This window comes from Psammomys obesus, unplaced genomic scaffold (genome assembly GCF_907164565.1).
Source record: "Psammomys obesus unplaced genomic scaffold, mPsaObe1.curated_primary_1811, whole genome shotgun sequence".
Lineage (NCBI taxonomy): Eukaryota > Metazoa > Chordata > Mammalia > Rodentia > Muridae > Psammomys > Psammomys obesus.
This window is the reverse complement of record NW_026587216.1, coordinates 21172239-21244327: the sequence shown is the minus strand read 5'-3', so window position 1 is coordinate 21244327 and position 72089 is coordinate 21172239. Positions and strand designations below refer to the sequence as shown.

At 38.3% G+C, this 72089-nt stretch overlaps 1 pseudogene; it reads left to right on the top strand.

Moving 5' to 3' along the window:
* The first annotated feature begins 39448 nt into the window (after positions 1 to 39448).
* LOC129673746 (phosphoglycerate kinase 1-like) lies at positions 39449 to 40627 on the top strand (annotated as a pseudogene).
* The last annotated feature ends 31462 nt before the right edge of the window (positions 40628 to 72089 follow it).

The window sequence follows — 72089 nt, the reverse complement described above, 5'->3', positions numbered from 1 at the left end:
GCAATTGTAAGTTAAAACATCTGATTAAGTAAATAATACTTTAAGAAATATAAAAATAAGTTGCACAAGGCTCATAGTTGTTTCAGCTATAATTCGATGTTTCTTGGTTTTAAAATTGGCACTGATTATGTCTCTTTTACATAGTATCCAAGGGTTGAAGTTTTTCAGTACTATTCAAACATAATTATAAGCAAAAAACACTTGAATCAAACAAAGCCACCTGCCTTTTTGAACCTTAAACTTCCATCTTTTCATTGATGGGTCCTTCAGAAAGGAATATTATAAAAGTATTTTTAACTTCTTTATCAAAAATCAGGTTTCCTTAGGTGTGTGGATTGATGTCTGGGTCTTTGATTACATCCATTGTTCAATATGTCTGTTCTTAATGCCAATACAATGTGATTTTTATTACTGTAGCTCTATAATACACTTGGAAAACATGGGTACTAATACCCCTGGAAATTCTTTTATTGTACAGGATTGTTTTAGCTACCCTGGGTTTTTTGTTTTTCCATATGACATTGAGTATTGTTCTTTCAAGGTCTGTTAACAGAAGATGACAATGCAGCCACTCCTGATGAGATCTGATAGACTAAGATCAGAAGGAAGGAGAGGGGACCTCCCCTATCAGTGGACTTGGGGAGGGGCATTCGTGAAGAAGTGGGAGGGAAAGTGGGATTAGGAGGGGAGGAGGGAGGGCTTATGGAGGGATACAAAGTGAGTAAAGTGTAGTTTAAAAAAAGAAAAAGAAAAAAAAAACCCACCACCGCTACCACCCCAAAAAAGTTGCTTATTACTCTGGGAAAGTCATACCTAAAGAGAAGAACCTTCTTCTTCAGTTAGCATTCCTAAATCTTTGAGCAGCCATCCACCACCTTTATTTGTTTGTTGGTTGTTGGAGATTACATGCTCACTGCCATCCTTCAGATGGAAACAGTGATCTAGTAACATATTCTAATTTTATGAGCATGAAGACACCTAGGTAGATTAAATAATCTTAAATAATTTGTCCAAGGCTCTATGCTTTCACAGAAGCAGAACAAAAATAGGGACAACACTGACAGTGGTGACAATAGTGTCATCCACAGTGGTACCACTAGTGACACAGCCACAACAAGGGTAACAGCCACAGTGATAATGATAACCCTTTGTTGAGCATCTCCCATTAGGAAAATTTTAATAGATGCAAAACACATATGTGTCTCATTGAGCCAGTGAAGGCAATTCAACATTACATCCTCAGGTGTTTTGTGGGGGTGGGAGTGGGTAGATGGGGGTAGGGATGGGGTTAAAGTGGGTGGATGGGTGTGTAGGCCAGGAGTCAATCTTAAATGTCTTCCTAAGGTGCTTTGTATTTTGTTGTTGTTGTTATTGTTATTTTAGAGACTTCTTCACTTTTGCTTGTAGCTTGACAATTCAGCTAAGCTGCCTGGCCCACAATGGAGTGGATGCACCTCCCTAGCACTGTGATTGCAAGAACATGCCATCACACCTGACTCTTTAAATTCTGGGGACGGAAGTAAGATCCTTGTGTTTGCTGTGCATTCAAGAACAGAGCCATCATTTTAGAAGAATTCCTCAACTCTGTTTATCAGGGTCCCTGGTGCTAACAAAATACTCCATAAATAGTTACCTAATGGATGACTAAATGCTTATGCACAAAGAATTCCAAGGCTAAAATAAATTTCCCCTGTGTTAATCATGAAAAAAAAAAAAGAATTTTGTTCTAGTTTTAGACTGTGGTGATCTGATATGATACAACTGATTATTTCAATCTCCTTGTATATGTTGAGGCTTGCTTTGTGCCATACTATATGCTCAGTTTTGGAGAAGGTTTCATGAGGTGCTAAGAATGTGTACTCTTGTGTTTGGGTGAAAAGTTCTGTAGACCTCTATTAGGTCCATTATGATTTAAGACTCTGGAAGCGTTATTATTTCTCTGTTTAGCTTCTGTCTCAATGTTTCTTGGTGAGAGTGGGGTGTTGAAGTCTCCCCCTATTAAGGTGTTAGGATCAATGTGTGATTTAAGGTTTAATAATGTTTCTTTGACAAATGCAGGAGCCCTTGTGTTTGGTGCATAGATGTTCAGGACTGTGATGTCCTCTGGGTGGATTGTTCCTTTGATGAGAATCTCTTTTGATTAATTTTGATTGAAAGTCTATTTTATTAGATATTAGGGTGGCTACTCCAGATTGCTCCTTGTGTCTGTTTGCTTGGAAAACCTTTTCCAGCTCTTTACTCTGAGGTAGTGTTTATCTTTGTTGTAGAGGTATGTTTCTTGAATGCAGCACAATGTCGGATACTGTTTCCATAACCATTCTGTTAGTCTGTGTCTTTTGACTGGAGGGTTGATAGTATTGATGTTAACAGATATTAGTGACCAATGATTGTTAGTTCCCTTTATTGTGAACTTGGTGGTAATTGTGTGATTCTGTGCTCATTTCTTTTGCATTTTTATTGTGATAGAGTATTTATCCTGTGTTTCCATGGATGTAGTTGATTTTGTTGGGTTGGAGTTTTCCGTCTAGTATCTTCTGCAGGGCTGAGTTGCTGTGTAGATATTGTTTAAGTTTAGTTTTGTCATGGAATATTTTGTTTTCTCCATCTATGTTGATTGAAAGTTTTGCTGAATATGGTAGTCTAGGTTGGCATCTGTGATCTCTAATTGTCTTCATGACATCTGCTCAGGCCCTTCTGGCTTTCATAGTCTCTGCTGAGAAGTCAGGTGTGATTCTTATAGTTCACCTTTATATATTACTTGGCCTTTTTCTCTCACTGCTTTTAATATTTTTCTTTATTTTGTAGATTTAGTGTTTTGATTATTATGTGGCAGGAGGAGTTTCTTTTCTGGTCTAGTCTATTTGCTCTTCTTTAGGCCTCTTGTATGTTTATGGGCATCTCTTTCTTAAGGTTGGGGAAATTTTCTTCTGTGATTTTTCTCAAAAATATATTCTGGGCCTTGAAGCCTGGAATCTTCTATTTCATTTTTTCCTATTATTTTAGGTTTCATCTTTTCATGGTGTCCTTGATTTCTTGAATGCTTTGTATTTCTAACTTATCTTTTTATTTTTACTTTGAGAGATGCATCCATTTCTGCAATTGTATCCTCAGTGCTGGAGATCCTCTCTTCTATCTCTTGTATGTGGTTAGGGATGTTTTCCTTTGTGTTTCCTGATCTCTTCTCTAAGTTCTCCAAATCCAGGGTTTTCTGTGTTTCTGTTTTCTTTATTGATTCTAATTCTGCTTTCAAGTATTGCCCCATTTTCTTCATCTGTTTGAATGTGGATTCTTGTCTCTCCATGATGGCCTCTATTTTTTTTTGTTTCCTCTTTATGTGCCTTGAATAACTGCATAATTATCATTTTTATTTTTTATATTAATTACAGTTTATTTTCTTTGCATCCCAGCTATAGCTCTCTCCTTCATTCCTTCCCAATCCCACTCTCCCTCATCTCCTCGCTGCCCCTTTCTAAGTCCAGTGATGGGGGAGGTCCTCCTCTCTTATATCTGACCATAGTTTATCAGGTCTCATCAGGACTTGCTGCAATGTCTTCCTCTGTGGCCTAGCAAGAATGTTCCTCCCTAGGCGGCAGGGGGAGGTCAAAGAACCAGCTACTGACTTCATGTCAGAAACAGTCCCTGTTCCTCTTACTAGGGAACCCACTTGGAGACTGAGCTGCCATGGGCTATGTCTGAGCAGGGGTTCTAGGTTATATCCATGCATGGTCCTTGGTTGGAGTATCATTCTCAGAAAAGACTCCTGTGCCCAGATATATTTAGTCCTTATGGAGCTTCTGTCCTCTGCAGGTCTTACTAACTCCCTCTTCTTTCATATGATTCCCTGAACTCTGCCCAAGGTTTGGTTATGAGGCTCAGCATTTGCTTTGATACACTGCTAGGTGGAGTCTTTCAGAGGCTCTCTATGGTAGGCTCCTGTCCTGTTTCTTGTTTTCTCCTACTTCCAATGTTCATCCCATTTGTTTTTCTAAGTGAGGATTGATCATCTTACCCCGGGTCCTCCTTCTTCTTTAGCTTCTTTAGTTATACAGATTTTGGTATGTTTATTCTATCTTATAGGTCTAGTATCCACTTATAAGTGAGTATATACCGTGTGTGTCTTTCTGTTTCTGGGATATCTCACTCAGGATGATCTTTTCTAGATCCCACCATTTGCCTGCAAATTTCGTGACTTCCTTGTTTTTAATTGCTAAGTAGTATTCCCCTGTGTCATTGTACTACAATTTCTGCATCCATTCCTCTGTTGAGGGGCATCTGGGTTGTTTCCAGGTTCTGGCTATTACAAAAAAAGCTGCTATGAACATCATTGAACACATGTCCCTGTTGTATACTTGAACATATTTTGGATATATGCCTAAGAGTGGTATAGCTGGATCTTGAGGAAGCACTATTCCTAATTGTCTGAGAAAGCACCAGATTGATTTCCAAAGTGGTTGTACAAGTTTACTTTCCCAGCAGCAATGGAGGAGGGTTCCCCTTTCTCCACAATCTCTCCAGCATATGTTGTTACTTGAGTTTTTGATCTTAGCCAATCTGATGGGTGTAAGGTGAAATCTCAGGGTCATTTTGATTTGCATCTCCCTCATGACTAAGGACTTGGAGCATTTCTTTGTTTCTCTGTCATTCTATATTCTTCTACAAAGAATTCTCTGTTTAGTTCCATACCTCATTTTTTAATTGGATTGCTTGATTTGTTGCTTTTTAACTTCTTTAGTTCTTTATATATTCTGGATATTAGCCCTGTGTCAGATATAGGGTTGGTAAAGTTCCTTTTCCAGTCTTTAGGCTGTCATTTTGTTCTGACGGCAGTGTCCTTTGCTTTACAGAAGCCTTTCAGTTTCCTGAGGTCCCATTTATTGTTTGTTGTTCTTAGAGCCTGTGTTGTTGGTGTTCGGTTTAGGAAGCTGTCTCCTGTGCCAATGAATTCTAGACTCTTCCCCAACTTTTCTTCTAAGGGATTTAGGGTGCCTGGTTTTATGTTTAGGTCTTTGATCCACTTGGATTTTAGTTTTTTGCATGATGATAAATATGGATCAATTTGCATTTTTCTGCATGTAGACATCCAGTTAGACCAGCACCATTTGTTGAAGATGCTACCTTTTTTTCCTTTGTATGGTTTTGGATTCTTTGTCAAAAATCAAGTCCTTGTAGGTGTGTAGATTTATTTCTGGGTCTTCTCTTCAGTTCCATTTATCCACCTTTCAGCTTCTATGCCAATACTATGCCTATTTTATTGCTATTGCTCTGTAGTACAGCTTGAGTTCAGGGATGAAGATACCTCCAGATGATCTGTTGTTGTAGAGGACTGTTTTGGAAATTCTGGGTTTTTGTTTCTCCATATGAAGTTGAGAATTTTTCTTTCATGATCTGTAAAAATTGTGTTGCTATTTTGATGGGAATTGCATTGAATCTGTAGATTGCTTTTGGCAGAATGTCCATTTTCACTATGTTAATCCTACCGATCTATGAGCATGGGAGATCCTATTTTGTTCAATTTCTTTTTTCAGAGACTTGAAATGTTTTTCAAACAAGTCTTTCACTTGCTAGGTTAGAGGCACAACAAAGTACTTTATGTTATTATTGGCTATCGTGAAGGGTGTTGTTTCCCTAATTTCTCTCTCGGCCCTTTTATCTTTGGTATACATGAGGGCTTCTGATTTTTTTTTTTTTTGAGTTGATTTTGTATCCAGCCACTTTGCTGAAGGTGTTTATTAGCTAAAGGAGTTCTCTGGTTGTATTTTTGGGGTTGCTCATGTATACTGTCATATCATTTGCGAATAGTGATACTTTGACTTCTTCCTTTCCGATTTGTATCCCCTTGATCTCCTTAAGTTCTCTCATTGCTCTTGCTAGGACAATGTTGAAGAGATATGGAGGGAGTGCACAGCCTTGCTTTGTTCCTGATTTCAGTGGGATTGCTTTACGCTTCTCTGCATTGAGTTTGATGTTGGCTATAGTCTTGCTGTATATTGTTTAGATATGTGCCTTGTATCCCTGATTTTCTCCAAGACTTTATCTGCAAAATTATAGAGTTAAGATCATTTTTTTTTCTGTGTTTCAGCTGCAATAGAATATACATTGATCTTTGGAGATTCTGGTGAGGCCATGATGTCCTGATTTTTGTTGCCTGTATTCTTACACTGGCCTCTAGCCATCTGTTGTCTGTAGCCATGACTGATTGTTCGTGGAGACTGTACTGCAGACTGGATCCACCTGTCTCTCGAATCTCAAGTAGTCTCCTCTGGTTTAACTTTCTGCTGCCTCATTGTTTCTGATCCAGGTAAGCTAGGCTGCTGGGGGAAAGGAAGAAAGTTCTCAAAGCTGCTCCAGTGTTCCACAGGCCTCCTTGGGTAGGAGGACAATAGAATTTGGGTCAAGTGCCTACCTCAGCTCCACTGGGTTGTCTCTCTGTGCTCTATTGTTTCTGGCCTAGGTAAGCCACGCTTCTGGGGTGTTGGTAGATAGATCTCTGTGCCTAGAGCTATTCCAGTGGCCCACAGGCTTCCTTAAGAACTCAGTGGCTGGCTCTTTGATCACCTCTCCCTGAGCGGGTAGAGGGGGGTGGCTAACAGACCACAGAGGAAAACAAGGCAGACAGTCCTAATGAGACCTGGTAGGATAGAAGTAGGTGGTAGGGGAGGAGGACCTCCCCATCAGTGGACTGGGGGAGGGAAATGGGAGGAGAAGTGGAAGGGAGGGCAGGATTGGGAGGGGATGAGGGAGGCTGCTATAGCTAAGACAGAGTGAATAAATTGCAGTAAATAGAATATTAAATTAAATTTAAAAAAACTAAAAAAAAAATAACACACACACACACACACACACACAAAGATAGTGGAATATGGAACCTGTGTCCCACGCCTAGCTCAGTTCTGTTGTGTTCACTGTCTATTTTGTGCTGGCTGATTCTGACCCATGTGAGCCAGGTGGGGAACAGGCAGATTGGAGTCTTGCCTCCCCTATAGTACCGGAATGTATCCCTTCCACAGGATGGTGAGAGTGAGTGCCACTAGCGTCTGAGACCAGGAAAATGTCCACAGGATGTTGAATGTGGTTTTCTCCCTTCCAATCTCCCACTGGGCACAGATATTTTTGGTCTGTTGCCTTCCCTGTGGAGCTCCTGTCCCCACCAGGTCTTACTATCTCCCCCTTCTTTCATAAGATTCCCGCACTCTGACCAAATGTGGCTATTAGTCTAAGCACCTGCTTTGATACCCTGCTGGGTAGAGTTTTTCAGAGGCCCTCCTTGATAGGTTCCTGCCCTGTTACCTAAAGTCCAAGTGGGTCAAAGACCTCAAGATAAAACCAGACGCACTAAATCAGTTAGAAGAAAAGGTGGGGAAAAAATTGGAAACCATTGGCACAGGAGACAACTTCCTGAATAGAACACCAACAGCATTGGCTCTAAGATCAACAACCAATAAATGGGACCTCATGAAACTGAAAAGCTTGTGTAAAGCAAAGGACACTGTTGTCAAAACAAAATGACTGGGAAAGGATCTTCACCAATCCTACATCTGACAGAAGGCTAATATCCAGAATATATAAAGAACTCAAAAAGTTAAACAGCAACAAATCAAGTAATCCAATTTAAAAATGGGGTACAGAGCTGAACAGAGAATTCTCAACAGAGGAATATCGAATGACAGAGAAACACTTAACGAAATGCTCAAAGTCCTTAGTCATCAGGAAGATGCAAATTGAAACGACCCTGAGATTTCACCTTACACCCATCAGAATGGCTAAGATCAAAAACTCAAGTGACAACACATGCTGGAAAGGATGTGGAAAAAGGGGAACCCTCCTCTGTTGCTGGTGGGAATGTAAACTTTTATAAACATTTTCGAAATCAATCGGATCCTTTCTCAGACAATTAGGTATAGTGCTACCTCATGATGCAACTATACAATTCTGAAAATTGTTCAACCTACCTCAAGGACATTTCCTCAACTATGTTGTATCATTTTTATTGTAATAGCCAGAATCAGGAAACAACCTAGAAATACCTCAACTGAGGAATGGATACAGAAATTGTGTTTCATTTACACAATGGAATACTACTCAGCTATTAAAAACAAGGCAATCATGAAATTTTCAGGCAAATGGATAGGACTAGAAAAAAAATCATCCAGAGTGAGGTAACACAGAAGCAGAAAGACATACATGGTATATACTCACTTACAAGTGGATATTATCCATGTAATATAGAATAAACATACTAAAATCTATAGTCCTAAAGAAGCTAAACAACAAGGAGAACCTTAGGGAATATGCTCAATCTATTATTTTTGTAAAGATTTATTTATTTATTTATTTATTTATTTATTTATTATTTATATAGAATTCTGCATATATGTATGGAGAAGAGGGCACCAAATCTCACTATAGATGGTTATGAGCCACAGTGTTGTTGCTGGGAATTCAACTCAGGATCTTTGGAAGAACAGCCAGTGTTTTTAATCTCTGAGCTATCTCTCCAGTCAAATTTGTATTATTTTTAAGTTTGGTCTCTTCATAGTGTCCCAGACTTCCTCAATATTTTATGCCAGGAATTCTTTAGATTTAACATTTTCTCTGGCTGATATACTCACTTCCTTTACCACCGTATCTTCTTTGCCTGAGAGTCTTTCCTACATGTCTTGTATTTGTTGGTGATCCTTGCATCTACAGTTCCTGTTCATTATCTAGATTTTCCATCTGCAGCATTCCCTGAGTGTGTGTGTCTGGGGGTGGGGGGGTCTTTGTAGATTTGATATCCATTTTCAGGTCTTGAACAGTTTTATTCATTTCCTTCACTTGTTTGTTTTTGTTTTTCCCTCGGCTTCTTGGGTTTCTTTAAGGGATTAACTGTGGTCTTGGTTTAATATATGGGAAGAATAAATTTTTTAAAATTGTGTTTAAAGTAAGTATAACAACAAAATAAAACTTTTGCTTTTTTCTCTTAAAAAATAGATTGATAAATAAATAAAATTGGCATTTTACTACTTTGTGAATTCTTCATTCTTCCACCCCTTCCACCTCTATTTCAACTTTTTGCTCCCTAATACTACATATAAGAGGAAAAAGAACAGAAAGAAAAAGAAGAAGATCTCTTAATAAAGCTGGAATCAGAAGGGGGTCCAGTATTTTCAGTCTACTTCCCGGTTATTAGGGGTCAGGAGCCTTTCGGGGCCATTTTGATCTTTGCCTTCAGGATATATAATTCCTTCTTATTTTTTCTTTGCACCCAACCATTTAATCAATGGCAAACAACAACCACCCTATAACCCACCAACATGGACTTTAGCATTTATATATCCTCTGAAAAGTCTCCGGAATTCCAAACATTACAGAACTATCTGCAGCTAATATCCTCACACCTGGGATTAAAATAAAAACTATGCTTGTAATATTTCTGTGCTTTTAAAGAAACCAAAATTCCCGAATTCTCACTCATTGCTGGATAATTGTGGACCAGAGCTTGTGGGGTTGGCCAATCAATGGTTGTTCTTACTTGAGGCCCAACCCAGGGTAGGAGCTCATGCCTGACACTTCCTGGATAGCCAAGACCCAGAAGTTGGAGGGCCTGGAGACCTAGAGTAGAACCAAAAATGCCTCCCTCCCCCCAAAAAAGTCAATGAAATGATTTCTAATGTTATTCTGCTATGCTGATAGGTAGGTGCCTAGCTCTATGGATATCAGAGAGGCTTCCTCCAGGAGCAGATGAGAACAGATGCAGAGAACCATAACTAAACATTAGGCAGAGCTCAGAGAAGCAAAGATTGTAGAAACCAGAGGTCTCAAGGGCATCACAAGAAGAGCCACAGAATATAATTAAGCAGAGTTCACAGATGCTAAAAAGAGACTGAACTGACAATCAGGGGGCCTGCATCGGTCTGCACTAGGTCCTCTCCTTGTATGTTATGATAATTAGCTTCATGTTCCTGTGGATTCCTAACAGAGGGAGTGTGGTGTCTCTGATTCTTTTGCCTGCTCTTGGGACCCTTTTTCTCCTACTGGGTTGTCTTGTCCACCCTTGATGTGAGGGTTTGTGCCTAGTTGTTATGCCATGTTTGGTTGTTATCCTCGTGAGGCCTGCTCTTTTCTGAAAGGAAATGGAGGAGTAGTGGATATGGAGGAGACTGGAAATGGATGGGAGAGAGTTGGAGGAATGGCAAGAAAGGAGGCTGCAGTTGGACATATTGTATGGGAAATGAATAAGTAGATAGAAAGATGGATAACATATTGTATGAGAAAATAACTAAAAAGAGTAAGTGGATGGATGGGTGGATGGATAGATATCCCTCTCCATGTACACTAGTTTACACTGTGTTGCTGTTATGAACACATTACCCTTCGCCCTCCCAAAAGAGTAAAACTTGAGGAGGAAAGGATTTATTTCGTCTGATACTTTTAGGTTAAGGTTCATCACAGAGAAAAGTCAGGGTAAGAACTCAAGACAGGAACATGGAGGCAGGAATCATGAAGGAAGCCTGGTGACTGGCTTGTTCCCTATCTTTCACAGCTCACTTCCTTTTAGAGCACCAGTCCACCTGGTGAGGAATGGCTACCAACAGTGGGCTGTTCCCTCCCACATTAATTATCAATCAAAATAATTTCCTCCAGACATGCCATAGGCCAATTTAATGGAGACAATTCTTCACTGAAGTACCCTATTCCCAGGTGATTCTAGTTTGTGTCAAGTTAACAATAAATATTAATAGGCATACCATGTACATCAACAGCTTCTGTGATCTATTTTGGTTGGAATTCTGGTTGGTTTCAGAGTTTCTTTAACTGGATTCAGTTAAATAGAATTTAATGTCATCTAATCATTGTGTAACTTTTGTAATAACCCATAGAAGCTAATTGTGATATTCAGCTCTAACAAATCATAGATCCTACCCTGTCACAGACTAAAAAGTTTAAATATAAATAACAAAAGCCACTGTGAGACTTGTAGCCTGAGGATACTGTCCCATGTCCCTTTCTACATCAAACACCCACTTGTGGCATGGAATAATAGAAGAGATTGCAAGCTCAGCAGAGGCCTTTAAATTACAAAATTGTGTCCTTTCATGTCCCAAAGGATTCATGGAGGCCTCATCCACTCAATGTGTTGCAGGGTTATTTATAAATAAACAACTCTGTGGTTTCTTTGTTCTCACCGCTGGTGTGATACAAACAATTCTTGTAGCTTTTGATTATGGACTATTAATAAATGACTCTCATCATTTTGTTTATTGTGACAGTTTTATTCTCCTTATTAAAATGACCTGCCTAGTGTCATCATCAAATTTCAAAAGTGTGGATAATTGAATTCCCCCCTCATTTGACCTGGTACAACCTTATTGTGAAAAATAAAAGGCAGGAGGAAATACTGAGACTGACTCAGAATCCATACTTTTTAAAATTACAGCATCTAATCTCTCCATAATGAGACCAACTCACTATGCATAGGCTAGTCTGGATGATGCAAAGTGTAATTGTACAGCATGTCTGTGCTTTGAATTAAATTTACTCAAAGATTCCTTCACACATAGGAGCACTGAATGGACTCACTTTCAGAAATCAATCTATTGCAGCTTCCATGATGCAGACCATAATCTTCTTCTCCCAGCTGGTCTCCCTTTCTTGGTGACTTCACCTTTCTAAGCTGGCCATTATGGATGAAATCCATCACAAGGATTTCCCTACCTATTTCTTTTCCTACAGGTAGTCTCTTGCCTTCAGAATTCTGCTATGGGCCAGGTGCAAATTCACTAAACTTTAGAGGACTGAGTCAATTTTGAACCTATTTTCACAACATTCAAGGTAGGTATCCTGTCCTCTTCCCTAAATGAAAGGTAATTCTTTCTAAAATTGTTCCATCAAACTTTCCACAGCTACCCAACAGGCTATAATTGGTTCATTATTAATACCAGTAGAGCTCTTTTTTCTATGTTACTAGCTTACCCGTAATAGATGTGAATAGGAAGGAATTTGTCAAAATTTATATACCTCTTTAAATTTGGAGCCTTGTTAGAAATGAGAGTGAAATCACTGCAAGGCAACAAACCACACACATACATACAAACATACACACACTTTTATTATTTAGTTGTAGTATTAATCAAGATTGACTGTGATAAGTATCTTTAATGATGAATAGTTAAGCAAAAAGTGGAAAAAAGGCAACTGTTGGGCAGAGTGCATGGAATCTTATGAAAGAAGTGGGAAATAGTAAGATGGGAGAGGACAGGAGCTCCACAAGGAGGGCAATAGATCCAAAAAAGTTGAACACAGGGATCTTTCCAGAGACTCATACTCCAACCGAGGACCATGCATGGAGATAACCTAGAACCCCTGCACAGATGTAGCCCATGGCAGTTCAGTGTCCAAGAGGGTTCCATAGTAATGAGAACAGGGACTGCCTCCTACATAAACTGATTGGCCTGCTCTCTGATCACCTCCCCCTGAGAGGGGAGCAGCCTTACCAGGCCACAGAAGATGAAAATGCAGCCACTCCTGATGAGATATGATAGACTAGGATCAGAAGGAAGGAGAGGAGGACCTCCCCTATCAGTGGACTTGGGGTGGGACATGTGTGAAGAAGGGGGAGGGAAGGTGGGATTAGGAGAGGAGGTGGGAGGGGTTTATGGGGGGATACAAAGTGAATAAAGTATAATTAATAAAAGTTAAAAAATAGAGTTAAAAATTAATCAATTATTTCTCAATATTTCAACAGCCTAGAAGTACACACTGTGTAACAGCTCATCCCATATTTTGGACCCTTTGATATTGTTTGTCTTTGTAGATGCAGTAGATACTCTATCATTTTAATATTTGACTAAAAGGCATCTTAAAAAACCATCACTGCATCCATACATAGTCCTTGTTTGGAGAAACAGTCTCATAAAAGACCCTTGTGCCCAGATATATTTGGTCCTTGTGGAACCCCTGTCCTCTCCAGGTCATATTAACTCCACCCCCCCCTTTTTTTTGATTCCCTGCACTCTGCCGAAGGTTTGCTTATGAGTCTTAGTATCTGCTTTGATACAGAGAGCTTTGATACTCTACCTGGCAAGGTAGAGTCTTTCAGAGGCCCTCTGTGGTAGGCTCCTGTCCTGTTACTTGTTTGCTCCTACATCCAATGTCCATCCCATTTGTCTTTATAAGTGAGGATTGATCATTGTACCCTGGGTCTTTTTTCTTGTTTGTCTTCTTTAGGTGTATAGATTTCAGTATGTTTATCCTATCTTATAGGTCTATATAAGTGAGTATATACCATGTGCGTCTTTCTGCTTTTAGGATACCTCACTCTCAGATGTAGCCCTTGGTAGCTCAGTGTCCAAGTGGGTACCCTAATAAGGGGAACAGGGACTGTTTCTGACATGAACTCAATGGCGGGCTCTTTGACATCCCCCACCCCCCAAGGGAGGAGCAGCCCTGGTAGGCCACAGAGGAGGACTTTTGCAGCTAGTCCTGAAGACACCTGTTAAATCAGTATCAAATGAAAGGGGAAGAGGTCCTCCCCTATCAGTGGACTTGGAAAGGGGCAGGGAGGAGATGAGGGTGGGAGGGTGGGATTGGGAGGGAAAGAGGGAGTGAGTTACTGCTAGGGTACAAAGTTAACAAACTGTAACTAATATTAAAAATATAAAAAATTAAAAAAAAAGAGAAAACTGCTTCTACTTCCAGTTTGAAAACCAAAGGAACTCTGTGCCTGCTAGAACCATAGGAATGTTTTCACATTTCTAATGGAATACTATTTTTTAGGTAAGTACCAGCTCTCGTATATCTAGATATTTTTCAAAGATCTTGTTTGTATTCCTTCAACCTACTGAGTATATAACTCTTAACCCATCATGTTCTGTATTCCATAAAAAGTACCTCAAGAAAAGTCTTTTGTGGCTACAGAAACATCTACCTGACAGAATCAACCTAACAAATCAACCTACCAAATTTGCCTCTAACAAATCAATAAAATTTATACTATCTCTTTTTGATGACAGGCATACAGTTGCCTTTTTTGTGTGTTTTCAATTAAGTAAAATGCCTTAATATGGGCTTTTAAATTGAGAAACGTGACATAGAAACTATAACAATAAGATACTTTTAAAACAGGAGATTGGAAAAATCACCAAATGTGACTTATTTAATGCAATTATAATACACCAACACCAAATCTCAAAATATTGCACAATGCCACAGAAAAGAGAAATAAAAATATGTAATGACTGGCATGTAGAGCACAACCTGAAAGAGAAATGTCATGAAGTTGAAAACAATTAAAAAATAATGTATTTATTATATCAAGCCAAAATATTCATTCTGTATCTCTCTTGAAAATTAGTGTAGTCAATGGGAATTCAAAAAATATAGATTGGGATCTACAAGAACCGTTCATGATTGATACACTTGGTGGTTCAGGTCTGCAAATCCCAGGGAAACTGACAGAAGACCATTATACAATGAAGGATTGTTTGTGCTGTTCATGAGTAGGAGGCCAGCTAGAAAGTGAGGTTCTACACTTTGTAGAGGGCTGCAAAGTGAGATTCGTCGTATAACAAATTAAAATGTTACTTGTTAGGAAAAAAAAAAGTATTCATAAAATACAGTTTGCACTAAAATTTACATTAACCATATTAAGAAATGAAGGAAGAGTTTTAGATATTTAATAAAGAAGACTCACTACCAGAAAAACTTTATTAAAAAGGCCAGCACGGAATGTGTTTAGGAAAGCGTGAAACTCATCTCAGTAGAGGAGAGGACAGCTTTCATTTCAGACACTGACTACCCTGAGCCAAGGGCAACAACAACAACAACAAAAAAAAATAGTGGTGTGAAAACCACTGAGGAAGGTAGGTGGGAGCAGCATGTCTGTGTTTCATGTAATAAATGATTACTTTGAACTCATAGCCACTGGAGGAGATAGTCACTGGCGGTTTTATCCAGACAAAAGTGTACAGAGAGCCATACAGAGGAGCTCAAATCCACCTGGAAACCTGGAATATTTGGAACAGATGGGCAAACTGGTTCATGAATTAGGAGTAACTACCAGTAAATGACATGCAATCAACAATGGCTCTTAAGATATTTTGTCTCTGGGAAAACTATAAAAATAGCAAACTGCTGATAGTGCAAATGTGGAGCCAAGAGGAGAACATTTAAAAAGACAAAGATAATATGGTTGCCTTTGGCAATGATACAAAATAGAAATTGAATAAAACTGGTTAATTTGAGGAAAGACTAAAATACTCAGAATAAGTCTGGCAGGTTGTTTTGGGCCAAAGCTTAGGAAAACAGGAGCTAATGTGCCTCAGGCTGAAGTTATGAACCACAGCGTTATAATGATGGAGGGAAAATAACAACAAGAAATGCAGAAGCTGGACTTAGAAAACTGGAAGAGACTGTAGAGAGAGCAGAGATACACAGTCAGCCAGAGCAGGAGAAGACATCTTCCTAGAGCCCTACAAGCAAGCTCATGACTGGAGAGGGGCTGAGCCTGCTGGAAAAGTTCATACAGAGTTTGTCAGACCAACCCCGTGAATCAGCTACCATATGGCTGGGGAAACCCTGCTGGTCTGACAGTGAGATTGAGGAGATGGTCTGAAGACTTGGTTGTGTGTATTCCACATGGAAGTTCGTAGTAGATTTTCACTACTGCCGGGTGGCAACGTCACGCTGTAGAATCCAGAGTATTCAATGAAGAAAGTGGATTTAACAATGTAGACGACTCAAAGAAATGGAGAAAGAAGCCTATACTGATGGCCCTTTGAACAAAATGGTCATGTAGAAAATCTCTGAATTCTGTCATTTCTCTGTAAACTGACTTAGTATTTCTTCTACCATAGCATTATATGATATTCACAAAGCGTCTGTGTACCACATCCCACTCTGGACCAAAAAAGAAAAAACAAACAAACAAACAAAAAAAAAACAGAATTTGAATTTAATGAAGTGGAAAATTTTAATAATGTGCTTAAATAGAAGAAATGTAAAACTTCTGTAGGATTTTAATGGAGTAAAAATTCCAATATTTAGACAGTTATTAAAACCAATATGTAAAAAGAAGAAATAAATGCTAAAACACTTCCAAATTTTTTTTTGTAAAATTTAGTGTATGTCTTAATAACTAGGTGTCAGAACTTATCAACTACAGAATGGATATTTGATATAAAAATTAACATAAAATTGAAATGACATGTTTCCTAACTACGTTTATAATTACATATGCGTCAAATACTGTAGGATACAGGAAAGAAAATATTGCTTTCTTCTTTTGTCGCTACCAAGGGACGATATAATGAAGTTACAGTGTTGGAGAGTGTAGCTGGATGACCTGACTAATTCCCAGTTCAGATTTGCTATAAATGGATGGCCACAAAAAAACTCTTGCCATCATCTCTTTTCATACAACTGTTAAAATGTTATTTCCTCATTGATTCTAAAATGTATCATCTTGGATTATTTCCTCTCTTTACTTCTTAGCGTTTGAATATACTTACAAGATTCTTTGTTTGTCAGTCTTAGATCTAAGTATTGCCTCCCAATAAACATCTAAGAAATGGGCCCAAGGTAATGATCACCAGGTATAATGATAAATTCAGTGAAATATATTTAAAATTAGAAGCTGTACTATGATTAAATAGCATGAACTAATTATGATACCATGAGAATTCCAAATGTAATTTAATAGAGGCCAACCCCTATATAAACTAATAGACAAGTTATTTAAAGAATTAATAGTGGTAGACAAAAAAAAAAAATCAGAAACACCTTTTGACTATCAGGTTTAGGGAAAACACCTTATTATACACTGAAAGACATTAAATTTAAAATGTGAAAAGTGAAAATTTTCTGCATATGAGAAAATATATGTGTTTCAGAATGAGCAAATATGTCTTAAAATGGCTCCTTGGAACTAGTGATGAAATATTTTATTTAGTAATACTGATTTCTTTCATTCCTATTTTAATTTTAGCAATTTTTTGAAATTCTTTACTAATTCTTTAATAGAAATTTTGGGGAAATATGTCATTAGTGGATGCATAGGACAAGAGGAATGTGCAGATGCTATCTCATTTCCTGAAATCATTTAATTAAAATGAAACTTGAAGTGCAACTGGCAATGAGACAGTGGAAATATCAGATCGTTTGGAGTCAGAACTCTGCTGACCTGAATTCCAGTCCTAGTTGCTTCATTATTAACTATCCTGAGTTTCAATTGCAGCATCTTTAATGAGCTTGGAACAAGTGAATGTTTTTCAAACTTTGCTTAGCAACATGAACTTCTTTCTTCAAGTGAAAATTCATGTGGAAAAATAATATATTTTATGTGCCCATAAACAAACAGAGCTGAAACGCCTGTACTACAATCAAGCACCATAGGAGGCAAATTGAAACCCACAGAACCAGCTGGTGCCACTCAATGCTAACATTTCAGAATCCCAAAAGTAGTCATGTTTTATTAATCATAATAGCAACATCTAGACATCTGGACTAAATACTTTATTTATTTTGCTTTTTCTACTCATCTAACAGCATTAAGTGAAAATAAAGCCCAATCCATTAATCTACCCAACAGACAAACTACGAGTAAATGCTAGAGTCAGAATTCAAACCCAGGATAATTTGTGACTAGAAATTTCAAATTGACCTTTTGATAAATATTTACTGTGCACTGGGTACTGCTTACTTCCTACAACAATAACCACATGGCTTAGAGGTTACTATGCTTGTTTTAAATTTTAGCTATAAATGGATGGCCCAAAAAAAAAAAAGCTAAAATTTAAACTATCTGGTGCCTCATTCATTTTCAGAAGACACACCCCAATTCTTCGACACTAGTAAGTTCAAAATTGTTAATTTTGAAATTTTAAAGCTTACGTTCTATCGCTGTTATTGTATTGCTATTCCTCAAGGTCTAATATCAAGAGCAAAATCTTTGTAGGTATTATTAATTTGATGTGTGTGTTCTAAAAAAACAAGTCATTGTGCTGCCTCAAAGCACTAAAATATGAAGTAAGCACAGTAAATTTTTAGCACCATACAGTTTCCTTCCTTTATTCTAGATTATATCCCCAGGCCAAATGCTTACACATGACCACAATAATCACTTGTTGAATCCAGGAGTTATTCTACTAAAAATAGAATATGATTACTTAATAAGAACATAAATGAGAGACTATTTCAGTTTATCAGATAGTTAAACTTTACACCTAATATTCTACATGAATGAGGAGAATAATACCACCTGATATTTTCTAAACATCAAATATTAGCATTCAAACCCTATATAAAAATCCTATATCCAAATGAAGGATATTTGAACCTTCAATGGTAAACAAACATGTCAGACAATACACGATCTTGGTTTTGAGAATCATATAGCAAAGAACATTTTATTTTTGAATTTTTCCTAACATAAAACCTCTTTATTTCTTAGAAGCAAAACATAGGGTAAAAGTGATTCGAAAGAGATATTGAGCCTCACATATTGAAAACAAAGTGCTGGATTTCATCCAGAAGTAAACAGGTAATTGTGTTAATATGTGGATGCTGAAACCTCCTTCTTGGCTGTCTCTTGAAATTGGCGAGGTCATGATAGTGAGTGCCAAAAGCCTGAACTTGGCACTTCTCTTGAATCAGCATATATGGGTGGCCAGCTGGAAAGTTGCCTGAGGAGTTCTAATAATTTGAAAATCATCAACATAAATTTTTACTCTAAAAAGAATGCTTTTTTTTCTATTCTAGAGGGCTGCTGACACATTTTAGGGACTTTAGCAACAGTACATGAAGACATTGGCCTGACTTTAGGCTCAGAGATGAAAATTTAAGCATATTTGAAGAGAATGGAAATAAGAACAACTTTCTTCCCTAAGACATGAGAAGTCTACTTAAAAAGCTCCACAAGGACCAAATATATCTGGGCACAGGGTCTTTTCTGAGACTGACATTCAATCAAGGACCATGTATGGATATAACCTAGAACCTCCACTCAGATGTAGCCTGTGGTAGCTCAGTAACCAATTGGTTTCCCATAGTAAGGGGAACAAGGACTATTTCTAACAGGAACTCAATGACTGGCTCTTTGGCCTCCCCACCCCCCAAGGGAGGAGCAGTCCTGTTAGGCCACAGAGGAGAGCTTTGCAGCCAGTCCTGAAGATACCTGATAAAACAGGATCGGATGAATGGGGAGGAGGTTCCCCCTATCAGTGGACTTTATGTCAGAGAGAATTCTGTTTTTCACTTTGTTCTGCTAAAACTTCGAACCTTAAGACCTATCATCATGAGTTCTACAAGGACAACAACAGAACCAAAAAATCTGAGAACAGGGGTCTTTTCTGAGACTGATACTCCAACCAAGGACCATGCATGGTGATGACCTAGAACCCCTGCCCAGATGTAGCCGATGGCAGATCAGTGTCCTAGTGCCCTCTAGTAAGGGGAACAGGGGGTGTCTCTGACACGAACTCAGTGGCTGACTCTTTGATTACCTCCCCTGAGTGGGGAGCAGCTTTTTCAGGCCACGGAGGAAGACAATGCAGCCAGTCCTTATGATAGGCTAGGTTAAGAGGGTAGGGGAGGAGGACCTCCCCTATCAGTGGACTGGGAGAGGGGTATGGGAAGAAAGTGGGAGGGAGGATAGGATTGGGAGGGGCTGAGAGAGGGGGTGACAGCTGGGATACAAAGTGAATAACTTGTAATTAATAAAAAAATAAATTAACAAAAAAAAGAAAATACAAAAAAAGACCTATCTTCATACAAATAGATGAAATCTCTTAAGTCTTTAATGCATTCTTAAAATGTACACAGCATCCTGAGCTGCTGGAAGGGCAGCCATTTTATGACTATTCCCATCAGTGCCCTCTCACAAACTACATCTTTAAGAAATACTCTTTAACATTTATATATTTAATATAAAGTATAGATTTCTCCCATGAACAAAATAGAGAATATCTACATATTTATTTCAAAATATGGCATTTATAATAAAAAGGGTTTAGAAAGCTAGAAGAATAATCACAATTATTAAATGTTGTTTCATAATAGCATATTTTCACGTGAATAACGGCAAGTTATTCTTCTATCAGTTTTCATAAGGACAGGAAAGAATTATTGGTTCTAACCTGTGATAAAGAAGGGGGCCAGGTGTGGTGCCACATGCCTTTAATCCCAACATATATGGAGGCAGAGGCAGGCAGATTGCTGTGAGATTGAGGACAGCCTGGTCTACAAAGAGATTTCAGGACAGCCAAGGGTACACAGAGAAAGCTTGTCTCAAAAAACAAAACAAAACAAAAAAAAACACAAAAAAACAAAACAACAACAACAAAACAGACCTGAAGAAGCTAAACACTAAGGAGGACCCTAGGGAGGATGCTTAAATCTCATTTAGAATGGCAAACAGGATAGACACCAGAAGCGGTGGAAGAGAGGAAACAGGATGGGAATCTAGAGTCCTTTGAAAGGATTCACCCAACAGGGTATTAAAGCAGATGCTGAGACTCAGGGCCAAACTTTGGGCATAGTGCAGAGAGTCTTATGGTGAAGGGAGGGGTGGGATTACAGGGACATAGAGGGGACAGGAGCCCCACAAGGAGACCAACAAAACTAAAAGAGCTGAGCCCAGGGGGTTGTGCAGAGACTGATACAACAGGCTCATACCATAAGTTTGTGGAATGCAACCAATAGCCTTGGCAATATCCTATGACGTCTGGAGGTTTCAATGATACCCCTTTGGCTAATGGCTCAGCAAGGTGTAACCCATTCTTGGCACTGGGGGTTTTACTTAGTGGTGTGAGATGTCTAGTTGGGGCATTCTCTCTTTTGTTATTTGGTAATTCTATTTAGATTCCTTTCATAGATGTATGTGCTTGAAAAGCTTCTACACTATTAATTTCTATATGGTTTTTCAAATGGCCATTATTGTTAGTTGTCCTAACCCATATTTCCTCTTTTACCCTTCTCCTTCATACTTCTCATTATTTAATCCCCTCATTCTAGTTTCCATTTTTATCTCTCCTTAATGCTTTATTCTATTTGCCTTCCTTGAAAGATCCTCTTTCCCTTATTGGTCTGTTACTCTGTACCTAACCTCGATGATTATTTCAATTGTAGCACAAATATGGAAAACTTAAAAGCTAACATGAACATACAAAGAGAAAACCTTTGCTCAACTATGTTCATAGCAGCTTTATTTGTAACAGCCAGAACCTGGAAACAACCTAGATGTCCTTCAACAGAGGAATGGATACAGGAATTGTGGGTACATCTACACAATGGATGCACCAATGGAAGACGTGGAGAGGACCTAGACCCCTACTCAGATGTGACCAATTGGCAGCTCAGTCTCTGTGTGGATCTCTGAGTGAGGGGATCAGGGGCTGCCTCTGTCATGAACTCAGTTGACTACTCTTTGATCATTTGCTATTGATGATGCAGCCTTGCCAGGCCATGGAGGAAGATGATCCAGGCTGTCCTAATGAGATTTAACAAGCTATGGGCAGACAGCAATGGTGGAGAACTCTTCCTTTCAGTGGACCAGGGGAAGGGGATAGAGGAAGGGGAAAGAGTGGTACTGGGGGAGTTGAGGGAGGAGGCTTCAATCAGGATATATAAAGAATAAATTGTGAAGAAAAAAATTTTTTAAATGGGACAGATTTTTGTGTTTTATTTCATTTTGTTTGGCCATTCTGTCTTATTTGTCCTTTTGCTTGTTTGTTCTGATTTTTGCCTTAGTGTTTTTGTGGAGTTTTTTGAGTGGGGGGAAACAAAGTTGTTTGGGTATGGAGGTGGAAAGGATCTGGGGATAGTTGAGGGAGGAGATAATATGACCAAATCATGTCAGAAATAGTCCCTCTTCCCCTTAATAGGGTACCCACTTGGATAATGAGCTACCATGGGCTACATCTGAGCAGAGGTTCTAGGTTATATCCATACACGGTCCTTGGTTGGAGAAACAGTCTCATAAAAGGGAGGAGCAGCCTTATCAGGTCACAGAGGAGGACTTTGCAGCCAGTCCTGAAGATACCTGATAAACCAGGGTCAGATGAAAGAGGAGAAGGTCCTCCCCTATCAATGGACTTGGAAAGGGGCAGGGAGGAGATGAGGAAGGGAAGGTGGGATTGGGAGGGAATGAGAGAGCATGATACAGCAGGGCTACAAAGTTAATAAACTGTAACTAATATTAAAAAAGTAAAAAGTGAAAAAATAATAAAAATATGATCAAATTGTATGAAAAAAACTTTTATAAAAATATATAGGATACAATTCTTTTAAAATGCCTGATGCTTTTGAAACAATGACAGATTAAAATATTATTGTGCCTATTATCCAAACAAATAATGTGACTTTAAGACAGGAAATCCTTTGTGTTGGACTTTGAATTTTATGAGTTGTTAAAAATCATTTTAGTTTCAACTTTATAAAATAAAATGAACCTAAAGATGGAACAAATACATTAAAAAGTGCATCCATTTAGCAAACAGCATTGGATACCATCTCTTTCTCACACTTCTCACCTCACAGTGATCAGCTTGTGCATTTTCCTCTCAGTCCATTATTGTTCAGATAATCTAGTCAGCAACTGCTTCTTCCAACCTCTTTCTAGCTCATTACCCCATCATATGTCATGCTGGCCTGTATCACTGTCTCAAATTACCTTACTCACTTCTCTATACGTTCATTTAGGCCCCCTACCCATTATCTGCCCGCAACCAGAAGGTAATCTCTTTGAAAGCAGAAAAGTGTGTCCTCAGCGCCACATCTGCAGGGCATTAGACAGTGTCTGGTTGATGTAGGTGATTGGCTTACAATGAAGAAAGAATAAATATTTATTTTTTTCACATTACATAGTAAATAGTCATTTTGAATGTATCATTGCAGTTGATTTTCAGAAAAATTCTACGAAATGACTCCATTTAGAAAATATGCCCAGAGGCTAAGATTATAGTTCAGTATGCTTTTTGCTAAGCACAAATGAGACCCTGGACTCAATGCCAAGTATCACATACACAAACATACACAAACCTCGCACTTTCACAGACTACATCCTTGTTGTTGGTGCGTCTTCTGTACCATCCGTCTGTCATGTTAAGTTCCATCTGCCTTAATTATTCTATGTCCCAGATGTGGGAACAAACACCAAAAGCCCATCAACTTTCAATGGCATTTGATTCATTAAACAGCATGAGTGACTGAGAAATACTAGAAATCTCCCCACTTAGCTTCTCCCAATTATCCCAGCTGTGCACGAGTACTAACACAAGCTTCCATGCATCATTAAGCTAAAAACATTTTTTTCTTTGCGAAATAGTAATATCCAGTCTATTGGAGGAAATCTGTTTATATTTATAAAACACAGTTTCAATTCCATTAGTCATATTCTTAATTTTAATTTTTTGGTCACATACTGTGACTTAAGTTATATATTTTGTAGTCTGCCTTCTGTTTCTGATCATACAAATTTTGCCAGATTTTTTTTTGTTTTTACAAATCTGTTATACTTTTTTTCTGGTGCGCACAACTGTATTTTATTTCCTAGCTTCATAGGAATGTGTGTATGTAAGTCTATCTCAGAGAACTAGTCTTTGGCCAGTGAATGACAAACAAGATTAAGAAGAAACTGTAACAAGGTGAACCCCAGAGAGACTACAGAAAGATGACACTAGAGAGCCTAGAATCCGGATTTGTCAATTTGACTATGGCTTGAATAAGATATGAAATAAACACTGTGCACCTGATATGAACTCAGATAACAGGATATGACTTGGTGTGGTGGTTTGAATGAGAATGTCCCCCATAGGCTCAGATGTTTGAACACCAGGCTTCCCACTAGTGGAAATTCTTCGGTAGGTTTCACATATGTTGTCTTGCTGGAGAAAGTATGTTGCTGGGGGCCACCTTTGAGGTTTAAAGCCTCTGTTATTCCCAGTGCACACTGTGCCCCCTGCTTTTGGTTTTACATACCCTTGACTCCTGCTGCTAGCATTCCTTGACAGGATGGATTCAGTTGCTCTGTAACTATATGCCCAATAAACCCTTCCTCCTACAAGGTGCTTTGATCATAATGTTTTATTTATCTTTTATTGTTTGTTTACTTTATCACAGCAGCAAAACAAAAACAAAAACAAAAACAAAAACAAAAAACAAAAAACAAAAAACAAAACAAAACCCCTAAAACTTGGCTAACATTTTCTACTAAAACATTCATGGAAGAAATAAAACGATATTCAACCGTGTTACCTGGGGCTGTAGAGATGGCTAAGTGGTTAAGAGCATATATTATTACCCTTGCAAAGGATCCCAAATCAATTCCTTTGCACCTCAAGCTCCAGGAGGATCTGATGCCTCTGGCTTCCCCAGTCACCTGTACTCACATTCACACACATTGCTTACACACATACACATAATTATAAATACATCTTTAAAGTAAAATAAACCTGTCCTACATTGTCATATATTTTAATTGCAGACAGAGTTTAAAATTATTATTTTGGGACCTTAACTATGACTGCAATAATATCAATCAAAAATTTTAATATTAATAATACCATATATTGTTATCCAGAATCAAGCTTGTGTATGCAATTATTTGCACTACATGGTCCACTTATGAACTGTAGTTCTGTCTAAGTTTAATCTGAGATATTTGGAGGTTTTATTTTATTGTACTTTCTGTGAGTGCAAGTGTTCTGCTCTTTGATTTTTCTGATGGCTTTATCAAGACCATTTTATATATTTTGTGACTATATTATTAGATTATTTTTATTCATTTATTGAATTCTGGATTTTTAAAATATATATTTATGTAATGTGTAAATAATGGTAACATTTTCCCTCTTTTCCAAAATCTGTAATACTACTGTATTCCAAAATATTAAGTAATAGGTAACTCAATGTACATGCTTTCTATGTGACTACACTGGGCATTCATAAATGTTTCATTATCAACAAGGATGTTTGCAAATGGTTTGAGATATGCATATAATTTGACTTAAAGGGGTGTCTTTTTTTTTTAATTTTACAAAGGATTTTGTGCTTTTACTTGCAGTCAATTGTCCTAGGATATCTCATATTGTTAAACATTCTTTCAATCTTGAAATAAAACCACTTGGTCATGGAATATTATTCTTTGAATGAAGTGCTAAGTTTATTTTCTGGATTTTATTTACTATGCTGCATTAATATTCATATATAAGATGGCTTATCTTTTCCTTTCTTGTGGTGTCAGATTTTGGTTTCAATATCATATCTTTTTAAAGTAATTGGAATGAGTTTATTTCCTATGCCTGGCACAATTTAAATTGTATAGAAATTACCTGCTTTGGAGGTCAGAAAAATATTCATCCATGAAATCCTGATAGTTACATGCAGGCCCAAATGTAATAACAGCACATTCGTTCCAGGATAATTGTTTTATTTAGCATATCCTAATCTTTTGAGTAAATGTTTATTATTTTCAGTTTCTTAGAAAACATACAAGTGTATTGCTGAATTTTCAAGTTGGTTATATGTTGTATAACAGAAATTCTAAAAGTGAAAGTTTAATACTTGTTAGAGATTATGAAGATATTCAAAACTTTATTTCATAAATATTTAAAACAAACATTAAAGATTTTATCTCTCATTTTTCCAGGGAGCGTTTTAGCTCTTTGAAGGAGACGGTATATATAACTTACTCTATATTTGGCAATGTAACAGTTCTTGTTCTTTTATTAGGGAGCTTTTCCTGGAACTGATATCCTCCAGTAGGCATTTTGGGGGAGTGGAGACTAGAAAGTAATGTGAAAAACAATGCTATTTTTTCAGAAATATTTTTTTCTTTTCTCACATATTACATCCCAGTGACAGTTTCTCCTCTCTCCTCTTCTAGCACTTCTTTTCCTGAAACCTCCCCTCTCCTCTTGATCTCTCCTCCTCCCTTTCCCTTCAGAAAAGGGCAGGCCTCCCAGGGATATCAACCAAACATGGCATATCAAGTTATAATAAGACTAGGCACAAATGCTTATATTAAGGCTGAATGAGGTAACCCAGTAGAAAAAAAAGAGTCCCCAAAACAGGTAGAAAACTCAGAGACAGCCCTAGCTCCCAATGTTAAGAGTCCCACATAAAAACCAAGCTACTTAATCTTAACACAGAAGCAGAGGGCCTAGTTCAGACCCCACGCAGGCTTCCTGATTGTCACTTCAGTGACTGCGCCCCTATGTGCCCTGGTTACTTCATTTTGTAGGTTTTCTTGTGGTGACTTGACTCCTCTGGATCCTACAATCAGCCATTCATATTCTCCCAACCCACCCTCCACAGGATTGTCAGAGCTCTGCCAAATGACAACTATGCTAGGCTCCTGTCTATAAGTGTGGCAGAATACCATAAGGAATCATTTCATTAACTATTTTTTTTTGAAAGTCATGTTTGTTCCTAGGTCTAGGTTTCTGGGTGATCCAGACTCTGGCTCCTTGGCCCTCCAGGTAATGTCAGGCATGGGCTCTGTTTCATGGCATGGGTCTCAAATGGTTTGGTCGTCGATTGGCCATTCCTACAGTTTCTGTACTCTTTTACCCCAGCTCATCTTGCACACAGGACAAAGGGTAGGTTGAAGGTTTTGTGGTAGGTTGATGTCCCAGTCACACTGCCGGGAGTCTCGCCTCATAACAGAAGATGGCCAGTTAAGGCTCCATATTTCCCATCAATGGGAGTCTTTTCTAGGGTCACCCTGATAGATTCCTGGAAGTTTTCATTGCACTAGATTTTTAACTCGGCCCCACTCCCAAAATGCCCCACAATTCCAGTCATCTCTCCTGGTATTCTCTCCCTCCATCCCCTCTACGTGGTTCCTGCTGTTTCCATCCCCACCAGCACACAGTCCATCTACAAATTTTATTCTATTTCCCCTTCCCAGGAAGGCCCATCTTTCCTTTGTTGAGACTTTTTTGTTACTTAGCATCTCTGTGTCTATGGATTGTAGCATGATTATTCTTTACAGCTAATATTCCTTATAAGTGAAAATATAACATGTTTGTCTTTCTGGGCTTATGTTATCTCACCCAAGATGATTTTTTTTTTTTTGGTCTTATTTAAGGTATCCTGTGCCTTAAGAATCTTTTCGGTTTCTTGAGGTCCCACTTATTAATTATAGTGCGTGTGCTATCTGTGTTCTGTTCAGCAAGTTGTCTCCTGTGCCGATACTATCAAGGCTAGTCCCCATTTACTCTTCAGTAGGTTCAGTATACCTGGTTGTAAGTTGAGGTCTTTGATCCACTTGGACTTGAGTTTTGTGCAGGGTGATAGAAGTAGAACTATTTGCATTCTCCTACATACCAATATACAAATTAGATAAGTATCAGTTGTTGATGATACTTTCTGTTTTCCCATTGTGTAATTCTGGTTTCTTTATCAAAAATCAGGTGTCCATTGGTGTGTGGATTTATATCTGGGCCTTCAATTCAATTCCATTGATCAATATGTCTATTTTTATGCCACTACCATGCAGTGTTTATTACTATAGCTTTGCAGTAGAGCTTGAAATCAGGATGTTGATATCACCGGAAGTTCTTTTTTTTTTGTTTGTGTTTGTTTTCTTTTTTTAAATATATATATATATATATATATATATATATATATATATATATATATATATATATATATTAATTCTTTATTAATTACACTTTATTCACTTTGTATTTCCCCTGTGATTCCCTCCCTCCTCCCGTCCCAATCCCTCTCTCCCTGCACCCTCTGCATGCATGCCCCTCCCCAAGTCCACTGTTAGGAGAGGTCTTCTTTTTATTTTGATTAATTTCACTTTATTCACTTTGTATCCCCCATAAGTCCCTTCCTCCTCCTGTCCTGATCCCACCCTTCCTCCCCCTTCTTCACGCATGCTCCTTCCCAAGTCCACTGATAGGGGAGGTCCTCCTTTCCTTCCTTCTGATCTTAGTCTATCAGATCTCATCAGGAGTGGCTGCATTGTCATCTTCTGTGGCCTAGTAGGGCTGCTCCCCCCTCAGGAGGAGGTGATCAAAGAGCAGGCCAATCAGATTATGTCAGAGGCAGTCCCTCTTAGGAGAGGTCTTCTTTTCCTTCCTTCTGATCCTAGTCAATTAGGTCTCATCAGGAGTGGCTGCATTGTCTTCTTCTGTGGCCTGGTAAGGCTGCTTCCCCCTCAGGGGGAGGTAATTAAAGAGCAGGCCAATCAGTTCATGTCAGAGACAGTCCCTGTTCCTATTACAATGGAACCCACTTAGATACTGAACTGCCATGGGCTACATCTGTGCAGGGGTCTTAGGTTATCTCCATGCATAGTCCTTGGTTGGAGTATCAGTCTCAGGGAAGACCCCTGTGTTCAGATTTTTTGGTTCTGTTGCTCTCCTTGTGGAGTTCCTGTCCTCTCCAGATATTACTGTTTCCCAATTCTTCCATAAGATTCCCTGCACTCTGCCCAAAGGTTGCCCATAAGTCTCAGCATCTGCATTGATAGTCTGCAGGGCAGAGACTTTCAGAGGTCCTCTGTGTCTGGCTATACCTCTCCTAGGTGTATACCCAAAAGAGTCTCAAGTACACAATAATGAAATTTGCTCAACCATGTTTGTAGCAGCCTTATTTGTAATAGCCAGAAGTTGGAAACAGCCCAGATGCCCCTCACTTGAGGAATGGATGCACAAATTGTGGTACATCTACACAATGGAATATTACTCAGCAATAAAAAACAAGAAAATCATGAAATTTGTAGGTAAATGCTGGGATCTGAAAAAGATCATCCTGAGTGAGCTATTCCAGAAGCAGAAGGATGCACACGGTATATACTCACTCATATAGACATATAATATATAATAAACCTACTAAAATCTGTACACCTAAAGAAACTAATCAAGAGGGAGGACTCTTGCTAAAATACTCAATTCCTATCCAGAAAGACAAAGAGGATGGACATCAGAAGAAGGAGAAAAGAGGGAACAAATCTGGAAGTTCTTTTATTGTACAGGATTGCTTTAGCAATCCTGGGTTTTTGGTTCATCCACATGAAGTTGAGTATTGTTCTTTCATGGTCTGTAAAGAATTGGTGGAATTTTGATGAGGACTGTGTCAAATCTGTAGATTGTTTTTGGTTGGATGGCCCTTTTTTACTAAATTAATCCTACCAATCCATGAGCATGGGTGATCTTTCCATCTTCTAATATCTTCTTCAATTTTTTTCTTGAAAGACTTGAAGTTATTATTATACAGGTCTTTTACTTGCTTGATTAAAGTTACCCAAGAAATTTTAGATTATTCATGGCTATTATTAAGAGTATTGTTTCTGTGATTTCTTTCTCAGCCCATTTTTAATTTGTGTAAAGCAAAGCTATTGATTTTTTCAGTTAATTTTGAATCCAGCCACTTTGCTAAAGATGTTTATCAGCTGTAGGTATTCCCTGGTAGAATTTTTAGGTTGGCTTATATATACAATAATATCATCTGCACATAGCAATATTTTAACTTCTTCCTTTCCAATTTATGAGATTTCAGGCAGTTCTTATGTCAATATCTCCCATATTTCAAAAGAAGTGCTGGGATTATGGTGCTAACACAATTTTAAATGTTTTCTGGAGATAAAAATCTCAATTTGTCCGGGTAAGATCTGTTTACCTGCTGAGCATTTTCCCCACTCCTGCACCACATCTACGTTGAAATAGGATGTTTCTATAGGTACTAGTGTAACTCCATAATGTTAGTTTTGTATAACTAGATTTGAATTGTAGAGGTAACATATATGGAATTATGTATTTTACTGTGTAAAATAGGAATTACTTAAATTCTGATCACCCTGTAATTTACAAAAAGTATTTACTTTTAACTAACTTTGTTGGTCATTAATGTACATATCTTAATATACAAAATGTGATAAGTTTTGATGGACTTTTTTAGTGTCTTGAAATCTGTATATGACAAATCCATTGTCCACACATGGTAGCTCTTTCTTATCTGTGAGGAAGTATTCCTGTTCTTTCCTATTTGTTTTTCTTTGATGAATTTTAAATTTTACTTTATTAGCACTTAACTATAAAGCAAACATGAACACAGTTTGAGAACAAACCTTAACGCATTTTAGGGAAGATAAGGAATGTGCATAACCTGGAGTGAAGACATCAAACATTTCTTTACCCAGAGCTTCCCTTTCCACAGGTTCCAGGTAATTGCAAGTCCAGGTTTTGTTCTGGAAAACCAGAGATTTCTATCAAGAAAAGAGAGATTTCTTGCCAGAATGTCACAAAAATAAAGCAAAATATACACTTTTTGAACCAGCTATTTTCCTGGACATGGAATTTTCATAATTCACCTATGTTTTTTGTATCAGCTGTTAGTTTCTTTCAGTGACTGCAAGAGATTTCCATTGCCTAGACATCAGGATTCATATGTTTCATTTGTTTGGCGTGATATGAGATTTCTATCATAGTACTGAAGGAGCAGGCAGAAGTTCAAAGGGAACCGACCAACACACACTTATCAGAACAACATTCTTCTCATATGTCACATGACTTTTTGCAAAGGAATGGTAGAGACCTTAAGTCATTTTTGTGCTTTGTTATTTTTAATACTTTCATCAGTGCTGTGGGTGCTATGAACTTTTTTTTTAGACATTCTAATAATCACATCTTATTTATTTATTTATTTATCTATTTATTTATTTATTTATTTATTTATTGTGAAAGCTCAATTTCTTTTTGTATTTTAAAGGACAGGAACCTACCATAGATGTACTCTGAAAGACTCCACTCAGCAGGGGATCAAAGCAGATGCTGAGAATCAAACATTTGGCAGAGTACAGACAGTCTTATGGAAGAGTTGGGGGATAAAAGGACCTGGGGGGGACAGGAGCTATAAGAAGCCCAACAGAGCCAACAAATCTGGGCTCAGGGGGCCTTGTGGAGACTGATGCATCAACCAAAGACCATGCATGGAGAGGAACTAGGCCCCTTGCTCAGATGTAGACAATAGACAGCTCAGTCTCCATGTGGGTCCACTAGTCAGGGAAGCAGAGGCTGTCTTTGACATGGATTCTGTTGCCTGCTCTTTGATCACTTACCCCTGGCCAGGTGGCCTTGCCAGGCCACACAGGAAAAAGATGCAGACAGTCCTGATGAGCCTCGATAGGCTAGGGTCAGATGATAGGAGAGGAGGTCTCCCCCAGGAGGGAAGAGGAGGGGAGAGTGGACCGGGGAGGAGACTAGGAAGTGGGCTACAATTGGTATATAAAGTGAATAAATTATAACACACACATATTAAAAGCATGGTTTATTCCTTTCAAAAAATTTACATAGGCATCATGCCAAGAATAATAATATCTTGATACATATGTTTTTAGGATATTTTCTAGAACATATAAGAAAACACCCTATGTAAATGATGAATAATTGAGAATAATTCCAAAAGCAATATAAAAACATATTACTTTCCCCTATATTTACAAGCTTTAATACAGAAAAGTATATTAAACAAATCTTCAGAGGTCTAAGTAATATTATATGTCAGACACTCAATATTTGAACAACTGTTTACAATTTTTTTTTTCTGTGGTGGGCTTTGATTTTTCTTTCACATTCCGAAGCAAACTTGATTATAAGTGTGTTTCTCATGGTTGGAAACTTGCGTTTTTCTTAACAGGGAGGTTTTATTTCTAAGAAGACCTTCCTTTCACCTCCAGGGAAGGTGATAATCCTATACTTTTAAACTTTATAACTTACAAATCTACTAACTTCAGGATTGACAAGACATTTTTTATTTTTCTTTACCCACCATATATACTTTATATGCTAGTATTTTAATGAGGTAGAATACAGCTATGCTTTTAAGGAAAGGAAGCCAATTTCCCTTCTAATTGCTTAAAAGATTTGTTTAGTTTGAACTTGAATTCCACTTACACATAAGGTATATTAAGAAATTCCAGTAGCAAAAGTAAGTTTTTTTAAATTAATATAATTTATGTTTATATATTACAATTTATTCACTTTGTATCTCTGCTGAGGCCCCCTCCCTTGTCTCCTCCCAGTCCCACTCATCCTTTCTCCTCTCTCCCTATGCCCTTCCCCTAGTTCTCTGAGATGGGAGGACTTCTTTCCTTCTATCTGACCCTAGCCTATCAGGTCTCATCAAGGCTGGCTGCATCATCTTCCTCTGTGGCCTGGCAATACTGCACCTCCCAGGGGAAGGTGATTAAATAGCCAGCCAGTGAGTTCATGTCAGAGAGATCCCCTGTACTCCTTACTTGGGAGCCCCCTTGGAAACTGAGCAGCCAGTGGGCTTCCTTGGAACAGGGGGTCTAGGTCCTCTCCATGCATGGTCTTTATTTGGAGTATCATTCTCTGCAGGCCCCTCTAGGCCCAAATATTTGGCTTTGTTCGTCTCCATGTGGAGTTCTTGTCACATGCAGGTCTTTCTAGCTCCCTTTTCTTCCATAAGGATTCCAGAATTCTGTAGGGTTTTTAAACATAATTTTTCAGTGAATTTTTGGGAATTTCACATCATGCACCACAATCCCACTTACCCTCCAGTCCTTCCGAATCTGTCTTCTACCGTTAACATCCCCCTCAAAAATAAAATAAAAAATTATAATTAAAAAGGACAAAAATCCACCACTGCCATCATCATCACCACCAACAACAACAATAACAAAAAAAAAAAAAAACAATCAAGAAAACCAAAAACTTTCTCACAGACCCCTCTGGGAAATGATCTGCTACTCTATCAACTGCAGCCTTCTGTGCACATACTATTTACTCCTCCATCTTGTAGGCCTCTCTGTCCTATATTCCTCTTTAGTAGTGTCATTGAAACTAGTGCTGTGTTACACAGTATACCCTTTTACTCGAATAGTTATACTTTCAACAAGAGATCATCTGGAGGTATCTCCATCCCTGACCTCAAGCTGTACTACAGAGCAACAGTAATAAAAACTGCATGACATTGGTATAGAAGCAGAATGGTGGATCAATGGAACCGAATAGAAAACCCAGAAATAAATCTACACACCTATGGATACTTGATTTCTGACAAAGAATCCAAAACCAAACAATGGGAAAAAAAGGCAGCATCTTCAACAAATGGTGCTGGTCTAACTGGATATCTACATGCAGAAAAATGAAAATAGATCCATATTTATCACCCTGGACAAAACTAAAGTCCAAGTGGATCAAAGACCTCAACATAAAACCAGACACATTAAATCGGTTAGAAGAAACAGTGGGGAAGAGCCTTGAACTCTTTGGCACAGGAAATAACTTCCTGAACAAAACACCGACAGCACAGGCTCTAAGATCAACAGTCAATAAATGGGACCTCATGAAACTGAAAACCTTCTGTAAAGCAAAGGACACTGTCATCAGAACCAAACAACAGCCTACAGACTAGGAAAGGATCTTCTCCAACCCTATATCTGACAGAGGGCTAATATCCAGAATATATGAAGAACTCAAAAAGTTAAACACCAACAATCCAAGTAATCCAATTAAAAATGGGGTACAGAGCTAAACAGAGTTCTCAATAGAGGAATATCAAATGGCAGAGAAACACTTAAAGAAATGCTTAAAGTCTTTAGTCACCAGGGAAATGCAAATCAAAATAATTCTGAAATTTCACCTGACACCATTCAAAATGGCTAAGATCAAAAACTCAAGTGACAATACATGCTGGAGAGGATGTGGAGAAAGTGGAACCCTCCTCCACTGCTGGTGGGAATGTAAACTTGTACAACTACTCTGGAAATCAATCTAGCGCTTTATCAAACAACTAGGAATAGTGCTTCTTCAAGATCCAGCTATACTACTCCTAGGCATATATCCAAAAGATGCTCAAGTATACCACAAGGACATTTGCTCAACAATGTTTGTAGCAGCTTTATTTGTAATAGAACCTGGAAACAACCCAGATGTCCCTCAGTGGAGGAATAGATACAGAAATTGTGGTACATTTATACAATGGAATACTTTCAAATTTTCATTGCAATGAGTCATTGGGTTGCTTTGAGGTCTCTGGCTTTTGCTACACAAACAATAATGGACCCTTACTGAGGCTTTCAGATACCCTGCTATTGCACTGAGTCATTGGGATCCTGCTGCTGTGCATCCTCAAAATAGACTCTTCACATGCTCCAAGAGCATGGATGGAGCATAGATGGAGAATATGATAGGGTGAGCCAGCTCAAAGCCCTGGCTCTGGGCCTATGTGGTAATTGAGTTGAGTTGGTTATCCTGTCCTCTTTCCCTCATTGTCAAAGCAAGAGGTAGGGCCAGCTTTCCTCAGGTGAGGGGCAGGGACAGTTCTTCCAAGTGCCCCAGCTGGTGAGGGGCAGAGCCAACTCTCTCACAGTCATGCCACCAAGGCCATCTTTCTTACTGACTAGGCAAGAGGTGGGATCAGCTCTTTCACACCCATGTCACTCCTGGTACCACCATGCAATGGCCTGTGAGAGTCAAAGCCAGCTCAGTGAGGTCTCTGGACATTAATTTGGCTTTAGGCTGCAGTACAGACCGCTGACATCCTCATAGCCATTGGTGGTCATACGGGCCGTAGACATCACCACAGATCCCAGGCTCTGGGAGGACCATGAATGCCGAATGGCCCTCAGTGGCAGCATGGGTCTGGGCATCAACATGGCTTCAGGTGGTATCTCAGGTCTCTCACATCAGGATGTTCCTCCCTGCTCTTGCCTATCTTCACAGTGCACAAACTGCTCCACATTTCTTTCTCTTCCATCTCTCTGCAACATACTTGGTAGCTTCTGCCATGACCCACCAGGTGAGGGCTGGGTAGGGCCTGGTGTCTTGGCCTAAATTCTGTCTGTCTGTAAGGAAGATTTTTGTCTCATCTTGGACTGGCTTATTTGAATGATAATTTTAAGTCATAAAAACTCCCTCCTTTACAATAGAGAGATATGAGATATTTTGAAATTAATATTTCCTCGCAGCTTAAAATAGTTAGAAACGTTGGATTCAGGTAAACTATGTGGCTAGCTTTTCTATTGTTTAAAGTACCAGTGCCTTTTAAAAACAGCATTCTTTAAACAGACATTTAGCGGCGCTGTTCACAGGTCAAGCTTGGGTGTCCTGTAATACATACATTTTACAAATTGTCTAGGACAATATCCTAAGTAGGTACAAATGATTGTTCACTGAAAGGTTACCTGGATTTTGTAAGAGATGGAGCCCACAATCAAATTCCATGCAGTGTCAGGACTAATTGTCTGTCTTGTGCTTCCGGGTATAGAATGAGGTCTGCCACACCATGACTTCTTACTACACATCTAACATGTTAAATATGTTCATAAGCATTATTTTATGTTTTTATTTTTGATAATTTTATACATATTATTTTGATCATATTTGTCCATCTAATTATTTTTAATGCCACTCTTATTGGGGTCATTCTCTTGCTGGTATATAGAAATACAATAGATTTTGTATGATAATTATATGTGCTGACTTTGGCTCATCTCGTACTGTTCGAATAAAAAAACCCTTTCTTAATTCCTTTGACTTCGTTCCTCTTTCCCTAAGATATCCACCATATCTTTTTAATCATAAATATTCTTCAATAATTATTCACTAAAATGACTCTATATTTTGATGAAAGTTAAATTGTTTATAAAATAGAAATACTGGGATGCATATTTGTCAGTGTCCTTTGTTTTACAGAAGCTTTTCAGTTTCATGAGTTTGCATTTATTGATTGTTGCTCTTAGAGCCTGTGCTGTTGGTGTTCTGTTCAGGAAGTTGTAGGTCAACTGTCCTAACTTCGAGATAACCTTGTGTGATATCTTTAGAAGATAATTCTTAGAAGCATTGTTTTCAGATCAAGAGATGCTCATACACAATGGGGCTGGTAGTGTAGCTCAGTGGTTGTGTCTACTCATAGGAATCCCTAGATTCAGACCTGGGCAGTGGTGTAGACCTGTAATCCCAGCACTCACAGAGTCAGAGGCAGGCAGATCTCTGTGAGTTTGAGGCCAGCCTGGTCTACAAAGCGAGTCCAGGACAGCCAGGGATACACTGCAAAACCAAGCCTCAAAAGAAAAAAGAAAAAAAAAAAAAAAGAATCTCTACATTTAGTAACACCTAACTTGAATAACTTGGGATGCTATAGAATGTCTACAAAGAATTTAGCATTCATCACTATGACATGAAAATTTAAATTTCTAGATATATCTCTTAATACTATTATTTTTTTAGATATTAAATAACTTCAAACATATTTTAATCATTTATAATATCTTCTGAGTTATGAAAGATGTGTGGGCAGTGTTTTTCTTTACTCAGAGAGCAAAGAAAATATCAGACAAGTAATGGTAACATATTATATTTAAACAAGTCAAAGAATTAAAAATTGTAAAACATACTAGTGTTTTTTTTTCTCACTTCCGCTTCTTATGTGGAAATGTTTTTCTCTCTGAGTAATAGCTAACACACATTTTAGAGAGTCTACTCTATGTTTTAGAGAGTATCTCCAGCAAATGGACAATTAGATATTTTCGATAATTCAAATTATCTATTTCTTAAGGGAGTAAGTTTACCCATTGGAGATTTTTCCCCCTAAAGGAATAAAATTTTTCAGAGCTGCATTAGTATTATTTCTACTCTGGTTTCCAATTGAGAATTTTCCCAGTGTTTCTTTCTGTGGCGTTTCTGTAGATAGCACATTCTGTAAAAGTTATGTAGTATTCAGAAGCTCATAAGAGCCCATTCATAAGCTACATGAGAACAAGTCTCCTTTTGTCCTTTTCAGATGCAGTGGTAATTTAGAGGTTGAGTATTTTGGATGCAGATTAAAGTAAAGGTAGAATTTTAAAGAAGCAAATAATTTTTAAAAAATTAACATCCACTTACATAGTATAAGAATATTGAAAATTAGAAAAGAATAATTAACTTTATATTGTAGAAAGTAGGTGCTTGGGAGTTGGGCAGACGTAAAAGTTTGGATGTTGAATTCAGTCTCTTGTAAGTGATTGAGTAATTTACTTAACTTCTTTGCATATATTAGGCAATAACAGATACTGGAACTTAAGCCACAGAGAAGTTATATAAACTGAATAAATAGGGAGCAGGGGCTTAATGGCTGTAGGACAAGTTACAGTCTTCATTCCAGTCAAATCTTAATTAGAATGGAGAATTAAATGATAATGACATTTTATGAATTCAGGTAAAAATTAGCCTCGTTAATTTCTTTAAGTTATCATCTTCCTTAAATTTCTTTAAATAATAGGCTTTATAAAGTAGATTTGCACCAGGTGAGTGAAAATGAAAAAAAAAAATATAGCCTTTGCCTAACCAATAAATTTAATTTAGCTATTATTATGAAAATTTTCGAGCAATGTTTTGATTAACAATCAATTGTAACTGTATGTAACCACTTTCTAATAAAGTCATCAAAACTAAATAAAGATTGATAGTATGCAATACTAACCTGTATATTATAGCAAGATGTTGCCTCAAGAAGATAAGGGAACAAATAAAGTCAGGGAAACGCGACTGTGTGCATTTGAGAAAAATAAGGTATTTCCTGCATCTGAAGTAAACTGAACGTAGCACAGTCAGTAAAAAGGTGCAGTCTTTTTCTGGGATAAAGATTTCAAGCTGGTAAAATACATACTGTTTTGCAAATCATGAATCTTTGATTTTTTATGTTTATAGTTGTTTATTGGACATAATGTAAATTAGATACAGTAGTAGTTTTTTTCCAAAATCTATTTTTTATTTTTTTATAATTTTTATTTTTTAAATATTAGTTACAGTTTGTTAACTTTGTATCCCTGCTGTATCCCACTCCCTCTCTCCCTCCCAATCCCACCCTCCCACTCTCATCTCCTCCCTGCCCCTTTCCAAGTCCACTGATAGAGGAGAACCTCCTCCCCTTCCATCTGATACTGGTTTATCAGGTGTCTTCAGGACTGGCTGCAAAGTCCTCCTCTGTGGCCTAGGAAGGCTGCTCCTCCCTCGGGGGGTGGGGGGAGCGAGGTCAAAGAGCCAGCCATTGAGTTCATGTCAGAAATAGTCCCTGTTCCCCTTATTAGGGTACCCACTTGAACACTGAGCTACCAAGGGCTACATCTGAGCAGAAGCTCTAGGTTGCATCCATACATGGTCCTTGTTTAGAGAAACAGTCTCATAAAAGACCCTTGTGCCCAGATATATTTGGTCCTTGTGGAGCTCCTGTCCTCTCCAGGTCATGTTAACTCCCCTCACCTTTTTTTTTTTTTTTTTTTTTTTTTGATTTGCTGCACTCAGCTAAAGTTTTGGTTATGAGTCTTAATATCTGCTTTGATACACTGCTAGGTAGTCTTTCAGAGGCCCTCTGTGGTAGGCTCCTGTCCTGTTATGTGTTTGCTCCTACATTCAATGTCCATCCCATTTGTCTTTCTAAGTGAGGATTGATCATCGTACCCTGGGTCCTCTTTCTTGTTTATCTTCTTTAGGTATATAGATTTCAGTAAGCAGAAAGACACACATGGTATATACTCACTTATATAGACCTATAAGATAGGATAAACATACTGAAATCTATTTTTTTTTCTTAAAAACAGTTACTATAAAGATACCCTTTCACTAAGTTTATTTGAAGTTTTTACTGGTTTCACTCACCATTAATTTGTTGTATTTTTGGATGGTTATTCAACTAATAGCATGTTTACATTTCAAGGAGAAATGATGAAGGGTAAATTTTTACCTTTATTTGTTTGAAATCGTTTCAACTATGTTTATCTTTTTGTTTCAAATAAGTCAAAAGAAGTGATGGCCCTAGTTCTATAAAACACATAAATATTTATGAATTCTTAAATGTTATTTTCTGAGTTATAGTACTGGATTTAGCCAGGGTTGGGTCTCCAACAGACTGTGCCTTTTCACTGATGCTGTACTATAATTATTGTCTTCTGACAAAGATATGTCTATACCTTACACTTTCACTGAACCCATTTTCCAAGTCTTATTAAGATTAAAAAAAAGTCAATAAATTTAGCATGAGGTAAACGTGAATGTTGTCATCCAGCTGGAGCCTTCCACCCTCCTACCCATTGTTCATTTCCCTATAAGGATTTGCACCAGGTGCTTCTCTTTCTTTTTATGTGTGAATGCTGAATATATTTTATACCATTTCACATTTTGACAGTGCTTCTCATTACAATTTTTCTTTTCATATTATGCAGTTGATGGGAAGTCAATTTTTCCGTGTATGATAGATTCCATCATTTGCTCAGTAATGTATCTCTTGGCAGTGAATATATTACAACAGCACATCCCAGTGGTTTGACCAGAAAGAACTAAAGTTCTAATCTTGACACAGGTCCTGTGTGCATCTATTTCTCAAAAAGATGTTTTACTCATGAAATATTCCCAAGTGGCTTTAGTTAATCTTTGCCCATCTTATAACTGAAGACAGTATAAAAAGAACTTTAATCCTCTTCCTCAGGTGTAGGCCTCACAACACTTATGGTGTCAAAATGGCATTTTCTAACAAGATGACTCTGGACAAGGTGGATAGGGAGGGGAAAGCATGTCATGATGAACAACCAGATAACAAAGAGCAAACGAAGCAAGCCTTCAAATTCTGAGTCAAGCCATCTGGGCCAGAGTGATGGTATTCCCATGCCTGGTAAGAACTTAGCTAGTTTCTGCAGACCTCAAATCTCTGTGGGGCAAGAATATTCTGTTCTTGAAGGATTGGGGGCCCAGAAGTAGAGAATGCCAATGCCAACATTTTATGCTTGGCCTGTCATCCTATGGAAAGCCTCTGCCTTCATGTAGAGGAGGAAGCAAAGGGAAAAATGCTCCTGGGGACAAGGTGGTTAAAGCTGAGCCAGCCAAAATTGCTATTTCCCAAATTTCACTGTCCCAGCTAGGGGACATCTCTATCAATGATGGTTTTTGGACTGCACAGTGAGCCCCCAGCTCCATGGTGGGTAAGGGAAAAAATCCACAGATGTCTGGTAGGTTTTTAATGAAGAAGCAGCTGAATTACATTACCAGTGCTTTAGAGAGTTCAGAGCAGTCCTCCCTAGCAACCATGGAAGGAGCTGGAGAGCTGCAGATCAAATCCAGTGTATTAGTATATACTGGACAAGTTAATAAAATGACCATTGGTGATGGGTTTTTACCTTCCTTATTAAGGAGCTCAGTTACATGGAGATTTGCACTTCCTTGTGGTGAAGAAAGGGCTAAAATTGTGAAAGATCACATGTCCAAACCTGAGAAATGTGGTGTGAAGATTTCATTATCTGTTGACTTAGACATTGCTGACAAATTTTGTGAGAATTCCAAGACAGGCCAGGCTATTGTGGCCTCTGGCTCACCTGGTGTTTGGATGTGTTCAGGCTATAGTATTGAGTGCAGCAAGAAATATGCTGTGGCTTGAGCTAAGCAGGTTGTTTGGAATGGACATGGGGTGGGGGGAGTATTTGAATGGGAAGCTTTTGCCGGGAGACCTAAGTCCCTCATGGAGGAGGTGATAAAGCCACTCTTAGGGGTTGCATTGCTCTCGCATGTGGTAGAGACACTGCCACTTGCTCTGCCAAATTGAACACAGATGATTAAAATAGCCACATGAACACTGAAAGTGGTGCCAGCCTATAGTCCTGGAAAGTAAAGTCCTTCCTGGGGTGGATGCTTTCACAGATGTTTAGTGTTTTCCTGCCTTTTGGTTCCTGTGTACAACCCCTTAGTCAACTTATTGGTTTCTGCATCTGCATTTGGTGTCAGTGGAAAGATTCAGCTCATGACTGAGATGTGACATTAGGATGCCTTCAACAGTTGCTCAGCATCTCAGCTTGTCTTTACTGCACCAGGATTTGTCTATGTTCTTCAAGATCCCATATGAATTCCTTAGTGACTGAAACCACTGTGCATTCTAAAGTTCTTCTCTTTACATTCTCTCTGTAAGAGGAAGTGGGCTATAAAAGCTTAGCTCTCTCTTTGTTGAAGCCTCGGGTTAGCTCTGTCACTGTTCATCACTTCATGATTTGGCAGGGAAATAAGACGAGATTCCAGCTGCAGGTTCAGAGAAATTATTGATCTACTAAACAATAAAGGTGTTTCCCTTTGCGTGTATGGGAGAACTTTCTTTTGAGAGTTCAAAGATGGGTTCTTGGTGAGATTATTTCTTTAAGTGTGTGAGTGTATGTGTGTGTGCACATGCATGTGGACATATTCGTGTGTATATGTATTTTTTTAAATTTTGCTAGACAGGGGACAGTATTTGAAGTGGGCTAAATGAAGTCTGATGTGCACTGACTGGTAAGGCTTGGTTAGAGAGACCTGATTAGGGGAAGCAAAGATAACAGACATGGAGACACATATATACAATTAATCTGGCATCAGGGAAACTGTGCATGCTCTGATACCGCTGCACCAGCTATGCAGCAATCGCAGTGCGTTTGTTAGGTGTAGTATGGTGGAGGGGGACTAGGTAATTTTGGTAGGGGGTCTCTGTAGGCGAGCAGCCTCAAGTGTAAATCTCAAGAACACACCATCAACATTCTCACATGGAGCAGAGGAAGGCTTTCTCATCTGTCTGAACCGTGTCATTCCCATGGATCTGAGCCATGTGATCCTTTACATGACCATGCTTATGTCAACAATATACACTCACCCAGGCCCTCATCAGCTCTTTACACATTTGCTCACAGAGAAGTGGTCATTCCAGCTAATGAATGCAATGAGGTCTTCTGTATCTGGATTTTTGTGGTCACTTCTCGGTGGATTTGTAATGAAGTAAGGGATGCATCTCTCTTATCTGCTCATTTGGTCACAGTAAGCAGCACTGTTCACTGTTCTCAGGGACATTTTTGAGCTCTCTTGTAATCTTTCCAGTATGCTTCTATTACTAAAACTGTGAATGAGCATTAAAAATGCTAACAACACAATGTAATCAAAAAATAATATTTTATTCTACTATGCTTTTCTCTTTTATGTGTTGGTTCATTTTATTTTGATTAGTGTTAACTTTCTAGAATATATCGGTGTCTCAAACTTCTAATTTATTTGTCTCTGCATTAGAGAAACCTATTAGGAACATCAGTTGATCTCCATTTAATAAAATAGTATAACAGATTATTTAACTTCTTGGTATATGTTCTCATCCACATTATAAATATTGTTTCTAAATATTCTTCCAGATGAGTCATTAGACTTTCTATATTTTCATTACTTTTACAGTTCTGTTAATTCTCTGTGATTATCTCTTTCTTTGTTATTACTTATAGAGTATTTTTTTTCTTTATCACCAACTAACTTCTGAGGAATGGCGCTTATGACAAAAGTTCAGTCTGAATAAGACCCCATAAGTTTTGTGTCACAGTTTCTATGTATACTTGGCAAAATAATTTAGTTTCAGGATGTTGAAAAAAAATCATTAGATGTTTTTGTATTCTAAGTCTCAACATACAGAAACTGTTGATTTTCATCCTCCTTAAGACTAGTTAGTACTTAGTTCTAGTATTTGGACATTCTTTTCAGTTTCACTATATTTTATTTGATTTCTTTTCTCCTAATTCAACATATCTTTTTAAAAATTGAGGTATCCCACAAGCAGAAAGACACACATGGTATGTACTCGCTTATAAGTGGATATTAAACATACAATATCAGATAAACATATTAAAATCTGTATACATAAAGAAGCTAAGCAATAAGGTGGACCCTAGGTAAGATGAGCAATTCTCAGAATTCAGACAGAGACAAATTTCAGACAGAATTCAGAAGAGGAAGAAAACAGGAACAGGATAGGAGCCTACCATAGAGGGCCTCTGAAAGACTCTACCCAGCAATGTATCAAAGCAGATGCTGAGACTCATAACCAAACCTTGGGTAGAGTACAGGGAACCATATGAAAGAAGGGGGAGTTAGTAAGACCTGGAGAGGACAGGAGCACCACAAGGACCAAATATATCTCAGCACAGGGGTCTTTTCTGAGACTGATTGCCCAACCAAGGATCATGCAAGGATATAACCTAGAACCCCTGCTCAGATGTAGCCCATGGCAGCTCAGTATCCAAGTGGGTATTCCTAGTAAGGGGAACAGGAACTGTTTCTGACATGAACTCAGTGGCTGGCTCTTTGACACCCTCCCCTTGCCTTGAGGGAGGAGCAACCTTGCTAGGCCACAGAGGAGGACATTTCAGGCAGTCCTGATGAGACCTGATAAGCTAGGATCAGATGGAAGGAGAGGAGTACCTCCCTTATCAGTGTACTTAGAGAGGGGCAGGGAGCAGATGAGGTAGGAATGGTGGGGTTGGGAGGGAATAAAGGAGGGGGCTACAGCTGGGATACAAAGTAAATAAAGTGTAATTAATATAAAAATAAAAATAAATTATTTACCTTATTTACCGAAGATTTTGTTTTCGTTGTTCTCCTTGTGGAGCTCCTGTCCCCTTCAGGTCTTTCTATCTCCCCCTTCTTTCATAAGATTCCCTGCAATCTGCTCAAAATTTGGCTATGAGTCTCAGCATCTGTTTTGATATCCTGTTGAGCAGAGTCTTTTCAGAGGCACTGTGGTAGGTAGGCTCCTGTCCTGTTTCCTATTTTTTCCTTCTTCCGATTGCCTTCCTTCTTCCCTTTCTGAATGAGGATCTAACATCTTACCCAGGGTCTTCCTTCTTGCTTAGTTTCTGCAGGTGTATAGATTTTAGGATGTTTATCCTATATGTCTAATATCCACTCATAAGTGAGATATAGGAGCCAAGATGGCGACTAGCACACACAGTTTCCGAGCTGTGGAAGAGATAAAGTTCTGAGTTGATGAGTGGAAGAACTTCTGAAGCCAGGGAAACAACGGAGAGACTTTCTAAACAACAGGGAACATCGCAGGAGGTGAAAACCTTGGTCTCAGGTCACCCAGGGACTTGTTTGGGGAAGGTGAGAAACGATCCTTTGATCTCTCGGCACTCCCCTCCCCCAGACCTCCTTCCTCCTCAGCACAGCAGACTCACCTTTCTCGCACAGACCTAACTGCCTGGGGCCTGCAGCCACTGAGGCGGAGCCCCAAGCCCTTTATCGGCAAAGGCCAGCAGTACTGTGTCTCGGAGCCCCAGATTCACGCACGGCGGCTGCACCATCCTCCCAGGGCCTGAGTCTGCTAGACGCCATACTAGCTCCGCAGGATCGCTATCACTGACGGTACGGCCCGCCCAATCCCACAGTGACAGAAAATACGCTATATACTCACCAAAACCAGACAGAAACGCCATACAAGCTAGACACACCAGGCGCTGGGCCTCCGAAGCTTGGAGAGCACAGTGAAGAGACCCCAGGACTTCCCAGAAAGCATCTGGACTAGCAACCCAGTCTCCAGTTACAGCGGGACTTTCTAACGTGGCGGTGGAGCAGCACTGAGCTGGTGGGGCACATCAGCCCTCCAGTTTAAGACTAACCAGGGCCAAACCAGAGAACAGAAAGGCTGGTTACCCCGATTCCCACTGACGTGACCACCCTGAAATCTCCAGCTGCAGCAAGACCTCATAACCTGGCAGTGACAGCAGCACGGAAATGGCGGAGCACATCAAAGAAACAGGGCCAAACCAGAGAGCAGAGAGCCCAGATACGCTGATCTCTGCCAAGTGTCCTGCCTGTAAGTAAGTGCACCCTTGAGAATCTGCAGCTCCACTGATCCTGGGTTCTTCTAAAACAGAAGCCAGGCATCGAACCTCCTCCCACCCATATACCCACTTTGGGAAACAAAGGGGCACTTGGAACATTGAAGTTCCTGCTCTGTGGGTCTAATTGAGGAGTTAAGGCAGTTAATGCCAGAAATTGCACTGCGATCATCACTAGCGCCTGCGACATATACATTGCAGAGCCCCTCCCACACACTCAAGGGTTCAACATTAGCCATCACTCTGTCCCTCGAGACACACGCCCACACCCACTTACACACACACACACATATACACACGCACACACGCACGCTTGCATTTGCCTCTGTTTGCGCCTGCGTACTTTCCTCCCACAGGTACAGCTAGTCCTCAGCATACGCTAAGGACACGGGACCTCTCTCAACTTCCTGAAGAATTCTCCAGACTCGAGAGAGAGACAGTACCAGTCTGATCGGCAGAATCCAAAAACAAGCAGGGAAGGTCTCAGATAAGCCAATGGCCAGGGGTAGGTGAAAGAACATTTCCAACATAAATCAGGACATCATGACTTCACCAGCAAACCCCAAAATCGATGGATACTCCAATTCATCAGAAGCACAGGAAAATGACCTTAAAGCCATGCTTGCTCAATTATTTGAGGCTCATAAGGAGGAAATGAACAAATCTTTCAAAGAGTTGGCTAGTCAATTGGAGGTAAAGAAAGAAGAAATAGACAAAACCCTTAAAGAAACACAGGCAAACATAGCCAAACAAATAGAGGCACAAGTAGAGAAAAAATTAGTGGCATACAAAAAGGAAATGAACAAAGAAATAGAGTCCATCGTAGAGAGACAGGAATCCAAATTCAAACACATAAAAGAAATGGTGCAAGGCATGAAAACAGAATTAGAATCAATAAAGAAAACACAAAATGAGAAAACTCTTGAGCTGGAGAACTTGGAGAAAAGATCAGGAACCACAAAAGTAAGCATCACCAACAGAATACAAGAGATGGAAGAGAGAATCTCTGGAGCTGAAGACACACTTGCAGAAATTGATACTTCTCTCAAAGAAAAAGTAAAATCAGAAAAATTCCAATCACAAAATATCCAAGAAATCAAGGATGCTATGAAAAGACAAAATCTAAGAATAATAGGAATTGATGAAAAAGAAGACTCCAGGCTCCAAGGTCCAGAAAATATTTTCAAAAAATCATAGAAGAAAATTTTCCCAACTTAAAGAAAGAGATGTCCATAAATATACAAAAGGCCTACAGAACACCAAATAGACTAGACCAGAAAAGAAACACATCATGTCACATCATAGTCAAAACACTAAATCTACAGAACAAAGAAAAGATATTAAAAGCAGCAAGGGAAAAAGGCCAAGTAACATATGAAGGTAGACCTATCAGAATCACACCAGACTTCTCATCAGAAACTATGAAAGCCAGAAGGGCCTGGGCAAGCATCATGGAGACTCTAAGAGATCACAAATGTCAACCGAGACTACTATACCCTGCAAATCTTTCAATCAACATAGATGGAGAAAACAAAATATTCCATGACAAAACTAAATTTACGCAATATCTATACAGCAAACCAACCCTACAGAAGATACTAGAAGGAAAACTCCAATCCAACGAAAACGAATTCACCCAAGAAAACAGGGCATACAGATAATGTCCCAACAAAAATGAAAAGAAAACAAGCAATGAAACAAGGTAAGATCATTGACTCCATTACAAAAAGAACTAACATGCATTGGTCAATATTATCTATCAATATTTATGGACTCAACTCACCAATAAAAAGACACAGGCTAACAGAATGGTTACGGAAACAGGACCCAACATTCTGTTGCATCCAAGAAACACACCTATGCAACAAAGATAAACACTACCTCAGAGTAAAGGGCTGGAAAAATGTTTTTCAAGCAAATGGTTCCAGAAAAGAAGCCGGAGTAGCCATCCTGATATCTAATAAAATAGACTTTCAACCCAAGTTAATCAAAAAAGATAAGGACGGCCACTATATTCTCATCAAAGGAAAAATCCAACAAGAGGACATCACAATTTTGAATATCTATGCCCCAAATACAAGAGCACCTACATTCGTAAATGAAACAATATTAAAGCTTAAATCATACATTGATCCTAATACCTTAATAGTGGGAGACTTCAACACCCCACTCTCATCAAGGGACAGATCAACCAGACAGGCACCAAATAGGGAAATAAAAGCACTCACAGAATCCCTAAATCAAATGGACCTAATAGACGTCTACAGATCTTTTCACCCAAACTCAAAAGAGTACACCTTCTTTTCAGCACCACATGGAACCTTCTCCAAAATAGGCCATATATTTGGTCACAAAGCAAGCCTCAACAGATACAAAAGGATTGAAATAATCCCTTGTATACTATCTAACCACCATGGACTAAAGCTGGACATCAACAACAACAGAAACAACAAAAAGTCGACACGCACATGGAAACTGAACAACTTACTACTCAATGACAGCTGGGTCAAGGAAGAAATAAAGAAAGAAATTAAAGACTTTCTAGAATTCAATGAAAATGAAGGCACAACATACCCAAATTTATGGGACACATTGAAAGCAGTGCTCAGAGGAAAATTTATAGCACTAAGTGCCTACAAGAAGAAATCCGTAACATCACATACAAACAACTTAATGGCCCAACTGAAAAACCTAGAAAAAAAAGAAGCAGATACACCCCAGAGGAGCAGACGGCTGGAAATAACCAAACTAAGGGCAGAAATCAATCAATTAGAAACAAATAAAATTATCCAAAGAATCAATGAAACAAAAAGCTGGTTCTTTGAGAAAATCAACAAGATAGACAAACCCTTAGCCAAACTAACTAAAAAGCAGAGAGAAACCATACAAATCAGCAAAATCAGAAAGGAAAATGGGGACATAACTACAGACACTGAGGAAATCCAAACGATTATTAGGTCATACTACAAAAGCCTATATGGCACAAAATTTGAAAATCTAAATGAAATGGATAACTTTCTTGACAGATTCCATCTACCAAAATTAAGTCAAGATCAGGTAGAAAGACTTAATAGTCCTATATCTCCCAAGGAAATTGAGGCAGTCATTAACAGTCTCCCCTCCAAAAAAAGCCCTGGACCAGATGGCTTCAGCGCAGAATTCTACCAGACCTTCAAAGAAGTACTAACACCAATTCTCCTCAAACTATTCCATAAAATAGAAACAGAAGGAACACTACCAAACTCATTCTATGAAGCCACAGTCACTTTGATACCTAAACCACACAAAGATCCAACAAAAAAAGAGAACTTCAGACCTATCTCTCTTATGAACATTGATGCAAAAATACTCAATAAAATACTTGCAAACCGAATCCAAGAACACATCAATGTTCATAAGAGAGATAGGTCTGAAGTTCTCTTTTTTTGTTGGATCTTTGTGTGGTTTAGGTATCAAAGTGACTGTGGCTTCATCCCAGGAATGCAAGGGTGGTTCAACATACGGAAATCCATCAATGTAATCCACCACATAAACAAAATGAAGGAGAAAAACCACATGATCATCTCCTTAGATGCTGAAAAAGCATTTGACAAAGTCCAACACCCATTTATGTTTAAAGTCTTGGAGAGATCAGGGATACAAGGCACATACCTAAAGACAGTAAAGGCAATATACAGCAAGCCTATAGCCAACATCAAACTCAATGGAGAGAAACTTAAATCAATCCCACTGAAATCAGGGACAAGACAAGGCTGCCCACTCTCTCCATATCTCTTTAACATTGTACTTGAAGTCCTAGCCAGAGCAATAAGACAACTAAAGGAGATCAAGGGGATACAAATCGGAAAGGAAGAGGTCAAAGTGTCATTATTTGCAGATGATATGATAGTATACATGAGCGACCCCAAAGATTCAACCAGAGAACTTCTTCAGCTGATAAACACCTTCAGCAAAGGGGCAGGATACAAAATCAACTCAAAAAAAATCAGAAGCCCTCTTGTATACCAAAGACAAAAAGGCTGAGAAAGAAATTAGGGAAACAACACCCTTCACAATAGCCACTAATAACATAAAGTACCTTGGTGTGACTCTAACCAAGCAAGTGAAAGACCTGTTTGAGAAAAACTTCAAGTCTTTGAAGAAAGAAATTGAAGAAGATCTCAGAAGATGGAAAGATCTCCTGTGCTCATGGATTGGTAGGATTAACATTGTGAAAATGGCCATCCTGCCAAAAGCAATCTACAGATTCAATGCAATTCCCATCAAAATACCAACTCAATTCTTTACAGACCTTGAAAAAAAGATTCTCAGCTTCATATGGAGAAACGAAAAACCCAGAATCTCCAAAACGATCCTGTACAACAACAGATCATCTGGAGGTATCTCCATTCCCGATCTCAAGCTGTACTACAGGGCAACAGTAATAAAAACTGCATGGTATTGGCATAGAAACAGAAAGGAGGATCAATGGAATCGCATAGAAGACCCAGAAATAAACCCACACACCTATGAATACTCAATATTTGACAAAGAAGCCAAATCCATTCAATGGAAAAAAGACAGCATCTTCAACAAATGGTGCTGGACCAACTGGATGTCTACATGCAGAAAAATGAAAATAGATCTATATTTATCATCCTGCACAAAACTAAAGTCCAAGTGGATCAAGGACCTCAACATAAAACCAGATACTCTAAATCAGCTGGAAAAAAAAGTGGGAAACAGCCTAGAACTCATTGGCACAGGAGACAACTTCCTGAACAGAACACCAACAGCACAGGCTCTAAGAGCAACAATCAATAAATGGGACCTCATGAAACTGAAAAGCTTCTGTAAAGCAAAAGACACTGTCATCAAAACAAATAGACAGCCTACAGATTGGGAAAGAATCTTCACCAACCCTTTATCTGACAGAGGGCTAATATTAAGTATATATAAAGAACTAAAGAAGCAGAAAAGCAACAAACCAAGTAATCCACTTAAAAAATGGGGAACAGAGCTAAACAGAGAATTCTCGAAAGAGGAACATCGAATGGCAGAGAAACACTTAAAGAAATGCTCAACCTCATTAGCCATTAGGGAAATGCAAATCAAAACGACCCTGAGATTTCACCTTACACCTATCAGAATGGCCAAGATGAAAAACTCAAGTGATAGCACATGCTGGAGAGGTTGTGGAGAAAAGGGAACTCTCCTCCATTGCTGGTGGGAATGTAAACTGGTTCAACCACTCTGGAAGTCAATCTGTCGCTTTCTCAGACAACTAGGAGTAGTGCTACCTCTAGACCCAGCTATACCACTCCTAGGTATATACCCAAAATTTACTCAAGTACACAACAAGGACATTTGTTCAACCATGTTCGTAGCAGCTTTATTTGTAATAGCCAGAACTTGGAAACAACCCAGATGTCCATCAACGGAGGAATGGATACAGAAATTGTGGTATTTTTACACAATGGAATACTACTCAGCAATCAAAAAGGAGGAAATCATGAAATTTGCAGGCAAGTGGTGGGATCTAGAAAAGATCATTCTGAGTGAAGTATCCCAGAAGGAGAAAGACAAACTTGGTATATACTCGCTTATATAGACCTACAAGACATGATAAACATAATGAAATCTACACAACTATAGAAGATAATCAAGAAAGTGGACACAGGTGAAGGTGATTAATCCTCATTTAGAAAGACAAATGGGATGTGCATTGAACTTATGACAGGAGTCTACCACAAAAGGCATCTGAAAGACTCTACCTAGCAGTGTTTCAAAGCAGACACTAAGACTCATAACCAAACCCTCGGCAGAGTGCAGGGAATCATATGAAAGAAGGGAAGTTAGTATGATATGGAAAGGATAGGAGCTCTACAAGGACCAAATATATCTGGGCACAGGGTCTTTTCTGAGACTGACACTCAACCAAGGACCATCTATGGATATAACCTAGAACTTCTGCTCGGATGTGGCCTGTGGTAGCTCAGTAACCAAGTAGTTTTCCAAAGTAAGGGGAACATGGACTATTTCTAACAGGATCTCAAGGGCAGGCTGTTTGACACCCCCCCCCCCAGGGGAGGAGCAGTCTGTTAGGCCACAGAGGAGGACTTTGCAGCCAGCCCTGAAGATACCTGATAAAACAGGGTCAGATGAAAGGGGAGGAGGTCCTCCCCTATCAGGGGACTTGGAAAGGGGCAGGGAGGAGACCAGGGAGGGAGTGTGGGGTTGGGGAGGGAATGAGGGAGCGGGATACAGCTGGGACACAGAGTTAACAAAATGTAACTAAAAAGAAAAATAAAATAAAAAAAAATAAATAAAAAATAAGTGAGATATATACCACGTTTCACTTTCTGCTTCTGAGATTCCTCCATCAGGATGATCTTTTCTAGTTCCCACCATTTGCCTGCAAATGTCATGATTTTCTTGTTTTTACTTGCTGTGTAGTGAGAATAGATGATGTTCTTACAATATATTTTAATTCCAGTCACCTCTTCACTAGTGCCTCTCAGATCCTTGCCACTTAATCACTCAACTCTTACTCTTTATTTCTCTCCTTCACCAGAATACCAACAGGCATCTAAAAATAAGGTACAATAAAAACAAACAATATCTTGGAAAGGGTTCTGTGTTATTTTTCATTCTTTCTATAGTTCTGTGAAATATGGACTGTCAGCCTTCAATATAATTCAGTTGTTTTTAGTTTATTAGGCTATTGACAGAAGTATGAACATCACTAATAATTTCTTTGTAAATATTTTGTCTCCTAGAAATATTTTCAGCATATTCTTCTCCTTTAAGTCTCTTGAAACTCATTAAATAATTTTACTTCTATTGTTTATAGACAACACTTATCAACAAATTATAGAAATATGGTCATTCTAAATTAGCATATTTCATTTTGAATATACATTCAAAGTTCATGCATATTATAGCATGCATCAGGCCATCATGCTTCTGAATAATGATCTTTAGTATCAGTATAGCATATTTTATTTGTTCATTATCAATTGAACATTCATGTTATTTCTATATGCTATTTATTATTGACACTATTTTGAACATTTATCTGCACATTTTTATGTTTTAATTTTTTAGTTTATTTTTATATTTTATGGACACAGGCCATCTCAAATATTTTATTTATTTTTATTTATAATGAATTATTTTAAAAAGTTTATCCAACATTGGCAATTGTATTGATTATAGACCTACTCTACTAACTTGATAACCTCTAAGTTTCAGAATTAAGAAATACTGTCATGCAGATTGAAGCAAACACTTAAAATCTACTGAACATTTTCTATACAAGACAAAGCCCAGAATTTTGCAGTTATGATATTTTGTAGTTATAGACAGTAATTTTCTACAAGTCTTTCAGATAAATGGCCACGGCCACGATAAGTACTCCATAATGTGATCATGAATGAACACATTTGTGAATTTGACTCTGCTGTGGAGATTTCTTCTACAAGACTGTTGTCATCTCTAACAACACAATTAATTTTCTAAATGAAATGCATCATAGCAAAAGTGAATACTTTTAGTAACACGTTATGGAGCTATCTTGGGATACGGCATCCTCCAACACTTCTTTGCCCTAGAGATTTAGAAGAAATTCTATTTCTAATGTTGATAATTAGGAGCTAATTTATCTTGAGTTCAAGTTAGTTGTGAACAAGTGAATTAACAAGCACCTTAATAAAATTTTAATTTTCATTTAATTTATCACATTTAATAGAATCAACTGCTTTTTTTTTTTCAGGGTTGGGGAAGTCATTAATTTTATAGAATAATTTTAGATACTACTATTTCCAAATATTTTTTGTTGTTGGCTTTCATACTTATCACAATTTTGTACACCATATAACATAAAAATTTAGGATACAAGACCAAAATTTTACTGTCAAAGACCATTTAATTATTTAACAAATTTAAACTATTTATGCTTATATGGATTATTTGTTTTGATAACACAGTAAGAACACTTAATTAAGATAATCTGAGCTTATTGGCTCTTTTAGACTATTACTTGATAGTTAATTTTCTTATGTTGGGGAAAATAATTTGGATCTCAGGTCATAATATTTTGAATTTTTATTATTCATATTGCTTTATGTCCTTCTATCATAAGTATTTTCAAAAGACAATGTCTTGTTCACAGTTTTGTTTGTTTGTATTCTTTTAGGCAGACTCTCAAGTAGCCAATTTTGGCCTTGACCTCACTATTAGACAAGACTGATCTTGAACTCTGATCCTCAGGCCTTCAACTGCTGTTACAGGTATGTGCTCTATCATCACACTCAGCATTCTAATAATACCTTTTACAGATGCATACTTTCATCCTGACACATATTGACACAAAAAAGTTACAATGTCCTAAAGAAGATTTTCTATGTTACAGAGGTTTCATAATCACCATACTGGGTATAGAGGGAGAAAATGTTGCAGAAACAAATGCAAAAAAGATAACAATATGTAGAAGAATTTCAGTCCAGCAGCATGACTGATCTGGGAAGGGATCATATCCAAAGACTTAGATCTCTATTCTGCCCTTAGTATACAGCCTTAATTCCTCTGGATGGAATGTAGACCCTGCACCTTTAATCTCCCTGGCTGGAATTTAGTTCACACCTTTAATTCCAAACAATGATATCTAATTGAAGAGCGAAAAAGTGAGGAATCAGAGAAACATTTGACAGAATGAGCGAGAGATAGGATATGCCCAGCTTTCAGGCAGAAAATAAAGAGAAACTACTTAAGAGCAGCCCAGAGAGAAGGAGAGACAGGAGGAAAGGGAGAGAGAGGGTTCACGGAGACAGTACAGTAGCATTCAGGAGTACAGTACAGTTCAGTGAATGGCGATCAGATGAATGCAGTTGGGTTGGTGCTGTTCAGTTTGTGGAGTTCAGAGGCAGTTTTTCCAAGCAGAGCAATTCAGAGAGAATTTCCAATGTGAATCAGACAGTCCTGGAGAGAAGTTTTGAGCCAGAACAACTGAGTTAAACCAACCAGCCAGAGTTCAAAAAGAACTAAAAAGATCAAGCTGATTAAGCAGTAAGTCTTGGAGGCTGAAAACATTCTAGGCCAAGGTTAGTGGAAGTTGAATCCGTCAACATCAGGCTTGCAGAAGATTAGAGTGTATGGAGGATAAAAGCTTTCAGGCCAATGTCTGGGGATGTTTGGATAGAAACGCTCTGGGCTCAGCCTAAGCCATGTATGAATCAAGCTTGGGTAAGGCTCTCATCTCATCCCCTTATCTGAGGAGATAAAACAGCACTTACATTAATAAACATATATAAATAATCTGTATGTTAAAACCCTTTTACCCAAAGTCTAGCCCCTAAAGTTTGGTATTTGATTACTTAAATATGGTTAAGAGAATAATCCAGTTTTGGATTTGTTCTTAAAAGTGATTTTAAATATACCTGAATTCTGGTGAATTTTATGAAATAGTTGATGACCTATTTTCATAATGCCAATCTAAGCACCTAATGAAAGAACTTTAATCACCTTATAGCTTTCTGTACAGGGAAAATATGTATGTATTTAAAGGTCTATATTCCATTCTCAGAATTAGTATCCTGTCAAGATATTTTTCAGATTATATCATTAAAATGGTAAAAAGTAACATTTTCTTAAGATTAGACAAGTGATCTAATTTTAATGACAGCTACTTTAATGTCAGGAACCCAGATATAGTTTATAATGCTTAGTAATTACAGCAATCTTTCTCCTCTTTTACTAATTATTTCAAGAGAAAGAGGTAAAAGCTTTAAGAATGGGCATAAAAGGCAGCTATATTGGATCTTTTTTTTTTCCCAAAGCAAATAGCTTTCAAATCATTCCATTAGCTGTCATCAGAGTACAAAAAGAATTAATCAAAAGTGACATCAATTTCTAGAGCCTGCCAAAACCTCGTGAGAAAAACAATCCCATCACAAAAAGAAGGAAATTAAAGGTACTGTCCTTGATGCTATAAAGGGATTTGACTCTTCTCCCCTGTGTATCCATATTTGTGTTATACAGAGTAATAGATGAGATATGTGCTTTGCCTTGTGGTACATTGGTACTAACTGTCTAATATTCTAGTTGATTAATATTTCATGTCTATTTTGCATTTACCTGTTCTTGTTCTTTTTTTTAAATAGCACTTTAATTAGGTTATTTTATTAATTTGGATGATTACTCACTGTCATATTTAAAATTATTAGCATATAGTATTTAAATTATATAGAATCATACCAGAAAAACAAACCATGAATTACTGAAAAACTAAAAAGAAATTGAAATTTTTTATTGTATAATTTTATTTTTTGGTGAGTCTAAATGAATATCTGAAGATCTAATTTAATATTGATTATTGTGTAGTTGTCTTCAAGGTGTTGCTAAGTGATAACTATTTTTGATGAAGAGAAAGGTAAATCATAACACATGCGTCTTGAGATAGAGGATAGAAGAAGGGACTGGGCTCAGGAGTAAGGGTGACTCATTCAATCTTGAAATCAAAGAGAGTTAATGATTCTTCTTAAATGTTTTTGAGAGAATTAATTTTACTTCCTATCCATAGACTTTAGGCTGTGTGATGGAATCCAGACCTATAAAGAGAAACACCATGTATTCTGCCTCATCTGTGATTCCTAGCTCAAAATCCTAACGTGTGAGTATAACATGGAGTAACCCCAAAAAGCAGAAAGGGTAGAGATACAATATATGGGAAGTTTGGGAGGAAGTAGCAAGATACAGGTAATTTGAAGCTGGAAATAGACTATCGAGAAGGAAGTAAATTCAGAAGGAGGATGATGGATGGACAATACTAAAATCATTTGATAAAGCCTTAAGGAACCATATTATTTTATATTTACTAAAACTACATCCAATTAATGTTATATATGTGTGTATATATGGATATACATATATATATATAATATATATATATATATATTATATATATATTCATTCTTCAAGAAGTTTATTCCACTTGGGCCGACAATGTTTCTCACAAGACTAATACCAGGCAATAAAAAGCTTTTTCAAATGGAAGATCAGGGTAGTGCAAGTGACTCCCCAAACTATATAGATTATATATCTAGTTCTATGCTGCCCATTAGGGGTTGAGAATGTTCTCTTATTGATGAATATAACACACATTTTGGATACAGGACTCAGATGACTTGAAATAGATCTGGCCTGAAGGCCTCTTTCTTGTGATCTCACTTCCATGGATCCAAGTGACAAGGGAGGGAAGGAATTAAACAGTCATTCCCAATTGCAACACCCATGAACCATGACATTTGCCAGCATGACAAGCTTTACATAAAGGTCCAACCAGTGGCCCTCACATATTAGTGGTGACCGACAGCTATGCATTGGACATAAGGTCTCAGCAGGAGGGTACTCATTCCTGGTACCTGAAACCTAGCCAGATTCTTGGGACTAGCAAAATAATGGCCCTTAGAAAAGAATCTATTATTGCCACTTTGCCAGGACAGCATAATTCTTTACTACATTTAAATCTTATTATTATACCCACAGAGATAGCTAACTACCACGCTTCATCAAAGATACCTCTCTTTACAACAAATGAAGACCACCACAGAAAACCACAAGATGCAATTCAGATTACGAGAGTTTAGTCCCAATGGCTGCATCTGTATCACATCTCTTGTACCTGTGGCTAAGCGAATGTTGGGAAAGAAGGGAGGAAAGTGTGTAACATACAGAATACCAAGAAGTCTAAGGCTTTTTTGTTGCTGTGAAAAAGCATAAACCAAAAGTAACTTGGGGAAGGAAAGATTTGTTTCATTTTATGCTGCTGACAGTTGGTTGCCAAGGGAATTAAAGGAAGGGATTCCAGCAGGCCACAAATCTAAAATGAGGCTCTAAGTCAGAGAGCATGGAAGGATGATGCTTCCTGACTGTTTTTGATGGCTTGCTGAGCCTATTTCCTTATTCAGCTAAACCACCTGCACAAGTGTGGTTAACCCCCACAGTGTGCTGGGCCCTCCCATCTCAATCAAAAATCAGGCAAGTATCCCATAGTCTAATCTATAAGCCACTCTAATGTTGGCATTTTATCAACTGAAGTCCCTTTCTTCCTGATGATTCTAGTTGGTTTCAAGTTGCCAAAAACTAACAAGCATATCTTGCTTCCATCTTGGAGCAAAGTGAAGAGGTTCAGAAAGTTTTAGGGAATAATGTTCCATGCATTGAATAATATTATTGACAACCAATTTTAAAAGTCATATGACAGAGGGAAATATTACCCTTTCTCTTTCTAAAACTTGTTTTGCTTAAAAGGGAACTATTGCATTTTCCAAGGCTACATACTTAACAAACAATCTTGAAAAAAATATTATGCAAAAATAGCAAACCATGTCTTGAAAAATGAACAATGACTTTTCTACTGTTTTCTCTCTCTCTCTCACTCTCTCTCTCCCTAGAAACTGAGAAAATCCTGGAGAACTGTCTCCCAACATGGCTCTCAGAATTTGTCTTTATTGAGCATTTTTCTGGGAGCGTTTTCCGTTTTAATTGCTTAAAATTGTATGTCTCTTACTCAGCATCCTTGCTAAGACACACCTATTTTGATTTCATTTTACTGTGGGTATGGTTGTTACATGAATCATAAGTGATGGTATGATATGATCACCACCTTAAAGTAGAAACAACTCATTTCTCTTCAATTACATGTAATTATCCTTCGAAAATTGTGTTGAATGTCTAATTTTACATTGGTGTGTCATTTAATTACATACCACTAATGATGTGAAAAATTCAAAATATTCTATAAATGTTTCTCAAAGTAAAGAAACATTTATCTTTTATCAAAAGCAAGTGTAGTAGATAATATATATATACATATATATACACACCTACATACATGTATATATATATACACATATACATACATACATACACATATAAATATGTATGTATATATATATATTATATATGTATATGTTTGCTATGTCTCTACTTGAGAAACTCCAAGCTTTGCTCAAACTTGCCCCTTGTCTCTGGGGAAAGTTGTAAAGCTCTTATGATTCATTGGTCACTCTCTTATTGGCCAGTTTCTTTGTTTCACTTGGAGCTCCCAAGAGCCTTTTCTGTCCTTAAAAGACACTCTAGGGACTTCAGATACATTATCTCCTCCTCCTTCTCAGTTCCTGCATCATTACTTATTATATTACTTCTTCCATGAGGTGGTAATCTTCTTGTTATATTCAAGTTGGTTGGTACAATACTCATTTACTAGTGATTTTGGAAAAGAGAGCAAAGCTTCTGTATTTGATAATTTGAGTTACCATCACAATGTGGAAACCAACCGAGATTGTCAGTCAACTGAAGGAAGTAAAAAAATTGCACAAAGTTATCCAGCAAAGCTGTTAATGAGTCAGAATTGTTCCCAGGCTCCCCATGTCAGGGCAAAGAACAAAACACTTATTTTACTGGGCAGCTATCATTTCCTTCTCACTTCTCCTGGACTCTCCCACTTGTTGTCTGTGTTTCCATGCCCTGAAAGGTCAAGATTTATCTAGTTTTTTCCCCCCTATGGAAGGCATTTCCCTCTCTTCCGCCTTGATTATACATGTCTTTTCCTCTGTATGGTACACACAGGTTCTATCTATCTATCTATCTATCTATCTATCTATCTATCTATCTATCTATCTATTGCTATTACACCTCCAAGAAGTGTTTTTCTGGCTATAAGAGGCACCCCAGTGGTACACCATGTATTTTTGTACAGTGTGATTAACTTTCTTAAAAATATTGTAATTTGATGGCATGACTATATCCCCATTAAACTACAGACCAGTGAGGACAAGTTTTTCCAAGCATATTTAGTATAGAGATCGTCATGTAGTGGGAACCTGGTGAATTTGGTGAATGAACGAGTCTCTGTAGGATGCTTCCTAGTGGTGTCCATCTTCACTCTGACTTTTAATCCCAACACTTTATTTTCCTTCTCTGCTCCTCACTGTACTTTGGCTTATATACTCCGTTTCAAATAGCCAGTCTCTACTGAAACTCTCCATTCTCCAATAAGCTTCCCCTGCAAATTTCCCCATGTCCTCTGCAGATTAATGAAAGAATGCTTCCAATGAACCTTGTATGGATACTTCTTTTATACTTACATTTTTAGCATAATAATTATATATTTCTCTGTTTCACTATGTATTCATAAACCTTTGATTATGTGGCAGTTATATTATTATGTTTTGCTTCCCAAGAAACCTAGCATTATGCTTGGTACTTCACATTTGAATGAATTAATTAAATATCCAATAAATGATGACTCTTTATATACAGCATCTGATTTCCCAGCTTATTAATTAACAGAAAAATTGTGGGTTCTGCTATTCATTTTGTAATGCTGAAGGTGGCATCCAACAAAATGATCCTTCACTTTTAATTTTTATTTCCTGGTTTCAGCTGATTAAAACCTAGATAGACATCTCTTTTATCTCAAATACAAAATGTGGATTCCTGGGGATCTTAGCTAAGGAACTCCTAATTACGCTGGCTTTAGAGCAATAAACAGAGAATTTTCAACAGAGTAATCCCTAACAGTCAAGAAGTGGTCTACAACTGGGATACAAAGTGAATAAACTGTAACTAATATAAAAAAATTAAAATAAAAAAATGTTCAGCATCCTTAGTCATCAGGAAAATGCAAATCAAAATGACTCTCAGAATGGCTAAGAGAAAAAAACTCAAGAGACAGAACATGCTGTAAGGATGGGAAGCACACGGAACAGTCCTCCATTGCTGGTGGGAGTGCAAACACGCACAACTACTGTGAAAATCAACCTGCAGTTTCTCAGAAAGTTGGGAATAAATTCACCTCAAGACCCAGCTATACCATCCTGGGAATATACCCCCCAAAATGCTCCACCATACAACAAGGACACTTGGGCAACTATGTTCACAACAGTTTTATGTGCAATAGTCAAGAAACAGAAACAACTTAATTGCCCCTCAAACGAAAAATGATAAAGAAAATGTGGTACATTTACACAATGGAATACTACTCAGGTTTTAGCAATGAGGACAGCATGAAATTTCCAGGCCAAACCTTGGGCAGAGTTCAGGGACTCTTTTGGAAAAAGGAAGGGATAGAAGGACCTGGATGGGACAGGAGCTTGATGAGGAGACCAACAAAGCCAAAAATCTGGGCCCAAAGAGGCCTGCAGAGACTGATGCACTAACCAAGGACCATGCATGGAAAGGACCTAGATCCCCTGCTCATGTGTATCCCCTAGGCAGCCCATTCTCCAAGTGGGTTCCCTAGCAAAAGGAGCAGAGAGAGTCTCTGGCATGAACTAGGTTGCCTGCTCTTTGATCACCCCCTGGCGAGTGTTCTTACCAGGCCACAGAAGAAGAGGATCCAGTAGTTACTGATGAGACTTGATACACTAGGGACAGATAGTAGGAGAGAAGGACTCCCCCTTTTCAGTGGACTAGGGAAGGTAGATAGGAAGAAATGGGAAGGGAGGATGGGGCCAGGAGAAGATGGGGGCGCTACAATCAGAATATAAAGTGAAAAAAAAATTTAAAAAAGTAATAAAATAAAAATTTTCAAAAGGGAAAAATAAAATAATAGTATTTAAGAATAAAAAAAAAAGAAAGAAATTTGCCGACAAATGGGTGAAAATAGAAAATATCACCTTGAGTGAGGTAATCCAGATCCCAAAAAACACACATGGTATGTACTCAATTATAAGTAGACATTAGCCAGAAATTAGCTGTAGCCGTAAAGTACAGGACAATTAGGCTATTGACCAAAAAAAGAAAAAAAAAAAAAAAAAAAAAAGAAATATACGCATGTATACATTTTTTGAACAAATGTTTTGAAGCCTGGATTCTACCTCATTACTAATAAAGATCTAGTAGCCTCTGCTGTGTAGACAAGTTGTGTCAGTAGTTGGTCATATAAACAAAGGTATTACTTCGTTATTTATTCATTTTTGAAATATTTAATTAACTCTTAAAAAAGAGGAGGACCTCCCCTATCAGTGGACTTAGGGGAGGGAGGAGATGGGGGGGGGGAGGTGAGATTGGGAGAGACTGAGGGAGGGGGCTACAGCTGGGATACAAAGTGAATAAACTGTAATTAATATAAAAAATAAACATTTAATTAAAAAATGCAGGCTCTTGAACAAGTTGTGAGATTTCACAGTAGAAAAATTACAGTCTGCCACAGTCTGGAGTGCTTTTTGACCCTAGGCTAGCCTTCTCCTTCCCTTTGCACTGCTAGCTTTGCCCTGTGGGAAGCCCTTTCCACATGCTCTCTTTGTCATGTGACAACACTCCCAATTCCCTGCATCTGCCCCTATACATCTCTACCAGTTGGAAATTACAAGAATCTCATCATGCTTTTCTAAATATTGTTAACCTTAGGTCCAAGAAACACCATACCATCTTTTGCTCCAGGTGCAACCGGGTCATAAATTCCTGGTGAATGAAATAGAGTGTTTATTTTGATAGTCATATAAGCGGGTAGGCAGGATTGGGTTTTGTAGATGTAGGTGGGGAAAATCAGAGCAGGAAGCCAGGTTCATACTCTGTGTATCTACAGGTGCTAAGCACTAACCTTTAAAAGGATCATGGAGCATAAAGGCTGGAGCATAGGGCTGTGCATAAAGGCTGGAGCATGGGGCTGTTCATAGTTTATAAAGGGAGTTGAACACAGGAACAGAAATATAAACCCCAGTTACATCACTTTCAAATAGTAGGTTGGCAATAAACCAGAAGAAAGGCAGTCAAGAAAATGTGGAATGCCAGGTTGCAATCACAAGTCAGTGGGATAGCCAAAAACTAAAGATAACAAATGGAAGTGTATCTGAAGTTAGCAGTAGCTGCTGTCTTTCAAAAGTCAAGTGAGATTCATCAGGTTAATTTTTCAGTCTGACTTTGGAAACATTTTATTTGATTTTTAAAATTATAATCTAGGTATCAAAGCAACTGGATTCTACCTTCTTTATGCCACATTCATCTGCTTGGATTACTAACAAAATACTATCTACAAAGTGCTTTAAAAAAAGGTTTTCTCTTACTATTTCCCACTTCTTACATAAAATTCCATTCACTCTGCCCATCAGTTGGCCATCAGGCTCAGCATCTGCTTTGACAGTCTACACTGCAGAGGCTTTCAGAGGCCCTCTGTGGCAGGTTTCAAGGTTGTTTCCTGTTTTCTTCTGGCTTTCAGAGGCCCTCTGTAGCAGGTTCCGAGGTTGTTTCCTAATTTCTTTTTCTTCTGATGTCCATCCTCTTTGCCTTTCAGGATGGGGACTGAACATTTTAGTTAGGGTCCTCTCTTTTGCTTAGTTTGTTTAGATGTACAGATTTTAGTGGGTTTATTCTATGTTGTATGTTTATATGAGTGAGTATATACCATGCGTGTCTTTTTGCTTCTGGGACAACTCACTCAGGATGATCCTTTCCAGGTCCCACCATTTACCTGCAAATTTCATGATTTCCTTATTTTTCATTGCTGAGTAATACTCCATTGTATAGCTGTACCACAGTTTCTGCATCCATTCTTCAGTTGAGGGGAATCTGATTGGCCTGCTCTTTGATCACCTCCCCTTGAGGGGGAGCAGCCTTACCAGGACACAGTAGAGAACAACGCAGCCAATTTTGATGAGAACTGATAGACTAAGATCAGAAAGGAGAGGAGAACCTCCCCTATCAGTGGACTTGGGGAGTGGCATGCATGCAGAAAGGGGAGGGAGGGTGGGATCGGGAGGGGAGGAGGGAGGGGCTTATGGGGGGATACAAAATGAATAAAGTGTAATTAATAAAAAAAAAAGGTTTTCTCCATACAGTTCTGGATGCTAGTAAGTCTAGGATCAAGGTGTTGGCTGTCTTGAGTCTTCGGTTATTGATTTCTTTGTGGCCTGTAGATAACTGTCTTCTTACTCTTAGGTGTATGTGTGAGAAAGAGATGAGAGAGACGGGAGGGGAATTCAGAAGTATCAAGTTTCTCACATAGAGGCATCAATTGCATTTCATAGATCTTGATCAATCACATTTTGTTCTGTTTCTAAATATCATCACATTACAATGTGCTGCGCCAATGTGAGTCTTGGGATTCACGTTTAGTTTTATTTAGTGCATAGCATGTTGTAGTTAGCCTTCCAAAATTCATGTCCTTCATGCTTTCAGAGAAGATTCATTCAATACCATTAACCCTCAAACTCTTAATTTGCTCCAGATTCAAGATTAAAGTCACATGAAATTGAGAATTGTTCTTTCAAGGTCTTTAAAAAAAAAATTGTGTTGTCCCGATGAGACCTGATAGGCTAGAGTCAGATAGTAGGGGTGGAGGACCTCCCCTATCAGTGGACTAGTGGAGGGATGTAGCAGGGGAAGGAAGAGGAAGGGTGGGACCGGAAGAAGATGAAGGAGCTACAGCCAGGACACAAAATGAATAAATTGTAATAAATCATAACAAAAAAAGATAAAAGCTAAAGTCCTATCACCTAAACCAGATATGGATGAGACTCGAGGGCCCCATATGAAGTAGAAGTCTTCTCTGCTCCTAACCTGAGCAACACAACAAGATCTATGTTTATAAAGTATATGGATTACAGATAGGTAACACTGGCCGCCCCTCTCAGAAAGAGTAATAGTCATAACGTATGTCTTCCTGGAAGGCAAAGTCCAGGTGTTTCAATTCTGAAGACAGACATAGGCGAAAAGAATTGTTGCTGAACAAATCCAAATATAGTGTAAAACTCAGCAAGTGATTTTTTATTAGATCTTAAGTCAATTTCCTTTTAGTCAAAGAGATAACTGGTTGTTCATCTTGAAATGGAACAACTATTTCACACTGTCTTTCTGTAAGTCTCTGGGGATGTTACATAAGAGAGGGTAGAAGGAATAAAAGATCCAGAGGAGCAGGAGTACTGTCCTGAAATTTTATTTTTTGGATATGTTGGAGATGTTACTCCTGTGAGCTCTGAAGAACTTTAGATGTCTTCACAAGATCTGCACAGAATCAAACCAGAAAGCATCCCAGTGTAGAAGAAGGAAATGCCAGAAAGGCCAGAGTTCTTGAGGAACTTCACTCCATTAGCGGTTTCTGGGGAGAGGGTACTCTCTTCATGGGCATGCTCCCTAGTAGATAGACTGCTGTGTTCCCGAGGTCGGTCATGCGCACATGTGGAGACAAGCACCACTAACTGGACTCAGAAGAGTGTTTAAGAGAAAAAAATTAGAAGAGGTCATGAAGTAAGGAGAAAGATGAAGGTGGTGGTAAGGAGTGAAGTGAGGACTGAAGATGGATTATGGTTAAAATGCATTGTGTTGACATGAAATTTTCAAAGAATTAAAGAGAATAATCCTGTATCTCCGGACCCTCTTATGCAGTAGTCTAAAGCAAGCAGTAAATTTAATTTTGTTTTTAATTCTACCTGATTAACATGTCCTGTGGAAGTATAGAAGGTGCTATCTCCTCCCCCTCCTTGCTCACCCTCCAGGTGTTCTGCCTCTTTCTAAATACCACACATCCAAAAACTAATCATATCTCAAGGTGGTCTATCTCATGTACCGCCTTCACATACGATGTTCACAAATCAGCTTGAAATTTACTGAAGAGTCTTAGAAGTACTTTAAGAAACACATACAAGTAGAAAACTCATAAAAATACTCAATAAAATATTGGCCATTTTGTTCTCAAAATTTCCTGTGCCCAAGGGCTTAGGAGATGGCTCAGTATGTAAAACCATGAAGAACTATTTCAGTACATATTACCATAATAAGAACTTTAATAATCTTTTATTTCATGTAAACTTAGCCAATATTTAAATCATCTGAAAATATGTTTTTTACTTCATTACTTATAATAAGCACTTCATATTAAGAGTAAACATCATTTATTCATCCTTATCATAACTTTACAGTTTTGTTTCCAATTTTGGCTAATATTGAGGATACTTTTAAACACATTTTCTAATGTGTTGCTTATAATCACACACCATGATTCTTAAAATATACCCCAGAATACGAGATAGATGCATTAAAAGGTATTTGTTGATGCATGTGAATAGTGTTGTTAAAGTATTTATTTTCAGGCACCCTAGACAGAGAAAAGCCATTGTATGTTTAATGGGACCATGTCCTCTAAGGAGATTGGGAGCTCTGAAGGGTCTCTGACATCTGAACCACAAGTTATTTACTGTGGCCAAAGAGGTTAGAACCTCAAAGTAAATACTGTTCTCTGATGACCTAGGGACAAGGACAAGGCATTTTTTTCCATGCCTGCCTCCTACTTACACTGTATATAAATCCTTGAAGACAAGTATCTTGCTATTCTCACTCTGTTTCAAAATGTGCATGTTCTCTCTCTCTCTCTCTCTCTCTCTCTCTCTCTCTCTCTCTCGCTGTCTGTCTTTGTCACCCTCTCTCTCTGTCTCTTGCTCTCTTTCAATCCCTTGGTCCTCCCTCCTTGTGCTTTTCACACTGGACTCCAGAGTGCAGACACAAGATGTACTTGTTGCTTCAAGCAGTTTTAAGAGCTCTTTAAGTTTAAAGTTTAATTTTAGTTAAGATACCTTTTGCTTTCTGAAAAAAAAATGTGAAGTGTGCAAATATCACCCATTCTTCCAGTGACAAATTTAAAAGTAAATTAACAACATAGAGACGTGGAGAGGTATTTGTGTGAAGTGGCACTAGACAATTGCCAGTGCAGCCTCTGTAAGTACCTTCTAGATGAGTAAAATATTCCCCATGGTGTCAAGTGCCTGGTAGTTGCCCGGCGTCCTCCCTCCTATTAAAGGGCCACTTAGTACAATGGGGTGCAATTAAGGCAGTGGAACCTCAGTGGTCTGAAAGGTGATTCTCTCCCAAAGTGCTTCATTGGATCCATTGTGTGAATAATGGATTATTTCTACATGTGATGCCACCCGTGGTTACTCAGTAGTGAGGAAACACTGAGGTGTAGGCTAAGTGGGACAAGAGTCATATTTCTTCAGTACATTCTCAATTCATATTCGTACAATCATAGCCTTTGCTTTTTGTTGTTGTTGTTGTTGTTGTTCATTCCTAAAGACTCATATAACAATGTTACACTTATGTGGTACATTCTGGCATTTTATAGGGAAAATGATTTGGCAGAATTTTTTCCCCTGAATGCATCCAATTTATTATTCCTCTCACTTTCAGAAAGGCCTTTCAGTTTGAACCATAAATCCACACAAAAGCTATTATTTCTCCCCTAAGCTCAGCCTAATAGATTGTCAATGTATTGATAATGACTATGACAAAGCCGTTTACTTCCATGTTTACACAACCATTGTTTTCTCTACCTAGGAAGACACGTCACCTTCCTTGCTGGGCTTGTGATTAGATGATTTATGTGTTTTCAAGTTTTGAAACCATTTCCTTGGCTCCATAGATTTGGGAGCTTATTTCCTTTGCACTTACAGATTGAACCTCTTTAGCTTTTTGTATGTAGGACTAATATGATGTGTTTCTTAGCATATTAGCTATTTTCTGGTTATAACTTCTGGGAAGCTCTTGGGCATTGAGCCTAGTCCTCCAGCTATCTCTTCCTCAACCTAGAGTATTTACAAAATTGCATTGTCTTGCCCCTTTCACTGAATGAGAGATACCTATATCTGCTGTGTGTTCTTGCTTTTTCATTATTTTTATTTCCTCTCACTGTTTTTGTTCTTTCTACGTTGTAATAGAAATCATATTAAGATGTAGTCCAAATTCAGGGTCATATAGTCACTTTCCAAATTTTTTATTTAATATAACCTGTGTATGGAACATGAACCTCCTTAATGCATCTGCCTTACATTTACCTGTTAAGCCATGGAAGTGATGACTTGATATTTTCAGACATTAGCTATCTCAGAGAGCAGCATGGCTTTCTGTTCCTACAAGTCCTAGAGCAGGGAGTAGAAGCTTAACCCTACATAAAGATGTTTGACTTCTAAAAACCAGTTCCCATGCCATGGCCTTAAGGCAGCAGCACTGGCCTCACCCAGAAATGGCTGGAATGGCATGGCCTTGGCTCCCACCTCAAATCATCCAGGATTTGCACTGAACAAGATACTCAGGTAATTTCTACTCACATTCCAGGCTGAAAAACAGCTCCCTGAGACTTCACTAAGACCTGTTAGCTCGTGACTGTGTTAGCAGGGATGATCCTTACAACTTAATCTATAAATTACATTTATTAATGTCTTTGTGTATGTGCACACCAAGATATGCCTCTGAAATCTGAATAACTTTGAGAAGTCTGTTACCTTCTTCCACTGTGTGGGTTCTGGGATATAACTCAGGCAATCAGGCTAGGCAGCACGAGCCTTTACTTACTGAGGGAGTCGACTCACCAGCCCTAGAGGGAACCTTTCTTTGGCTGAGTATTGACAACAGCCCAACTGTTGGATGGCAGGATATTTAAATCAGCATTTGACTGAAGTCAGAATATAAGCCAGTGGCCATTATTACAGACCATCTGAATACAAGAAAAAAAACCTGAAAATTTACCAGAGTTAAAAAAAAAAAAAAAACATTAGTGATAGTAAATTTTTATACATAAGTATTCAGGTAAAACACCTATAATATGCACCTTAACTCATTAAAAACAACTTTCATTTACTTCATAACTATGAATTTACATTTTGAAATTAAAGCAATGATTTACCATAAAATTATAGCTTGGCCATGCAATGGTTATTTTATTTTACTCTGATTATACTGTGATAGATCAACCAATTAATAGTATTTTGACATATAAGAACATATTTTCACTACAAAGTATATATAAATATTCAGATACTAGTGAAAGTTTCAGAAACATACCCTTCTTATACTTTTAATGCCTTAGTGATGAGAGCACATAAAAACCATATCTAGTTAGGTCAAATGATAGGTGTATATGGTTTTCTGCCTTTCTTACTCATTTTAGTAACCATTAACATGGTACCAACTAAACAATACTAGTTTCATCAATTTTGTGACAAGTATTTTGTCATTATACATTAATATTTCCACTTTTATGTATCAATATTAACCCACTTTGGTTATCAAAACAGAGAGAACTGAGAATGTCTTGATCAACAAAAAGTACATATAACAGTTTATGAAGAAATACATTCTTTTATACTATGGTTAGCTGTGAAGTATGAATTGCTACAGAAAATGTTGCTATAATTAGTATCATTTAGTAGTGGGGAAAATTCAGATGAGATTATAAACATAAAGCAATTTCTTACTTTTCCATGCACACTTTGACTTTCAACATTGAGTGCTTCGAATTGGGTTATATTTTTCACATGCAGAATCTTGACCTTCATGGTACCTCATCAGAATTTCAATATTTTTTAAGGTTATTTGCTCTTTAACTTACTTATTTTTTATTAATTACAGTTTATTAACTTTGTATCTCAGATGTAGCACCCTCTCTCATCCTCTCCCAATCCCACTCTCCCTCCCTTTTCTCCTCCCATGCCCCTGCCTAAGTCCACTGATAGGGGAGGTCCTCTTTCCCTTCCCTCTGAACCTAGCCTATCAGTTCTCATCAAGCCTGGCTGTATTGTCTTCCTCTGTGCTCTGATAAGGTTGCTGCCTACTCACTGGGAGGTGATCAATGAGCCAGCAACTGATTTAATGTCAGAGAGAGTCCCTGTTCCCATTACTAGGGAAACCCACTTGGGTACTAAGCTGCCATTGGTTATATCTGTGCAGGGGATCTAGGTTATCTCTTTGCATGATCCTTGGTTGAAGTATCAGTCTCAGAAAAGATCCCTAGGCCCAGATTTTTTTTTGTTTCTGTTGCTCTCCTTATGGAGCTCCTGTCTCAATCAGGTCTTTCTTGCTCTCCCTTCTTCCATAAGATTCCCTGCACTCTGCCCAAAATTTGGCTATGAGCCTCAGTATCTGCTTTGATACCCTGCTGGATAGTCTTTCAGAGGCCCTCTGTGGTAGGCTCCTGTCTTGTTTCCTGTTTTCTCCTTCTTCTGATGTCCTTCATGTTGCCTTTCTGAGTGAGGATTGATTATCTTACCCAGGGTCCTCCTTCTTGCTTAGCTTCTTTAGGTGAGCAGATTTTAGTATATTTATCCTATATTACATGTCTAATATCCACTTATAAGTGAGTATATACCATGTGTGTCTTTCTGCTTCTGGGATACCTCACTCAGGACAATCTTCTTTAGATCCCACTATTTCCCTGAAAATGTCATGATTTCCTTATTTTTCATTGCTGAGTAGTATTCCATTATGTAAATGTACCACAATTTTTATATCCATTCCTCATCTGAGGGACATCTGTGTTGTTTCCCGCTTCTGGTTATTACAAATAAAGCTGCTATGAACATGGGTGAGCAAATGTCCTTGTTGTGTACTTGAGCATATTTTGGATATATACTTAGGAGTGGTATAGCTGGATCTTGAGTTAGTGCTATTCCTAATTTTCTAAGAAAGTGCCAGATTGATTTCCAACGTGGTTGTACAAGGTTACATTCCCATCAGCAATGAAGAAGGGTTCCCCTTTCACCAAATGCTCTTCAGCATGTATTGTCACTTGAGTTTTTGATCTTAGACATTTCGATGGGAGTAAGGTTAAATCTCAGGATCATTTTGATTTGCATTTCCCTGATGACTAAGGACACTGAGCATTTCATTTAGTGTTTCTCTGGCATTCGACATTCCTCTATTGGAAATTCTCTGTTTAGCTCTGTTCCCCATTTTTCAATTGGATGACTTGATTTGTTGCTTTTCAACTTCTTTAGTTCTTTATGTATATTGGATATGAGTCCTCTGTCAGATATAGGGTTGGTGAAAATACTCTCACTCTGTAGGCAGTCCTTTTGTTATGAGGACAGTGTCCTTTGCTTTACAGAAACTTTTCTGTCCGATTTATCAATTGTTGATCTTAGAATCTGTGCTGTTGTTATTCTGTTTAGGAAGTTATCTCCTGTGTCAATGAGTTCAAGGCTCTTCCCCAATTTTTCTTCTAACAGGTTTATGTCAGGGGTGGGGTGGGGAGGAGGGGAGTTAAAAGAGCCAATCATTGAGTTCATGTCAGAAATAGTTCCTGTTCCCCTTACTAGAAAAAAACCCTTGGATACTGAGCTACCATGGGCTACATCTAAGCAGGGGTTCTAGGTTGTATCAATACATGGTCCTTGTTGGAGAAACAGTTTGATAGAGGACTCCTGTGCCCTGATATATTTTGTCCTTGTGGAGCTCCTGTCCTCTCCCATTCATACTAACTCTCCCTTTTGTCATATGATTCTCTGCACTCTACAGAAGATTTGGTTATGGGTCTCAGCATCTGCTTTGATAAACTATTAGGTAGAGCCTTTCAGAGGCCCTCTGTGGTAGGCTCCTGTCCTGTTTTTTTGTCTTCTCCTACTTCCCATGGCAATCCCATTTGTCTTTCTAAGTGAGGAATGATTATCTTACCCGGGTCTTCTTTCTTGTTTATCTTCTTTAGGTGTACAGAAGAAAAGGTGGGGAAGACCTTGGAACTCATTGGCTCAGGAGACAACTTCCTGAACAGAACACCAACAGCACAGGTGTTGGTGTTTATCAATTGCTCTAAGAAGAGCAACAATTGATAAATTGTTGACCTCATGAAACTGAAAAGCTTCTTTAAAGCAAAAAAAATTGTCATCAGAACAAAACGACAGCCTACAGACTGGGAAAGGATCTTCACCAACCCTATATCTGACAGAGGGCTAATATCCAGAATATATAAAGAACTAAAGAAATTGAAAAGCAATAAATCAAGCAATCCACTTAAAAATGGGGAACAGAGCTAAACATAGAATTCTCTGTAGAGGAATATAGAATGGCAGAGAAACACATAAAGAGATGTTCAATGCCCTTAGCCATCAGAGAGATGCCAATAAAAATGACCTTGAGATTTCACCTTACACCTGTCAGAAAGGCAAAGCTTAAAAACTCAAGTGACAGCACATGCTGGAGAGGCTGTGGAGAAAGGGGAACCCTCCTCCACTGCTGGTGGGAATGTAAACTTGTACAACCACTTTGAAAATCAATCTGATGCTTTCTCAGACAATTAGGAATAGTGCTTCCTCGGGATCCAGCTATACCACTCCTAGGCATATATCCAAAAAGTGCTCAAGTACACAACAAGGACATTTGCTCAACCATGTTTGTAGCAGCTTTATTTGTAATAGCCAGAACCTGGAAACAACCCAGATGTCCCTCAACAGAGGAATGATACAGAAATTGTGGTAATTCTATACAATGGAATACTACTCAGCAATTAAAAACAAGGAAATCACGAAATTTGCAGGCAAATGATGGGATCTAGAAAAGATCATCCTGAGTAAGGTATCCCAGGAGCAGAGAGACACACATGTCCTGCTTTTCATTTCTGATTCTGCATAGAGAAACTATCCAAATTAGCAGAATCAGAAATGAAAAGCAGGACATAACAACAGACATTGAGGAAATTCAAACAATCATTAGGTCTTACTACAAAAGCCTATATGCCACAAAATTTAAAAATCTAAATAAAATAGACAATTTTATTGATAGATTCCATTTACTAAGATTAAATCAAGATCATATAAAGATGCACATATTTTATTATATTTATCCTACCTTATAGGAATATAGAAGTGACTATATACCATGTGTGTCTCTCTGGTATTGTGTTGGTGATGCTTACCTTTGTGGTTTTTGATCTTTTCTCTAAGTTTTTTAGCTCCAGGGTTTTCTCTGTTTGTGTATTTATTGATTCTAATTCTGTTTTCATATCTTGCACCATCTCCTTCATCTGTTTGAATGTGGATTCTTGTCTTTCCATGATGGCCTTTATTTTTTTTTGTTCATTTTCTTTTTACATGCCTCTATTTGTTTGGCTGTATTTGCCTTTTTTTCTTTGAGAGCTTTTTTCATTTCCTTTTTATGTGCCTCTAATAACTGGATAAGCATAGATTTGAGATCATTTTCTTTGCTTCCAATGAATTAAAGTATCCATTGATTTTTGGGGTTGCTGTTGAAGCCATGACTTCCTGACTTTTGTTTTATGTGTTCTTATGCTGATCTCTAGCCAGCTGTTTATCTGTAACCTTTGCTGTCTGTTCCTGGAGTCTGTACTTCATACTGAGTCTGTCTGTCTCAGGAGTCTGGCGTATTGTTCAGGAACATGAGAGATGTCTTCCAGTATGAGAGTGGTTCTTGATATTTCAGCTGTAGCCAAGGAGGAACGTCACAGATAATGTTTGCAGGTGTGGGAGTGTCTGTGGAAATGTGTCTGTAAGTACAGGGTGCTAGAGCATGTAGATGTCTGGAAGTGTGGAGCATCAGTGCAGGTGGGGGTGCTGGCACCATTCACAGGTGAAATGCTCATATGCAGGGGCTCTGAATGCTTCAGTGGCCCACAGTCCTGTAGTACTGTCCTCCAGGTATTCAGATCTGTCTGAGTTACACCATCTTGGCCCCAGGAATTGTTTGCCTGGACTCCACCGTGAGACCCACAGAACAAGGGCTTCAATATTGAGGACGCTTA